The sequence below is a fragment of the Salvia miltiorrhiza genome, chromosome 3, assembly GCF_028751815.1.
Source record: "Salvia miltiorrhiza cultivar Shanhuang (shh) chromosome 3, IMPLAD_Smil_shh, whole genome shotgun sequence".
NCBI lineage: Eukaryota > Viridiplantae > Streptophyta > Magnoliopsida > Lamiales > Lamiaceae > Salvia > Salvia miltiorrhiza.
The window spans coordinates 50,222,539-50,294,115 of NC_080389.1; the positions used below are offsets into that span (position 1 = coordinate 50,222,539).

Here is a 71,577-nt window from a genome sequence, read left to right on the forward strand (position 1 = left end):
ATAGAGTATTCTGAGCCAAGCAGTTACAAAGAAGTAGTTACTTGCAAAGAGAAAGATAAATGGATAGAGGCTATGAATGAAGAGATATCTTCATTACTCAAAAATGGAACCTGGATACTTGTGAAAAAGCTAAAATCTCAAAAGGCAGTTAGTTGCAAATGGATTTTTAAAAAGAAGATTGAGACAGGCAAAGTAACAAGGATAAGATACAAGGCTAGATTAGTGGCTCGAGGTTTCACTCAAAAGGAAGGGGTTGATTTCAATGAAGTATTTTCTCATGTAGTCAAACATAGTTCCATTAGGATTCTTCTTGCAATGGTTGCTCAGAATGACTGGGAATTGCAACAATTAGATGTAAAAACAGCTTTCTTGCATGGAGATCTAGAGGAAACAATTTATATGATACAGCCTTAAGGTTTCACTATAGAGGGTGAAGAGGATAAGGTATGCTTGCTAAAGAAAAGTTTGTATGGTCTTAAGCAGAGCAGCAGACAATGGTATAGAAGGTTTGATGACTATATGTCTAGAATTGGTTTTAGAAGGTCTGATTATGACAGTTGTGTTTACATAAAGGAAAGAAATGGTTCTGTTGTAGCCTACTTATTACTATAAAATTGAGGTGTATAGAAAAGGTGAGGTAAAATAATATTGAATGTTATATAGAGATATAATTGTCAAAGAGTTGACTACCGATAAAAGTATTTCATGGGCTCATAGAATTGAGGTATGGAATATATTTTGTTGGGCTTCAATTCCCTCTAGGAAATTTGATTTCCCGAATTTCATTTGGGGTTATGGAATTTGAATAAAATAGTGGGAGAAAATTAATAATTAAAGACCTTATATTGAATATATTTTTCATCATCTGCTAATTTTCTGCATCTTACTTGTAGATTGTCTGCACAATGTCGAAAAATCCATTAACATCTATCCTTGACCAAAACAAACTTATCGGTCCTAACTATGTTGATTGGGTTCGCAATTTGAGAATTGTTCTTAATTGCGAAAAGAAGGCTTATGTCTTGGATGCCCCAATGCCCGAAAAACCTGCTGATGACGCTGAAGAAGCGGTGCTTACGAAGTACCAAAGTCATGTGGATGACGATTTGCAGGTTCGTTGCTACATGCTAGCATCGATGTCAAATGAACTTCAAAGGCAAAATGAAGGTGTGGCTTCGGCTTATGAGGTCCTTCTCCGTTTACAAAGGTTGTACGGAGAAAGTGTTAGACAACAAAGATATACGATATCTAAGGAACTTTTCCAATGTCGTAAGACTGAGGGTTCTTCGGTCCAAGCTCATGGGTTGAAGATGATAGCTCTCATGGAAAGGTTGGGATCTCTTGGAGTCGAGATAGAAGCTGAACTACAAACTGATCTCATGTTGCAGTCTTTGCCACCATCATTTGACACTTTTGTCGTCAACTTCACTATGCATAGCATGACTACTAGTCTTCCCGAACTTGTCAATATGCTTGTGACGGCAGAGTCCACTATGAAAAAGGACAAGCCGGTTCTTCTTGTTGGTTCCTCCTCCTCGTCGAAAGCTCCCAAGGCCAAGACTAACAAGGGGAAGGGGAAGTGGAAGGGGAAGATGAAAGGTTCATCTAAACCAAACAAGTTGAAGGCACAGGGTGGAGTTGGGAAAAAGAAAGGGGAAAGTTCTCAATCCAAAGATGTTTGCCATTTCTACAACAAGCCTGGTCATTGGAAGAGGAATTGCAAAGAATATCTTGCAAGCCTGAAATGTTCAGGTATGTACTATGTTGAAGTTAACTTATCTGTTAACGATGCTTCGTGGGTATTGGATACCGGTTGTTCCTCGCATCTTTGTAATGATTTACAGGTGATGGTGGAAACTAAGAAGTTGAGCAAAGGGGAGACGGTTCTACGCATGGGCAATGGAGCAAGAGTTGCTGCCTTAGTTGTAGGAACCGTTCACTTAGCCATTGATAGTGGTTTTGAGATTGTTTTGAACAATTATTTTTACGTACCTAGTTTGATTAAGAACATCGTCTCTATTCCAGTTTTGGATAGAGAAAGTTATGAATTTTCAATAAAGGGTGGAATATGTTCTATCTTTAAAGATGCTTCTTTAATCTATTCTAGTGTATTGGTTAATGGTCTTTATACTATTATACCTCGAAACCCTATTTTGCATGTTCAACAAAGTAAAAGAAAATTAGATGATCGTAGTTCTATAGATCTTTGGCACTCAAGATTGGGTCATATTTCTGAGAGAAGGGTGAATCAATTGTCTCAATTGCTTGGTTTTTCAACCGAGGAAATGATGGCAACTTGTGAATCTTGTCTCAAAGGAAAGATGACCAAATCACCATTTGTGGGACAAGTGGAACGATCACAACATATTTTGGATTTGATCCATACAGATGTTTGTGGACCACTAAGTGTGGGTGCTCGTGGAAACTATCACTATTTCGTAACTTTTACCGACGACTACTCTAGGTATGGTTATGTGTACCTCTTAAGGCACAAATCTGAAGTATTTGAAAAGTTCAAAGAATTCAGACATGAAGTGGAGAAACAAACTGGCTCTAGTATTAAAATTATTCGATCAGATCGAGGAGGTGAATACTTAAGCGGTGTGTTTCTTGATTATCTAAAAGAGAATGGGATTCTCTCACAGTGGACGCCACCTGGCACTCCTCAACTCAATGGAGTTTCTGAGCGCCGGAATCGGACCTTGTTAGACATGGTGCGATCTATGATGGGCTTCACTACATTACCTCTTTCATTTTGGGGTTATGCTTTAGAAACTGCAACACATCTATTAAATAGAGTGCCATCTAAAGTTGTACCCAAAACGTCGTATGAATTATGGTTTGGCAAAACACCTTCTTACAAATATCTTAGGATATGGGGGTGCACTGGTTATGTGAAGCAGTTAATGGGAGATAAGTTGGATATGCGATCCATCTTATGTAATTTTGTGGGATATCTAAAAGAGTCTATTGGATATTATTTCTATGATCCCTCGGAACAAAAGGTGTTTGTTTCGAGAAATGCTACTTTCCTTGAGGAAGAATTTCTGTGTAACAGAAGTAATAAGATTGTAGAACTTGATGAAACTCAAGAACCACAAAGTACTCCTGTTGTGGCAGAAAATACTCAATCAGAAAAGGGTGTATGTTCTTATACACAGCCCCGTGAAAAGTCCAAAAGAGTTTCAAGGCCGCCTGATAGGTTGAACTTATTGATGGAAAACTTTGAGGAAGAACAACCTATGGATAATGATCCAAGGACCTTTTCTGAGGCAATTAAAGATATTGACTCGGATAAGTGGCTAGAAGCTATGCAATCCGAAATGGAATCCATGTACTCTAACGAGGTATGGATCTTGGTGGATCTACCAAATGGAATAATTCCTATCGGATGCAAATGGATATTCAAGTGAAAGCTTGGAGTAGACAGAAATGTGGCTACCTTTAAAGCTTGTCTGGTCGCAAAAGGTTATACTCAAAAGCAAGGAATTGATTATGAGGAAACTTTTTCGCCAGTGGTGATGCTTAAGTCCATTTGAATTCTACTTGCCATAGCTGCATATTATGACTATGAGATATGGCAAATCGATGTAAAGACTGCATTCCTTAATGGAAACATTGAGGAAGACATTTATATGGTGCAGCCTGAAGGATATGTATCTAAGGGGAATGAACAAAAGGTTTGTAAACTCCAAAGATCTATCTATGGACTCAAACAAGCTTCAAGAAGCTGGAACATCCGATTCGATGAAACAATCAAAACGTTTGGTTTTCATAAGAATCTGTAAGAGCCATGTGTGTATAAGAAAATTAGTGGGAGCTCGGTGGTGTTTGTTGTGCTCTATGTTGATGACATCCTTATCATTAGGAATGATATAGGACTAATGCAATCAACAAAGATTTGGTTGTCAACACAATTCTCCATGAAGGACTTGGGAGAGGCATCTTTCATTCTTGGAATCAATATCTATAGAGATAGATCGAGAAGGATGATTGGATTATCTCAGTCCATGTACATAGACAAAATGTTAAAAAGGTTTAGCATGGAAGAATCCAAACGTGGATTCTTGCCAATGAGTCATGGTGTTTCTCTCACTAAAGCTATGTCTCCTCAGACACCTGAAGGGAGAGAAAAAATGACACGTGTGCCTTATGCTTCTGCAATAGGGAGTATTATGTACGCTATGCTATGTACAAGACCTGATGTCGCACATGCTCTGAGTGTCACGAGTAGATATCAGTCTAATCCAGGCGAAGAGCACTGGAAGGTCGTAAAATCAATCCTTAAGTACTTGAGAAGAACTAAGGATTTATTTTTTATCTATGGAGGTGGGGAACTGAAACTAGAGGGTTTCACCGACTCTAGTTTTCAGTCTGATAAAGATGACTCCAAGTCTATGTCAGGGTTTATATTCACTTTAAATGGTGGAGCAATATGTTGGAAAAGTTCTAAACAAGAAATAGTTGTTGATTCCACCATAGAAGCTGAATATATTGCTGCATCAGATGCTGCGAAAGAAGCTATTTGGATAAGGAATTTCATTCAAGAGTTGGGTGTCGTTCCTTCAGTTGTTGATCCAGTACCTATATACTGTGATAACAATGGAGCTATTGCGCAAGCTAAAGAACCAAGATCTCATCAAAGATCCAAACACATTATGCGAAGATACCACTTGATTCGAGAAATCATTGGTAGAGGTGATGTCGTTGTGGAGCGAGTTGCTTCAGCAGAAAATGTAGCAGATCCACTTACTAAGCCGTTGTCACAAAAGGTATTCGAAGGACATCTTGAGAAGATGGGTCTAAGATACGCGGGTGATTGGTGCTAGGGCGAGTGGGAGATTGAAAGAGTTACACCCGGCGCACCAATTAGATTGGTCATTTTATTTATATGTAAATTCAATCTCATTGGAAATTATATTAATAAAGGCATTTACTTATCTAATGTATTTGTTTTTAATAACTTATGCGATTTAGATGAAGTCCTTAGACCATAAAGAGTTATAAGATATGATCACGCATATGATGGTGATTATGAAATATGTCTTTAAAGCTTTGGTCTTAAAATAGTTCCGAGTTAAATAACTATTCAAGAAAAGAATATTGAATTGTTGGAAATAGCTCGCACATATGATACATACTCATAAGAAGAGAATGTTGCGTTTCATGAACATTAACGTAGTTGACGTAAGTGTATATATGTGGGTGCTTGTTGGAGAACAAGTACACCGAACTGACCCGATAGAAATTCTTATATGGAATTCGTTTTATCGAAATAAGAATTACTATATTATGATAGTATACGATTAGTCCTTTGACTTGAGACACCATAGTAATCTTGTATTAGTTCTATTTCATTTTGATATATTTTCTGATTGCTAGTCAATCACTAAAGATTTTATGTTGGATGAAATATGAACTTATATGGAGATTAATGAGTGGTCAATAAAGAATCTATTACTTGTGAGACAAGAGAATTTCCTATAGTTTTCATTGTTCATAACTTGAAGACCTTGGCCAGGGCATAATGAATTATGATTCATTTAAGAGTTATTGAATTCAATTGAAAATATGATTATTGGATTATTTTGAGTTTTCGATTTAATTCCATACTCAATATCCAATTGGGAAATTAGATTATAGAAGGACTGTACGTGTATGACGATTCATAATCAAAATAGGTTTACTCGCTATTTCACATAGTGCTAGATGACCATGCTACTTGCTAGATGTTCCCATGGTTTATAGGTTCTTGAAATTAAATAGTTAATTTCAAGTGAATTAATTTATCGGATAAATTAATTAAGTTGTAATGTGTTACAAGCCTGTTACTAGTGCTAGTCGTGAACCTAAGAGGGTCACACACAATTTAGTAGAACGTGTCAGATTGAATCGATTTAATAGTTAAATCCAATTAATTAATTTGATTAATTAAATTGAGACTTGTTCTAAATTAATGAGTTAATTTAGATATTTAATTAAATTAGTTTTATTGAATGTAATTAGATTAACAAGTCTGGTTCCATATTAAATTAATTGGATTAATTTAGTTAGAGATAAAGTTAATTAGATTAATTTTAAATCTAGTAAAATCAGATTTATATATATATATATATATATGGATAGGGTCGCATTCAATGGAGACCATTTCTTATATAGAGAATGAAGACCAAATCAAGGCCATTCATCTCAATCCAATCAATGATCCAGATTAATTCATGATTTGATTTTTCATGTAATTAAATAATGGTTAATTACATTTATTTAATCCAGAAAGGGCAAAAACGTCCACTCAAATCTACTGAAATATGGGATCCCATTGAACAAATCCCGAAAATTCATCTTTTTCCATTCTGGGACCTAATCCGTCAATGAACATAATAGATGAACATTAGTATGGTCATTGTTTTTCTACGAACATTTCAACGAACATCAGTATGTTCATTGGTTTTTCTACGAACATATCGACGAATATCAGTATGTTCATTGGTTTTTCTACGAACATATCGACGAACATCAGTATGTTCATTGGTTTTCTACGAACATATTAACAAACATCAGAATGTTCATTGATATTTTCTACGAACACTTCATTGACGATATGCAGATCTGCAAATCCGGCGACGGCGCGGCACGGCGGTCGCCACCACGAGCGTTCTACCATTGTCGTCTTCATCGGCTTCACTCTGACGACGCCGGGGCAGCACAGCCTCGAGAATCCTCCGCCTGCGATGCCGACGGAGCAGTAGAAGGAGGAGGAGGAGATGGAGGCGATAGGGGAGGAAGGCGGTGGAAGGGAGAATGGAGGGGATGGCAGCGGAGCAGAAGCGGCGGAGCAGCAGAGATGGGGAGGCGGCGGAGCAACAGGGGATTGGGGGAGGCGGCGGGAGAGGGGGGAGAGTGATTGAGAGAGAGAGATAGAGAGAGAGCGTGAATGAGAGAGAGTGAGTAAGATTAGGGTTAAATAGAAAATGACATGCTTAACCTTTTGATTATAAAATAAATTAAAATTAATAAATTTAATCAATTAAATTACCACCATTAGATTAAGTTAGATCAAGGAACCAGATTTGGTCTTCGTTCTCTATATAGGGGAGTGGTCTCCATTGAACTCTCCCCTATATGGATATATATATATATATAGCTGTATCCGGATATAAGATATCCGGGTATTCTTCAGATAGGAGAAAAAGAAACGCTGCGTCTACTGAGTAGACGTAACTGTAGAAATAAATTAATTCTATAATTAAGGCAGTTAATTATAGGGTTAATTGGATCGTTTCTCTACAGAGTTAAAAGACGATTCTACAGATTTCTTTTTCTCTCACTTTGGCTGCTCGGTCTCTCTCATTCTCTGAGCGACGCTCTCTGATTTTGAAACAAGAGTGCTTAGTTTTGCTAGCGAAAAACTAATCGCTTGACGCGGTCGCTAAAGTGTGGACTTGATAGACGGGATACGCTTGGATCCCTGCGAGCAACCGATTGCTTCTATTTCCGACATCAACCGGAGTGCGAAAAGGTATAAGATTCTTTTCTCGCTCTCTCATCATGTTAACGTGAAGTCGTTAATGCCGTTGGAATGAAATAATAGTTATTTCATTTATATTTTCGAAAAAAATTATTTCCGCTGCGTTTTTCGACCCGATCCCAATAGTGGTATCAGAGCCAGGTTTCACGTTAACGTGATGTTTTTGGTTCGTTGATGGCATGATTTAATTGTTGATTATGCTTGAGTTTATTTTGTTATTCAAAGAGTATGAAGTAAATCTGAAAATTCGCATGGTTTTTAATGAAAACTTGACTGTGGCGTTTTGTCGAATACCTTATTGGCGTAAACTGAATGGTGATGTTTGGGCACGAAATTGCCATGGCTGGTCATGGCGTGCGACGCCATTACCACTATGGACATTGAGGAATGCCTTAATATGCACCATGTCACTTGTGTAGCCTATAGGTGCCGAGATTTGTCTCGGTTTCGCTCAAACTCGCTAGGGCAATGGAGCACGCGAGTTTGGGGCTGAATGGTGCTGAGTTTTGGGCTGTTTTGTGAGCAGCCTAGGCTCCATGATGCCATGAGCGTGCTGCTGTTGTGCAGTTCGCACAGGTGGTGCGGGCTTGCTGGTGCGCTGCCAGCGCTTCTGGCTCGTCCGCCACCTGTTCGGCGAAATGCCTCAAAGGAGGTTGCTGTGTTGTGCAGCCTGTGTGCGTGCATGCTGCTGTGTGCGTCATGTGCAACTGTTGTTGCGGCTCGGCGTGCACAGTAGCTCTCACGGCATGCCGATGCGACTCGTGATTTTGGCATTTTAGAGTTAATAGTTAATTCTAACAATGTGATAAAATTATTTTATGCAAAATCAAACTTTATGCTTTGAATAATGAAATAAATTATTAAATCCACTTGGTAAATTTATTATGCTTTATATCATGTGATGAATGTTAGCATGATTTATTTTGGGGATGATCATGAGCAGTGACGTAGCCAGGATTTCACCTCAGTGGGGGCCAATTTATAATAATTTTACTATATTTCCTCTATTTTTAAATAAGTGCCATTTATGGAATTTTTCTTGTTCATTTTTCATATTGTGAAATTTTAAGAGTAAAAGTAAGTTAAAGTTCCAATTTTACTCATGTCATTTTTTCTATACTTCATCTTAAAGCATGTAATTAAATTATATTTTTTCTTGGTGAGTATAATTTTATGTCATATGACACTTGTATATATGAATTAAAATTTATAATAATTTTTTTGAAATATTTATATATGACTATCACACATCCTATTGACTTACATGTTTAAAGTTATAAATTCTAGTATCAACTTTATTCATTTTCCCAACACTTATTAATATTCACAAAAAATATTCAATAATTAAGTTATTACAAATAAAATTATCTAACAAAAATAAATGAAATATAATTCACTTGCATGTACAAGGTCTGAGCTAACAATTAATATGAGTTAGAAATATCTACTTAAATTCTATTAATAACTAATATTTTAATAATTTACATAATAATAAAAATTGAATGTGTGAAAAACCTAAAGAAATAAGCTATTACATAAAAATATCATAGAGAATCCAACATAAAAAGTAAATTATAAGTATGTTTGTAAAGAATTCTACATTTAAACTCAAATTTTAATTTTTTTAGTCCAATACAAAAAATTGCCCTATAAATTTTTTAAAATGAAACTCACCTATTAGATAAAAAAAAATAATGAAAATATAAAATAACAACAAAGTTACATCATATAATCCTATGAGAATTTTGTTGTAAAAATAAAATGAATTTTTATTTAAATACTAAATAAAGAAATACATTATATATATATATATATATATACTATTTTTTTGAAAAATTCCAGTGGGGCCCAGTGCCCCCACTGGACCCCCCTAGCTACGTCACTGATCATAAGCCTAAACCCATGTGATGGTTTTATTTATTTTATGCTTTGGGTTTTAAAATGGGGACTGTGAGCCTCTTATTCCTTTCTATGTAATTGTTTTTCATTTATGCAATGAGTGTAGAATAGAAAGTGAGGTTTTTATTTTTCATTGTATTTTTGGAGGACGTTCGTGGCGAAGAAATAAGAGGAGCTCAAGGCCCATATATGTATGGGATTACATATGATGTAATAGATAGGTCTTTCATTTTAAATCCCTTAGATTGTCCTTTGACCCGTTTTTGGCTCGAAACGGGTCGCATAGGAACGACTATGATCATCCCATCGCTTTATATATTTAGCATGTTTGCTAGTATATTTTTAATGCTTATTTGCGCGAATCATGTGATGATGTTTGCATTAATATAACCCACCTAGTTAATAGGTTTCGATGAGGTCTTGAAAATTAAATCCCCAAGTTTTTGAAACTTTTATAAAGTTATATTTCAAGTTAAATTGGACAAGTTGAATTGGATTCATCGTTCCAAGCCTACCATCAAAAGTAAAATCATGAGATGCTACCACACTATATCACTTGCCATGAGTCATGGAGTGGTTTGGTGATGGAAAGTTGTGATTTTTACTAAGTATATAGATACTCATGGAATAATTTATCACTACGTTGTCCATGAGTCGTGGAACGCATTGATGCTTTATTTACATGAATGTTTGATGGGTATAACTTGACACTTAGTACTATATGGGATCATAAAATTGAGGTGTATAGTAAAGGTGAGGTAAAATAATATTGAAGGTTATATAGAGATATAATTGTCAAAGAGTTGACTACCGATAAAAGTATTTCATGGGCTCATAGAATTGAGGTATGGAATATATTTTGTTGGGCTTCAATTCCCTCTAGGAAATTTGATTTCCCGAATTTCATTTGGGGTTATGGAATTTGAATAAAATAGTGGGAGACAATTAATAATTAAAGACCTTATATTAATTGAATATATTTTTCATCATCTGCTAATTTTCTGCATCTTACTTGTAGATTGTCTGCACAATGTCGAAAAATCCATTAACATCTATCCTTGACCAAAACAAACTTATCGGTCCTAACTATGTTGATTGGGTTCGCAATTTGAGAATTGTTCTTAATTGCGAAAAGAAGGCTTATGTCTTGGATGCCCCAATGCCCGAAAAACCTGCTGATGACGCTGAAGAAGCGGTGCTTACGAAGTACCAAAGTCATGTGGATGACGATTTGCAGGTTCGTTGCTACATGCTAGCATCGATGTCGAATGAACTTCAAAGGCAAAATGAAGGTGTGGCTTCGGCTTATGAGGTCCTTCTCCGTTTACAAAGGTTGTACGGAGAAAGTGTTAGACAACAAAGATATATGTTTAGCCCTATTTCGTGATGATTTTATGAGTTTTCCTGCTGTGCATTCGAGCTCGTTTCGTACCTTTTTGCTCTATATTTCACGTGCTTGATGATCTTTTTGGATGAACTATTGTCGCGTGCAGGATTCGCGAATTGCTGAGCGTTTTGGTATTGTTTCGAGCATGTTTTGGAGTCAGGCTCACGGCCGCCGCCGCCAGGCGGCGGCCGCCGTGGAGACGGCGGCCGCGGCCCCACGGCGCAAGCCGTGCAACCTTGGGAGCAATCTGCGAAGACGGACCACGGCGCCGCCGTGTCACGGCGGACGCCGTCCACGGCGCCGCCGTCTCACGGCGGCCGCCGTCCAGACGCCGGCCGCGGCCCCACGGCGCGGGCCGTACAATTTTTGGAAGAAACCGCGAAGGGGCATCACGGCGGCGCCGTCCCACGGCGGCCGCCGTCCACGGCGCCGCCGTCTCACGGCGGCCGCCGCCCCTGTGCAGATCTGGCAGTTACGGAAATTGCTATAAAATCCGATTTTGAGGGTTTTATTTCACACTTCCGACTCCAGCAGCCTCCACCTGCGATTTTATGCTTTTTCCCATAGTTTAGATAGATAGAAACATTCTAGATACTTGTGGATTCCGCTAGATCGTTGATTTCATTGGATCGATTGTAAGTTTTTCATTTTGATTAGTTAATCTTTACAAGCTTTCTCGTTATTGCATTGCTTAGATAATCGTTGTTCCATGTTCAATTGATGAATCGTTGTTCTTTAATCTCGCCTAGATAATCGTTGTTTTTGACTGATTGATTTATCTAATGCTTTCTAGATTGCTAGTTAAAACCCTAGGTTTCTTAGTTTCCTGCGTTCTTAATCTGCTTCCTTCTCATTCCGCCTAGATAGATTTATATGCTTTCTGTTGATTCTGCATTAGATAATTACAAGCTTATTTAATTACGCGCTAGTTAATCGGAGAGAGTGCCAGACCCAATTACCCGATTAGAGTGTTTAGGTTTATTTCATGTTTTCTGTGCGTAGCATGATCAAAGCCCTGTTTAGCCTTCCTTGAGAGACGACTTGAGTCACCTTACCACCCTAGGACGACCTCGTATAAATTCGAGTCCATCCGTTAGGTGTTTTAGGATGAGTCAAATTTTGGCGCCGTTGCCGGGGAAGGCTTTAGGCATTTGATTGTGTTGCATTGTTTTCCGTGTTTATTTTTGTTTATTTCTTTTGACTCGGTTATTTTCTCCCTCCGGTGCGTTTGATTTGTTTGTTCGTGTTGTGTATGCAAGGACGTAGAAGCTTGAAGAGAAAGCTTGCACCTTACTACGACAACATTCATCGACCTCGGGAGGTTCTTTCAAGCCTGGAGAAGGAGTCCGAGTCCAGTTCGAGAAGTTTTGTGGAATCACAGTTTCGAGAGAAAAATTGTGAAGAGAGAATTGCTTCCAATCCCATTCTGGAAGCTTTTGAGGAGACACTTTCAGTGCATTCTGAAAAAGAAGAAGAAGCTTGGCCCAATCCTGACCAAGAAGCAATGGCGGAGCAGAATGTTCAGTACATGGGAGATTTTTCCAGGCCAGTTATTGGGACCACTAGCACGTCAGCTATAGTGCTTCCCACGGCGGTCCGAAATTACAATCTGAAGCCCAACGATTCAAACCTGCTGCCGCTCTTTTATGGGATGCCGAGTGAGGATGCTTTACAGTTCATCCGTGACTTCTGCACTCAAGTGCAGACCTTCCCACTATTGGAACTCACCGAGGATCAGTTGAGACTCAAGTGCTTAACTTATGCACTCAAGGACCGGGCTAGAACGTGGTTGCTGTCCCTGCCGCCGAACTCCATCACTACATGGGGAGAGGCGTGTGAGAAGTTCATGCTCAAGTACTACCCTAATCACAAGACTCAAGAGATTAGGAGCCAAATAATGAACTTCATGCAAGGAGCTGACGAGCCTCTCCACGAGGCTTGGGAGAGATTCCAAGAGCTCCTCCGCCAGTGCCCGCAGCACCAGCTAGCACCCGTCATGTTGATGCAGTTCTTCTATGACGGATTGATCCAGACAGCACAGTTTATGGTGGACAGTACAGCAGGGGGCAACATTGCCCGGAAGACAGCTGATGAGCTCAAAGGGATTTTCGAAACACTTGCCGCGAGTTCTCAACAGAAATCAGTTAGAGGAAGGAGGGTTGAAGCCAATGCAGTAGCTCCCAACAATGAGCTTCAGAAGCAAGTAGCAGACCTGATGAGGCAAGTACAACACCTCACGATGAACCAGGTGAAGGCTCCACCAGTTCATGCGCCACCAGCAGAAGGATGTGGCATATGTGGCGATTTTGGTCATGGAACCAACGCGTGCCATCGCATGGGGGAATGCACACCTGAAGGAGAAGCAGAGGTCTATGCTGCTCAGAGCTATCCGGGGAGGCCTCAATTTGAACAGAGGCCCGTGTTTAATCAAGGGCAACAAAATTCCAACTCGGGTTGGAGAGCTCAGCAGCAGAACTACACTCAAGCTTATCAGCAACAGCAGCCCCCGCAGTATCAGCAGTATCAACAGTTTCCTATACAACAAGGGAATTTTCAGCAGCAACAGCAGCAGCAATACCAGAATGCTCCCCAACAGTTTCAGAAGCAAGCTCAACCACAGAAGCCGTCTCTCGAGGACACCATGCAGTCTTTCATGGAGATGACCAAACAGAACATGGAGTCTCAGAGTGCTACCATCAAGCGTCTCGAGACTACAGTTGGGCAACTTACAGGAGCCCTGAATCAGCTGCAGCAAGAACAGCCAACTGGGAAGTTCCTAAACCAGGACAAACAGCCGCATCAAGCGCATGCCGTGGCGGTAATCAAAGAAACTGCCCCAATAACCACGGGGAAATGGAGAAGCAAAGCCGTGCAAGCAATCAAGGCTACTAAATGCCCCAGTGAGCCGCTGCCACCTGTCACTGTTGCACCAGAACAGCCACCACCCAAGCAAGGAGATCCAGGTAGTTTTATTTTTTATATTAGCTTAGGTGGGGTTGAAAAGGTTTTGGGAATGCTTGATTTGGGCGCGGCAGTCAATTTGATGCCGCTTGATATTTTTGAGAGGTTGGGAAATAAAGAGCTGAAATGCACGAACATTAAGATAGAGCTAGCTGACGGCTCCATTAGCAGCCCACGAGGCCTTGTTGAGGATGTTGAGGTGGTCGTGAGGGGGATTAGTGTTTTCACTGATTTTGTTGTACTTGATGAGGGAAAAGGGATTAGAGGCGAGAATGGGCATCTCGTGCTACTTGGCCGACCCTTTATGGCTACCACCCGTACTCGCATCGATGTGGGTACGGGAACTGTAAGTATGGTAGGGGCGGGTAGAGCAGTAACATTCTCTGTTTTTGATCAAAAACCTACTACCCCCACTCGCTTAATTCAAACCTGCTCTTATGTTGAAGCATTTGATGCTTTGGATGAGAACTATATTGTGCAGGAATTCCTTAATCAGCTGCAGGAGGAGGACGAGATCGTGGAGGAATTCCTTGCTAACCTGCAGGATGAGGCTGACATTGAGCAGGAATCTCTGGATAAGCTGCACGAGGAATATGACATAGAGCAAGGCTTCCTGTCTGCCTTGCCACTGGAAGAGAAGCTCGATGAGGTTGTGTCACTCAATCTCCTTGGATGGGTGGATAGAGGAGCATCTCATGATATGAGCATGGAACGCTCATTTGGAGGACCCGCAGCTGCAATTCAAAAAGATGTGTTTACAAGGGCGCTAAGGCAGCTGGAGCTCCAATCGGATTTTGGTTAAGGGACCTTCTTAGTCGGGCTGGCGACTTAAAAACTAGCGCTGCATGGGAGGCAACCCATGTTTTCTTGCTTTTTCTGGTTTCATTTTTCTGTCGTTTTGTTTGTGTTGTGTTTTGTTGCATCTGTTGTTTGGTGCAGGTTGTTGCGTTGGAGACTGCTTGTTCTTTGGATGAGAGAGAGGCAAACATCGTGGGACACTACAGACTCACCACTGGATCGGTATTTAGGGAAGTTTCCTCTTTCACCTCTCTTTTTGTTTGCACTGAGGACAGTGCCAGATTTTAAGTGGGGGGGGGGGGGTGTTTGTTGGTTTTTGTAAATCCTGTGGGTGTTTCCTTGTTGTATTCCTGGGCTTTCTTGTGTTGGGGCGAATGGTCCCCTTATCTTGTCTTCTTGCTTGTTTTTAAGTGCATCGCATGTTGATAGTGATTCATTGGCGATTCTGGATTGTGTTTGTGTTGTTTGTTGTCCTTGTTTGTCATGATTGATTTGTTCCCAACATGGTGTAATTAGTTTAAGGTTTTGGTGCAACACCCTGATGAGCAACTTTTGACGTGATTTGTCCGGTAGAAGCTAGGGGGAGTGTTTTCAGTGCAAATTCCTAATATCATTCTCTGTGTTTTATTGTTTGGTTGGTTGTTGAGTTTTTGATAGATCTGGGTCTCTGCTCCTCTAATGGCTTCATTATGAGCATGGGAAACCACACGAGAATATTTTGGATCACCTCCAAAAGTTCAATCTCGTGAATTATGGCCCATCTATTAAGAGCGAAAATAACTTGACCCCAAAAAAAAAAAAAAAAAAAGAGAAGTGAAATGTGAAATGTGAAAAATGAACGAATGTGAAAAAGGAATGAGTTATGATTGTAAAGGAAATTGCATTAGGAAATTCACCCCTAGCGGAGAATTGGGTCTGATCGGATTGAGTTGTATCACCTTGTTGTTGCATTTTTAAACCTTAACTTTGAACATCTGATTGGGGACATTGATTTCTTGAAGGACTTGGATTGGTTTGTGTTTGCTTGGTGAGGAGAATCGCTTGTGGATTTTCTGTCAATGTTGTGATTGTTGCTTGAGGACAAGCAAGGATTTAAGTGTGGGGGGGTTGTTTAGCCCTATTTCGTGATGATTTTATGAGTTTTCCTGCTGTGCATTCGAGCTCGTTTCGTACCTTTTTGCTCTATATTTCACGTGCTTGATGATCTTTTTGGATGAACTATTGTCGCGTGCAGGATTCGCGAATTGCTGAGCGTTTTGGTATTGTTTCGAGCATGTTTTGGAGTCAGGCTCACGGCCGCCGCCGCCAGGCGGCGGCCGCCGTGGAGACGGCGGCCGCGGCCCCACGGCGCAAGCCGTGCAACCTTGGGAGCAATCTGCGAAGACGGACCACGGCGCCGCCGTGTCACGGCGGACGCCGTCCACGGCGCCGCCGTCTCACGGCGGCCGCCGTCCAGACGCCGGCCGCGGCCCCACGGCGCGGGCCGTACAATTTTTGGAAGAAACCGCGAAGGGGCATCACGGCGGCGCCGTCCCACGGCGGCCGCCGTCCACGGCGCCGCCGTCTCACGGCGGCCGCCGCCCCTGTGCAGATCTGGCAGTTACGGAAATTGCTATAAAATCCGATTTTGAGGGTTTTATTTCACACTTCCGACTCCAGCAGCCTCCACCTGCGATTTTATGCTTTTTCCCATAGTTTAGATAGATAGAAACATTCTAGATACTTGTGGATTCCGCTAGATCGTTGATTTCATTGGATCGATTGTAAGTTTTTCATTTTGATTAGTTAATCTTTACAAGCTTTCTCGTTATTGCATTGCTTAGATAATCGTTGTTCCATGTTCAATTGATGAATCGTTGTTCTTTAATCTCGCCTAGATAATCGTTGTTTTTGACTGATTGATTTATCTAATGCTTTCTAGATTGCTAGTTAAAACCCTAGGTTTCTTAGTTTCCTGCGTTCTTAATCTGCTTCCTTCTCATTCCGCCTAGATAGATTTATATGCTTTCTGTTGATTCTGCATTAGATAATTACAAGCTTATTTAATTACGCGCTAGTTAATCGGAGAGAGTGCCAGACCCAATTACCCGATTAGAGTGTTTAGGTTTATTTCATGTTTTCTGTGCGTAGCATGATCAAAGCCCTGTTTAGCCTTCCTTGAGAGACGACTTGAGTCACCTTACCACCCTAGGACGACCTCGTATAAATTCGAGTCCATCCGTTAGGTGTTTTAGGATGAGTCAATATACGATATCTAAGAAACTTTTCCAATGTCGTATGACTGAGGGCTCTTCGTCCAAGCTCATGGGTTGAAGATGATAGCTCTCATGGAAAGGTTGGGATCTCTTGGAGTCGAGATAGAAGCTGAACTGCAAACTGATCTCATGTTGCAGTCCTTGCCACCATCATTTGACACTTTTGTCGTCAACTTCACTATGCATAGCATGACTACTAGTCTTCCCGAACTTGTCAATATGCTTGTGACGGCAGAGTCCACTATGAAAAAGGACAAGTCGATTCTTCTTGTTGGTTCCTCCTCCTCGTCGAAAGCTCCTAAGGCCAAGACTAACAAGGGGAAGGGGAAGATGAAAGGTTCATCTAAACCAAACAAGTTGAAGGCACAGGGTGGAGTTGGGAAAAAGAAAGGGGAAAGTTCTCAATCCAAAGATGTTTGCCATTTCTGCAACAAGCCTGGTCATTGGAAGAGGAATTGCAAAGAATATCTTGCAAGCCTGAAATGTTCAGGTATGTACTATGTTGAAGTTAACTTATCTGTTAACGATGCTTCGTGGGTATTGGATACCGGTGATGGTGGAAACTAAGAAGTTGAGCAAAGGGGAGACGGTTCTACGCATGGGCAATGGAGCAAGAGTTGCTGCCTTAGTTGTAGGAACCGTTCACTTAGCCATTGATAGTGGTTTTGAGATTGTTTTGAACAATTATTTTTACGTACCTAGTTTGATTAAGAACATCGTCTCTATTCCAGTTTTGGATAGAGAAAGTTATGAATTTTCAATAAAGGGTGGAATATGTTCTATCTTTAAAGATGCTTCTATAATCTATTCTAGTGTATTGGTTAATGGTCTTTATACTATTAGGCCTCGAAACCCTATTTTGCATGTTCAACAAAGTAAAAGAAAATTAGATGATCGTAGTTCTATAGATCTTTGGCACTCAAGATTGGGTCATATTTCTGAGAGAAGGGTGAATCAATTGTCTCAATTGCTTGGTTTTTCAACCGAGGAAATGATGGCAACTTGTGAATCTTGTCTCAAAGGAAAGATGACCAAATCACCATTTGTGGGACAAGTGGAACGATCACAACATATTTTGGATTTGATCCATACAGATGTTTGTGGACCACTAAGTGTGGGTGCTCGTGGAAACTATCACTATTTCGTAACTTTTACCGACGACTACTCTAGGTATGGTTATGTGTACCTCTTAAGGCACAAATCTGAAGTATTTGAAAAGTTCAAAGAATTCAGACATGAAGTGGAGAAACAAACTGGCTCTAGTATTAAAATTCTTCGATCAGATCGAGGAGGTGAATACTTAAGCGGTGTGTTTCTTGATTATCTAAAAGAGAATGGGATTCTCTCACAGTGGACGCCACCTGGCACTCCTCAACTCAATGGAGTTTCTGAGCGCCGGAATCGGACCTTGTTAGACATGGTGCGATCTATGATGGGCTTCACTACATTACCTCTTTCATTTTGGGGTTATGCTTTAGAAACTGCAACACATCTATTAAATAGAGTGCCATCTAAAGTTGTACCCAAAACGCCGTATGAATTATGGTTTAGCAAAACACCTTCTTACAAATATCTTAGGATATGGGGGTGCACTGTTTATGTGAAGCAGTTAATGGGAGATAAGTTGGATATGCGATCCATCTTATGTAATTTTGTGGGATATCTAAAAGAGTCTATTGGATATTATTTCTATGATCTCTCGGAAAAAAAGGTGTTTGTTTCGAGAAATGCTACTTTCCTTGAGGAAGAATTTCTGTGTAACAGAAGTAATAAGATTGTAGAACTTGATGAAACTCAAGAACCACAAAGTACTCCTGTTGTGGCAGAAAATAATCAATCAGAAAAGGGTGAATGTTCTTATACACAGCCCCGTGAAAAGTCCAAAAGAGTTTCAAGGCCGCCTGATAGGTTGAACTTATTGATGGAAAACATTGAGGAAGAACAACCTATGGATAATGATCCAAGGACCTTTTCTGAGGCAATTAAAGATATTGACTCGGATAAGTGGCTAGAAGCTATGCAATCCGAAATGGAATCCATGTACTCTAACGAGGTATGGATCTTGGTGGATCTACGAAATGGAATAATTCCTATTGGATGCAAATGGATATTCAAGTGAAAGCTTGGAGTAGACAGAAATGTGGCTACCTTTAAAGCTCGTCTGGTCGCAAAAGGTTATACTCAAAAGCAAGGAATTGATTATGAGGAAACTTTTTCGCCAGTGGTGATGCTTAAGTCCATTCGAATTCTACTTGCCATAGCTGCATATTATGACTATGAGATATGGCAAATGGATGTAAAGACTGCATTCCTTAATGGAAACATTGAGGAAGACATTTATATGGTGCAGCCTGAAGGATATGTATCTAAGGGGAATGAACAAAAGGTTTGTAAACTCCAAAGATCTATCTATGGACTCAAACAAGCTTCAAGAAGCTGGAACATCCGATTCGATGAAACAATCAAAACGTTTGGTTTTCATAAGAATCTGTAAGAGCCATGTGTGTATAAGAAAATTAGTGGGAGCTCGGTGGTGTTTGTTGTGCTCTATGTTGATGACATCCTTATCATTAGGAATGATATAGGACTAATGCAATCAACAAAGATTTGGTTGTCAACACAATTCTCCATGAAGGACTTGGGAGAGGCATCTTTCATTCTTGGAATCAAGATCTATAGAGATAGATCGAGAAGGATGATTGGATTATCTCAGTCCATGTACATAGACAAAATGTTAAAAAGGTTTAGCATGGAAGAATCCAAACGTGGATTCTTGTCAATGAGTCATGGTGTTTCTCTCACTAAAGCTATGTCTCCTCAGACACCTGAAGGGAGAGAAAAAATGACACGTGTGCCTTATGCTTCTGCAATAGGGAGCATTATGTACGCTATGCTATGTACAAGACCTGATGTCGCACATGCTCTGAGTTTCACGAGTAGATATCAGTCTAATCCAGGCGAAGAGCACTGGAAGGTCGTAAAATCAATCCTTAAGTACTTGAGAAGAACTAAGGATTTATTTTTGATCTATGGAGGTGGGGAACTGAAACTAGAGGGTTTCACCGACTCTAGTTTTCAGTCTGATAAAGATGACTCCAAGTCTATGTCAGGGTTTATATTCACTTTAAATGGTGGAGCAATATGTTGGAAAAGTTCTAAACAAGAAACAGTTGCTGATTCCACCAAAGAAGCTGAATATATTGCTACATCAGATGCTGCGAAAGAAGCTGTTTGGATAAGGAATTTTATCCAAGAGTTGGGTGTCGTTCCTTCATCTGTTGATCCTTAGATAGGTTTTTATTAATTTAAGCTTTAAAAATCTTCTTTCAGCAGATGCTACAGTAACATGCTATGTTAATAAAATTTTATAAGCAATTGAGACATTCGAATAGCAATTATCGACTTGACACATATAAGAATCTCAATGACGAACAATAAATCACTAGGCAAAGTAAATTCTGAGTAAAGATCATCTAAAATCAATACCAGATAAATTATCATGAGAAAAGGTTGAATACAAATTAACACAAGAATCTCTTAATTCATTTTCATCTAATGACTTTAACTCATTTGAATCATATAAAAATTTAAAAATACTTTCAATAGTTTTCAATTCCTCAAATCTATTCTTTAAAGAAACAATTGACATATCCACGACAACCAAAAAATATCTAGGTCTAAATAACTTTTCAGCTAACTGATTTTCTTCGTCCTCATTATTCTTCTCAAAATATTTTTTTCTAATCATAGTAACATTTTATTGGAAATATAGGCTCTACATCCATTTCAAGTGCAACACTATTAACTACAATCATATTTGTTATAAAACCTTCGTCTTAATAACAAAGGAACAATTGAGTGTCCTTCACTCTATTGTAGAATTAAAAAATAGAGTTTCTTCATTTTCATGTGGAACAATCAACTCTACATTTCACTCTATAATGGAAACTGATTTTTAAACATTACATAATAATATAAACTAATTTTCAACGTTAGAAAATTTCTCCCACATATGATCGACTAGTGCATCACGAAGCGTAAAGTGAACCACTTTAACTTTGATTTTTTTTTTTTATAGTGTCCAAGAAATTCTTGAAAATGACTTGTCATTGTTTCAACATCTGGAGTTAGCACTTCTCTTGTATTTTTAATTGGTGCAGACATGTCACTTTTATTCTCAACAATCATATTGTGCATAATAATGTACACTTTCATTATATTATGTAAATGTTTTTTTTTTTCCAGTAGCGGGCTGGATTTGCAACAATTGCAAATTGGCTTTGAAGAACTCCGAATGTACGCTCCACATCTTTCCCACACGATTCATGTCTCATTTTTTTAATTTATTTTATTTTTATTATTATTATTATTATTATTATTATTATTATTATTATTATTATTATTATTATTATTATTATTATTATTATTATTATTTTGCAGAACGCGGTTCATAAAAAGTTTGTACAAGTATGAACCACTTCAGATATATTCCATCGGCTAAATAGTAGCTCACATCATACTTTTTTCTGTGTATGACATAATGTGCGCGTAGCGTGATACCTCTAGCAAGGTCACTGAAAAGGTGAGATCTTTCGAACACATCAATATCATTATTGAATCTTGGTATACAAAAGAATACATGCCATATCCAAAGGTTTCAATAATAATCGTTGAAGATCCACTAAGAGCTGCATACAAGCTTGCCCAACCCGTTGGATAATTTTTTCACTTCCTATACATATAATCTAGACTATCTAACGTTCTTGGAAAGCCACGTTGTTTACCAATATAAAGTAATCCAGCAACATCACTAGCATTAGAAGTATTAGATATTGATATGAAAACATTTCTACAATTGCATGACATAATTTCTTGACATATTTAATTATAGTGGACTCACCAATATTTATGTACTTATCAGTAGCATCTGTCGGTATCCCATATATCAATATTCGAAAGGCAGCTGTTATTTTTTACAGTGTAGACAAGCCCTAGTGTGATCCCTGCATTGTTCTAACCAACCATTTATTATTTTTAACAGAACCAACAAAGCGGAGGAATAAACTTCAAAACATTCGGAAGCGTCTATGAAATATTCTTTTGTTGAATGTTGAATTTTCAGAAAAAATAGTCGTTGAAGAGATGATGAGCTGTTGTTTCTCGGTCACGATGGATTATCTTGTGAACAAGAACTGAACTTCCATGAATTCTTGTAACATTTTGATATTAGCGAGTTGTGCTACAATAAGACTGTTACTCAAAATATGTTGATCCATTAATTAACGTTCAACATCACATTCGTTGATTAATTATTCAAGCACATCATCAGATGGGCTTGGACTTGAATATGAAAATAGAAAAGAAGTACCGACATCATGATGATTCATATCTTGTACTTTTTAATTTATGAGTAAAAGAGAAAAAATATGTGTATGGATTACGAAAAACGTATACTTCTTAAATAATTAGAAAATCTCCAATGCTATCATATAAGAAAATCTTAAATATTGAATTGCCAGTATCTATCAAGATTTCATTAAATCTACACCGTCCACTCCTTCAATCCCTACTATAGGAAAGATATGATTGATTAATCCATTCACTACATTGATTGACATTTGGTCATGCCAAATGCTTTAATGCACAATCCATTTTATTATCTAAGATTTGATTTGATTGACATTTTGTCCTACATTGATATACATCATCACTCCATTTGTAGAAACCATTTTAGAAGCTCTGCCATAGTAGAAAATACTTTAATGCTTTGCTAAAGTAGAAAACTTATCTTATCTCAAAATCTAAACATTTGAATCACACCACCCAACCAGATTTCATTTAATCTGCACCATTTATTATTCTATACCTTATCGGTAAATCAACATCAATATATATGGTCTAAGTGTACATGCTTTAATACAAGATAAAATTATTTCATCTTATATCAACGTGTATGTCTTTCTTTGGCTAGTATTTTATTTTTCATAGCTTCTTCCCGAAATTTTAATTACACAATTGATGAAGATAAACACCTTTGTTATGTGTATATGGAGATATCTCAAGATTCAGAAACAGGAATAGGCCAAAAAGAGAAATTTTTTGAAATTGTATTATGAATGTTTACAATAAGGAAAAACCTTTTCCAAACATGTCTGATCACAGTATCTTATAAATTTCACCAAATCACTTTTTACCAGAGTAGAGCAAAATATTAAAATGTAGTTGAAGTTCTGGCACAAAATCTTCCATCTGAAGTGAAGGGGACTATCAAAGACCTAACTTCTACCTCTACCCAATGAATGTTGGCATAATCAATCTTGATTCTATATTTCTATGTGGCATTTTCCATGGATTTCAACATATGTTTTCAGTTTATTTATTTATCTGTACAGAAACATGTTCTTTGCTTGTGCTGAAGGGCAATAGAGAAGAAAATAACATCCCAACATCTGCAAAGCACAGGTCAAGAAAATTTTAAGCTATCATTATCTTCCTACCTCCACATTAATTATTGGATCATTATAGCCTGCTTATCCCTATATCTTATTATCCCCCCCCCCCCAAAAAAAAAAGGAAGACTTCTCCACGAAAAAAGTTAGCAATGACTGTGGCACCATTAGGTAGGGAGAGAGCAATTCATTCTATCACACACTCTCAGAAGATACATACAATTGCTGATTAGGAGACCTTATGTGCCTTTTTAATGGATAATCATGTAAAGCTACTAATATAATTTCCAATCTTAATTCTGGCACCACCTCTGAATTCATAATCTACATAAATTGCAAATAATTTCTGTCCTGAATTAGTAACTTACATGTGTAATGAATGCACCTACACTCCAAATTTATATCAACCCTAAACCCTAGATAAAGGCAGCTAGATAACAGTGAACCCCCCTTGTTTGCTTCCTTACATTAAGATGGAAATGAAATGCATAAACAGATGAAAAATAATGAGTCAAGACAATACCATCAGGTCCCCGAGCCATCAAAGTAAAGAAGATGTTATTGAACTTCTCCATCTTCTTTGCATCCTGTGCTTGGTCTGTCTTAAATTTGATACACTGAGAGAAAAGAAAAGAAAAAAAAAGAAAGTTACTGAGCGTCGTTCTTGACTTAGATTTCACATTCTATTGACTCAATAAGTTCTAATCCTAAAATTGTGTCTTTTTTTTAACAAATCTATAAAGTGTCTTTTTTTAACAGATCTATAAAGTGCAATGTTAAGTATATATGACTAAAGGGATTAGCAAATCTAAGACAAAGAAAGGACCCACTCAGAATGATACATCCGTATTCCAAGTAACATAATCATCTTGCCCTAGTAGTGTAACAATCTCATGCTTGTAAATGGAAACTCAAAAATGCAATATATATATATATATATATATATATATATATATATATTACATGTCCGTATAAAAATTGAACACCTACAAAAGGAACCTTAAATAAATAAAACTAACAACTTTATTAGATAAGATTGAAACTAATAGATTAAAAACAACTAATTCTCTTCCATCCCTATGTACGACTGATATACTGGTATGCAACACAATTCTAACATTTGAAGTGCAGCTGAAAACTAATCCTATCAGCATGATTGAATCATTGATTCATGGAACTCCTACTGGGATGTCATGGGCCAACACAATTTTGGCATGCTGCTGCTGAGGTTCACCTAACCCCTGTCAGCGGACACTTCTAGTGTGAACTGTGAATAGAAAGTATAAATGTAGAGCTACCGGTCAGCCAATCATGACATCCACAACATACCGTATAACATGTGCTAAGAAATAGACATGCCTAAGCACCAGAAGCCAGCTTATATTTTGAAGCAAATGGTAATTTACTTGATCATCTGACTTTTTAAAATCTATATATAACATACTGCACGTATAAAATTGGTGTGTCTAACAGTCTAAGCACCAGAGCCCACTTACATTTTAAATTAGTTGGTAAGTTACTTGACCATAAGGTGATTAGAATCTACATTATAGCATGCAAATAGCCAAAAGGCTAGTCTCATTTTAAAGTAAAGTTCAAAGTTCAATATACCAACTACATCTTGACTTTCTAAGGGCATAGCTAAACATAGTTGAAAATTTGCAAAAAGGCTAGTCTCATTTTAAAGTAAAGTTCAAAGTTCAATATACCAACTACATCTTGACTTTCTAAGGGCATAGCTAAACATAGTTGAAAATATTTTAAACCTGAATTGTGACAAGCTGGTTGAAGTTGTACTTTCTTTTATGCATATAAAAACACCTGAAAAAACCTTCTGTGTGCGACATTAACTGCAAAGTTATGCTGCTAAAACTTATAGATTATAACTTATAGCTAATAAGAACTTCCCCAAACATCTTCACCACTCATTACATCTTCAAGAATAACTTCATCACTCAAAGAGATAGACAGCACATGACAATCATAGAAATCTACTAGTTTCAGCAATGCGAGAATTCAAATCATAATACAAGGAAACATTCAATTCACTTGGGAATATTTACTGTAATTTGTAAAACATATCAATCTTAAACATCAAAGTAATATATCAAAAACTCCAGAAGGAAAGGCATGAAAATTCTATCCCCATTCATTTGAATTCAAAAATCGAATAACTATCAACAGGTAAACGTTCTAATGTTCTATAATTCGCTAAACCAATGAAAAATCACACAAAAAGTATTCCAGAAATTCGAAAGCAAACATAAATGCTAAGTATTCAGACACTTCACCTCTCTATCATCGGTGACTTTGAGAACCAATTTGCCTCACAGTGCCTGTATTTCATGGCATAACGAGTCTGTGCCACCCAGTAAAACAACAGACGTCAGTTAGATATCATCGAATCAATATCATATGAATGCAGCATAGTTCAGATGAAGAGAAATACCTTTTCGGGATCGGATCGAAACAATTGGACGGACTTCTCGACGAAATCATCCCAAGATTCAATGTAAACCATGATCACAAAACTGAAAATTCAGCTTTCCCCTTGAGTCTAGGGTTTCAGATAATATATATGTAAGAGCAGAAACCCAGACGCGGTCGAATGGATCGATCGCCGGGAGAATTATGCGACGTTTTTGGGCGTCCCTCAAATTTTTACCGCAGAGCTCTTCCACAACCACGACGTCGTTTTCTACTTGGTCGATGGCTTAATTCACTCTGGTAAAATCTAAAAGGGGGTTTAGAAAATAGAATAAAGGTGTCACGTCACTTGCCAAAAAAACTGAATTTTCCCAAATTAACTATCTAGGGTTCGTTTAATTTCATGGAAAATGATAAAATATACTCGCTTTGTCCACGATATTGTTTCCACTTTATCATTTTGATCCGTTTACAATATTATTTTCACTTTCATTTATAAAAGTGTGATCCACAAACTCCATTCATAATAATAGTAGGATCTGAACTCCACTCACAATAATACACACTACTATAAATTATTATTCACCATTTTCTTAAAATTTGTGTCGTCCACAAAGTGAAAACGCTATTGTGGATGGAGGGAGTATATATTCTCATCATCTTTTTACCATTTTCATATATTTACTATGATAAAAAAAATATTATGATAAAAAAATCGAATAAAATATAATATTTTCTCAAAGCTCATTTTTACTTATTTTCTCTTTAATATTGAATAAATACACTTTTCGTCCCTAAAACATCTTTCTAAGGGATAGAATCGGCCTTAGACCTAGGCGAGGGATACTACCACCTAAGACTTAAGGCAAAATGAAATTCCAAAAAAAAATTATTACTACATAAAAATAAAAACAGATAAAAAAATTCAACCACACATTGGACTCCTAATAAAATAAAAAATATATATCATACAAGTCCAAAGGCGTAATCCTACTCCATTAATAAAAATGGCCCACAAGCACACACTAATATTCTCAATAGTCTCTTCTTCCCAATCCAATTTCCAACCTAGGGGTGGGAGATAGGAATCGGGTATAGGGTATACCCGATACTGATTCGAACCCGATCGGATATAGAGTATTTGATATCCAAAAATTTAAGGTATCAGGTCGGTATTAAGTATTAGGGTATAGGAAAAATTGGATATCGGGTATACCTGAAATACCCGATTTTAAAATTAGATATATATTAAATTATCCCAAATTTAAGAGGGTTCTAATTCGATGAAAAGGAAACAGCTCGGTCCTCCAGTTTACAGATCTCTTTTGTCTGCTAATACGTTGGTACCGTCAGATTCAATGCCCACGTAAAGTTAGTATGTTACTGCTCATGTTAAACAAATTTTATCTTGGTTGGTTGTGAAATACACTGTATTTTGTGAAGATGTGAAATTTTATACAAATTTTGTAATGTTAGTATGTTACAGATTCAATGCCCATGTTATATCTTTTTAAATCTTGTAGTTATGGGTTTTATAAATGAAGCTTTTGGCATACGAAAATCCTTTTTCTCCTCTGATGTTATTATCTTCATTTAGCTAAATCGGTGATTTGAGTACCTTAATACCCGATTTATCCGAACTGACAGTTTGACTTCTGAAATTTGCCATTTGATCGGGTAATTTAGGGTACCCTAATACCCGAGTTTGATCGGGTAATTTAGGGTACCCTAATACCCGACTCGGGTATTAGGGTACCCGATTTCTTATGGTACTCCTCCTAATTCATGTTTGGGTATCTGATTTTTTTGAGTAGGGTACCCGAACCCGACCCGATTCCCACCCCTATTCCAACCCAAACATTTTTTTCTTCCCATAATCCAAATCCCAACGTTCTTTCTAGTTCTCTTATTCCCAACGTAACAAAGTTCTATACTTCTAATCCGAAAGAAAATGGCGGCCCACCAGTGCTCTGCCTTTTCTCTTCACCACTGACACTGGCACCTACTTTTTCTTACATTTATCAAATTTAAAGATTGCTATTTAAATGTCTCGATTGCTTATAAAATTTTATTAATTGTGCCTGTGACTGTAGCAATGACTAAATAAGCTTTTCAAAACTTATTAGATTAATAAAAATCTACCTGAGGTCATCAATATCATAAGAAAGATTGAATGATTTGACAATTTTGACTATTCAAAAAAATATGTTAGAAAATATTAACGTTAATGTAATTATTAACGATTTTGCATCTGCAAAAATTGGAATAAACCGTTTTTTATAATATTAACATTTTTTTCTATATTTATTATACAAATTGCATTTTTTTCTCATTTTGCATAGGGCATATGAAATGTCACGATCGAGCTGCTGTAAGGAGGCGACACGAATTTTAATAAAAGGAAGTTGTGTATTTGATGAGTCAAGATGTGGTCCCAAAAATTAGAAAAAGTGATGTTAGTGACTAATGGGCTAATTAAAATAAAAAATGGTGGGTCCATTTGTGGCAGTTAGTGTAATTATATGATAATTGTAAAGGTAATAGTTAGTGGAATTGTTCCCAAAAATATATTAGAAAAACATTTTGGAGACAGATGAGAAAAGAAATAAATGAAGATGTTTTAGGGACATAGAGGGTATTATCATTTGCTAGTAGTGTGAAAATATTTTCCAACATTATAATGAGAACAATATGGTAAATTTAATAATTTATCCACACATTTCTAATAAAATAAACAATTGTATAGGATAAATGTAGTGCTATATGATAAAGGGTGCGTTCACTTTATTTGTAAAATTTTCATTGAAAAATGATGGAAAATAAAATATTATGTTTTCTTTTATTTCTATCATAGTATTTATTAGAGATGAAAAAATATTGGAAAATATTGACGAATATTTTTCATTCTAGTACCTAAGATAATATTATCTAACAATGGAGAAAAAAATGAGTGAAAATATATGTATTTTCTCATTTTCTATCAAAGTAAACGGTCTCTAGATTTTATTTTTTTTCTTTCATATATAGTAAACAAGTGAAAATGCTGAAAATATATGTATTCTTTCATTTTCCATCAAAGTAAACAGTCTCTAAATTTTTTTCATCTCTAGTAAATATATTATAAGAAAGAAAAAGATAATATTTTCTTATTTTTTATTTATCATTTTCCTTATATTAAAATGCTTGAGAAAATTAGGGATTTGTGTTGCTTGAGAAGATAGAGAAGTGCTGAAGCCGGCGCAGGGAAGAATTTCAACGTAATCCTTTTTTCTTTTTCTTTTTTTAATGCAAACGTCAATTTCAATGTAGCAAGAATTTCAATTTTGATGACATTTCAAACATGCCAAAGTATATGTAAAATACTTTAATTTTATAGATTCAAAGAAAATCTGTGCTCACGAATGATTCGTGAATCTACACATCATACACTACATCCCAATAAAGCATATTCATGAACAACTTAGTTTGGTGGTCCAATATACCAACATTTACCATCTCAAAAGTTCACAATCATATACTGTATGTTCATAAACAATCAACTTATATATAATCCTATATTAGTCCGGCAAAAAACTTTCAACGTACATCCACAATAAAACTTTCTATTCATTTTTAAATAAATTATAGGGTAAATATCATGAAAATCCCTGAATTATACTCACTTTATAAAAAATACCCTGAAATTTTTGAAATATTCTCTAAATCCTCAAACTATCAGATTTTTATCAAATATATCCCGCATCTATTTTTCGGTTACCAGAAACATGATGTGGCTCGCCGGATGCCACAATGTAATTTATATTCTATTTTTTTAAAATGACATGGAAAAAACGACTTCGTTTCGTACCATATTCTACCGTGTTTGTCCCTAATTCTAGGTTATTAGCGTGAATTTCAAACACAATAGGAGTGAATTTTAAATTTCAGAGTGAATTTTTTTAAAGGATATGGTACGAACCAACGTCGTTTTTGTCATTGCATTAAAAAAAATAGAATATAAATTACATTGTGCCATCCGGCAAGCCACATCATGTTTTTGGTGGCCGAAAAATAGATGCGGGATATATTTGATAAAAACCTGATAGTTTGAGAGTTAGTAGAACATTTTGAAAATTTCAGGGTATTTTTGATAAAGTAGGTATACTTCATGGATTTTCATGATATTTACCCTAAATTATAATTACAATACTTTTTCACAACTCTCAATATACTCGATAACTTTTTCTTTACCTTCAATACATTTAACGATTTTTTTTCTTAAAACTCGTGTCACTCTCTCCTATAAAAGTTTTTTTATGAACGGAAAGAGCACTATCTACGGAAGATAGCAACTTCCAATTTGAATTTTCATTTCAAACTAAATTGAATGGTATTTTGTAATTTCTGTAAAAAAATATTGGCTTATTATATATATTTACAATTATTAAATTAATTTAATTTAATTAGAATTGTATCTAATTATTAGAATTGTTGGCTGATTATATTATTATATTAGCAAAATAATAGTAACTCTTTTTTTCTTCCTTTTTACTATATCAATATATAATTTCATTTAATATAGATTTTTTAACTTAATATTTTTTCTCTTCTAATTGATGTTATAAAGCATCTCAAATTTCGATTGAGAAATGAAATAGCTGCCAACTTTGCCTAATTGTAATAAAACTATTGACAAAATGAATCACCGATTTTGACTTATATGGCCAAAACGAATCACCGATTTTGACTTATATGGCCAAAAATATTTTGACTGGATGTATCGAAATATTCATTCTTATATAATAAAAATAAAAAATTTAAAGATAAAAACTACTCCCTCCGTCCCGCTCCAAATGTCCCATTTCTTTTGGACACGAAGATTAAAAAATATGTATAAAGTAGATAAAGTGAGTTGGTGAAAATTGTTTAAATATTAAGTATAAAGAGAGAGTGTATTGTCAAAAAAGGAAATGAGATATTTGGAGTGGGATAACCCAAAATAGAAAATGAGACATTTGAAATGAGACGGATGAAATATACATCAATAATGAGAATTGCATTCGCCTGTAGTTATAAAATAAATCTACTACTACTTAAGAGTTAAGACTACTTAGTCGAGCAACAAATCTAATAAATGAACATTATATAATTTAGAATTTCAGTTCTTCTATCTCTCTGTTCTCTTCTCTACCTCTCATTGAAATTGACTTTGCATTTAAAAAACCGATTTGAAATTGTGAGGTATCAAATTGTCGTAGAAGTGAGTTAATGTTTTTAAATTCACTGTGAATTCGATAAATTTATAATTGAATAATTAATGTAGGTTGTGAATTTGAGTTTTAAAGCTCTAATTTACAACCGGTAGTTATCTTGATTGTGAATGTAAGTTTTAAAATTATAATTCACAACTTGAATATAAATTGATTGTGAATTAGAGTTTATAATTAGAATTTACAATTCGAATATAGATTCGTTCTGAATTCAAGTTTTAAAGTTAGAATTCACAACTAGTTGTTTTAGTTGTAAATTCAAGTTTTAAAATTAAAATTCACAACTCGAATATAAATTGATTGTGAATTCGAGGTTTAAAGCTACAATTCACAACTAGAAATAATCTTATTTGTGAATTCAGGCTTTAAAACTAGAATTCTCATTAAAAATATACTTGATTGTGAATTCAAATTTTCAAGTTATAATTCATTACTAGAAACAGTCTTAATTGTGAATTCGTGTTAAAAACTCAAATTCACAACTAAAAAATTAATTAATAATTTTTTTAAAAATTATGTAAAAAATAAAATAATAAATATGACTAATTTTTAATTTTTTTTATCTTAATAAACAATCTTTATTTTTACTATTTCGATTTAATCATATTTTAAAGGATAATTGGTGTATAAATACATGGACTTTACTTATTTTTTGGTATTTCAAATAAACTTTAAATTCTAGTTATAAACACATGAACTTTACTCACTTTTGGTATTTAACATGAACTTTAAAATATAGTTATAAATTAACTTTAAACTTATTCAATTTTTGACTCGTTTTTCATTTTTTTTTCAAATTAAAGCTGACTTGGAATGTTTGAATCTTGACGTGAACAATTTCTCGCTATAAAATTAAAATTAATCTTCACCGTTCAATTTTTGGCCCGTTTTTCTATTAACAATTTCCGAATTTGACTTTTTGAATGACAAAATTGGCTTTCCGGAGTCCCCAAATTTTAAAGACAAAATTCGCTTTTTGAATTTATGAAATTTGTAGACAAATTTTAATCGTTCACTTTCATATTTTAATTTTGAATTATTTTCCTCTAACCAAAAACGAAGTCGTCGTATTTCAACGCCGAATTATCCACGTCAAGATTCAGGCATTTCAAGTCAGCTTTAATTTGAGAAAAATGATAAACGGGTCAAAAAATGAATAAGTTTAAAATTCATGTATTTATAACTATATTTTAAAGTTCATGTTAAATACCAAATATAAGTAAAGTTTATATATTTATAATTAAAATTTAAAGTTCATATTAAATATAAAATAATGAGTAATATTTATGTATTTATACACCAATTTTCCTATTTTAAATCCACTAAATCTTTTGTCTCAAAGTTGACTTGTCGTAGTAGTCGAGTAAAAAATAGTGTTGGAATTTGTTCTGTACATATGATTCTGAGAAAGCACAAGTGAGCTACTGCTTGTCTTCCTTAATGGCAGAGAACATTGCGAAAGATGAAGCTGCAGAAGAAGTGGAAATATCTAAAGGCAGCTGGGCGCACGCCGCCTTCCACGTTGCCACCACCATCGCCACCCCCGCCGCATACGCTCCGCTCCCCTTCGCCGTCGCATCTTTCGGCTGGCCGCTCGGTCTGAATTTCTCTCCTGAATCGATCACGTAATTCTTAGAATACTAACAAAACGTTTGCTTTCCGAGGAGTCTTAATAGATAAAAAATAGTAAGGCCTTGTTTGCTTAGATGGATTGAAACTTTGGAATATACCAAAACCTTTGATTATTTCAATCATTTGAACTAGTATTTACTTGATTTATACCTCATTAAACGGTGGGATTGGAGAAATCCTAATCTTGAGAATAAAAATACTCGATCATGCAAGGTAAATATCTCCTAAATGAATTTGTGTTGTGTGATGCAGGGGTGAGCAGTTTAGTTGGAGGGACTCTCTGCACATGGTATTCAAGTCTACTCATTGCTTCCCTTTGGAGATGGGATGGCAACAAACACACCACCTATCGACATCTTGCCAAAAGCATTTATGGTTGGGAATATTCAATTTCCTTTTCTACTTGGACAATATTGATTGATATTGATTGGCTGTCTGATTTGGACATTGAAGGATCTTGGGGTTACTGGTCTATTGCATTTTTTCAGCAGGTGGCTTCTCTTGGAAACAACATTGCCATTCAAATTGCTGCAGGAAGCAGCCTCAAGGTAATGGAGATTTAGTTACATGTTATGTTATGATGCTCTATGCTCATCTATCTCTTCTCTATCAACAGGCGGTATACAAACACTATGATCCAGATGGTGGCATGACGCTGCAGCATTTCATCATCTTCTTCGGGGCATTCGAGCTTGCTCTCTCCCAGTTCCCAGACATTCACTCACTCAGATGGCTCAATGCACTCTGCACTCTAAGCACCATTGGCTTTGCCAGCACGGTCATTGGGGTCACCGTGTATAGTGGTAGCTTCGACTCTTCCCAACTCCCATCACGTCTCTTTTGAAGGGAATACGCGCTTTACTAGTGTTGTTTGGCCATTGTAGGGAAGAAAGCAGACCGGAGCATGATCACGTATAGTTTGCAAGGCAGCTCATCGGATAAGGTGTTTAGGCTCTTCAATGCTCTAGGAGCAATCGCCTTCTCGTTTGGAAATGCAATGCTCCCAGAAATACAAGTACATTATAACCATATGTCTTCTTCATAATTGTTTATGCATTATTCCGCAGTCTCCAACTTATCTGTCTCGTGCTGGTCTTGGTAGAGCACGGTGAGGAACCCGGTGAAGACGAATATGTATAAAGGTATATCATCGGCATACTCTATCATTGCTGTGACCTACTGGCAGATAGCATTTCTGGGCTTTTGGGCGTTTGGTGCAGATGTTGAGCCTTATATTGTAGCTTCTCTCACGACGCCTAAGTGGACAGTCGTCGTGGCCAATCTCTTTGCAGTCGTTCAAATATTGGGATGCTTTCAGGTAATCAAATTGCACAGAGAAACAACAAACAAGAAATGAATTTGCAATCCTCATTGTTGATCTTCAAGATTTTGAGACTATTCAAATTTTGATCTCTCGTTTATCGCAATCCAGATTTACTGCAGGCCAACATATGCATATTTTGAAGGGAGGGTGGCATCTAGGAAGTCTAAGGCTAAGAACAGCAATCTCCATGACTATCTGTATCGCCTTGTTTACTTACACCTCTATATACATTGCTCTCATAACCCTTGTTTCCTCAGCCATGCCCTTTTTTGGGGATTTCGTTTCTATATGCGGAGCTGTTGGTTTTACACCGTTGGATTTCGTCTTCCCCGTTGTAGCTTACATGAAGGCTGGTAAGATGCCGAGGAGCAGGAAACTTCGCCTCCCATTGATGCTCTTCAACACTGCTATTGCTGCCTGGTTTTCAATAGTTGCAGTGCTGGGTTGCGTAGGAGCAGTCAGATTCATCATCCAAGATACTAAGACATACAGCTTCTTCCATGATATGTGATAACACACTTAGCATGCACAGCTTAGTTTGTAGATGGATTTATCAATAGAATTGTATTGCCCAAGTTATATCTTCTTCGTGATTCAGATTTATTGATTAAGTTTCTTATCTTCATCTAATTTTGAATTCATTTCGTTTGTGCATGGTATGTTGATTTTGTTGCCACTATATATGACGTGCATTTTTTTTCATATGAAACACAAGAAAGAATGGTGCATGAAATTGCTTTAGGAAGAGACTTCTTAATTATTAATTATCAAATGATGATAATGATAATTAAACTGTAGAACAGCCAAGGTAAAATAGGCCACGAAACGAGAAAACATGTAGATTGTAGATAGATGTCTGATTTGTTCCTAAAATTTCACCATTAACAAAAATATGGCCTCCTCACATAAAGTATTAAATTGATCCTTAGTACTCTGGAAAAACCATTGAAGAACAACTTCAACCTCTACGATGAGCAAAGCTCAATTACTGTTGTTGGGCTTCAACTTTCTTTTTCTGCCAGAGCCTATCGAGTGCACTGTCAGCGTCGCCCTACATAAGAGAATTTGCAAGCATCAGATATCATCATGCCTTGCCAACACAGAACAAATCAACCAACATAACCAGCAGAAAAGTTGCTGATAACTGAACCGCCACAATATTGAAGATCAAGCCTCGGGACCACTTTACAATGATTGTGCAACAGTACGACAGCTTAAACACATGACACGGGACTATTTTAGCTCAAAGTTGAACTAGACGACATAGAGTGGTGCAAAGTGGACTAGGCCTTCTAACCTAAGTTTTGTGGTTAGATGATTGATATCAACTTGATCTCTACTCTTGTACCTATTCTCAGTGAAGATGATGCATCTCACAATTTAAATTTGTTATTCACCTTTGAGAACAAGACAAGAACAATGACTAATGATATAATCCCAAACATGTTCCATCTGAATTCTTCCTCCCGAAGAACAAACAAATAATTCCATGTTTCTCAACACTTTTTCTTCCAAGTACATCATGATTTCCAAAACCCTCGTTACCAAATTATTCTACCAACACCGAAAAAGCTATCCAAATAATACTCCATAATTGCTATTATAATATCATTTAACTCATTAAAGAAAACCAACGAACAACCCACGAGAACTTGAATTGATGAAACACTAATATGTAAAAATAAGTAAATGCAGATTTCATGCCTGGGCGCGAATGAATCCACAAAGAGCAAAGGTTGAGAATTGCCCAGTGTATCTGCCACTCTCATCCACATGCCCAATGTTGATCTGGACAGATGCGTGATCCTTGGAAGTGATCAGTCTGTTGGTGGCAGAGCTGCACCACCAAAAAACAGACAATCAGATAAATCCCCTACCAAAGAGCTCATCTGAGCTGTGTTAAACAGCCCTATTTCTAAACACAATTCCCTACTTTTGCACCCAAACTGGATGAACAAATAAAAAAAAGAGTCCAATAATATACACACCACTTCCTGGGAATATAAAGATCCATGTTTTGCCCCTCCTCATTCTGCATCTTGGCTGAGTCTTCCAAACTCAATGCAATCCAATTAATCTCAAATCACCTATATCAAGTAAAATCGAATCAAATTGTTTCTAGGGCAGTAAATCAAAAACAAAAATGACAGAATGACTTGCTGGTCCAAATTGTACTTATTTTGTGGGCACTAACATATGAAAATTACTATGTTAAAATATAATACTAAAAATCTTAAGGAAAATACAAAAAAAAAAAAAAAAAAAAAAAAAAAAACTGATGCAATTAGTTATTAATCGATAAGATCTAAATGAATACCAAATATCAAGACTAACAAACCATACTACAACAGTCCTCCCAACAATAAAAAATAACGCAATACAACGAAGCATTCAGAAGATTTCGATTTCGAACATGTGAACTATCAAGCAATCAAGGTAGCGTCAGAATTCGCAGCAGTCGAAATTAGTAATATTACCTCAAAACAGTAAATCAAACGAAGAAAAGACACACGAAAACAACGAAATAGTAACAATTAAGAATATTCTGAGAGAGAGAGAGTACCGAGATAGGAAAATGCAGAAGAGCAACCTTGGGGCGGCTTTTCTGTAATGTCTGTTTTATATTCGAAGCTGCCAAAAACCCTAAATCCTCTTTACAGTTTATACGGTATAATCCGGGTTTATCCGGATCTGATATCCGACCCACAACGTTACCATGAAAATCAAAATATTAAAGAAAATATAGAAAATAAAATAAACCGAAAGAGAAAATATAATATTCGAAATTAATAAGAGAAAGAGAAAAAAGTTTACATTTTTATTTTAAATCTATTTTGAACATAATATATATTAAATTAAAGTTTCTCTGATGATCTTTAATTGATATACATATTGAATACTTTATCAAATTAACTAGTACATAATTTTTGGAAATAAGAAAAAGATAAAAGAAATAATAAAAAAATGGAGTAGAAGGAGAGTGGAGTGGAACGAAAACTGAATTTTGCATGCTTACTAAAAATTTAAAAAAAAAAATTGATGGGAAAAGTTAACCTTTAAAACTGTCTTTTAATATAATACTAGAACGTCCATTCGTGCGATGCACGACGAACATCGAAATTGACAATATATTTAAATAAATATAAAATATATTTTAAAAATAAAATAATTCACGTCAATTATTCAATAAAATCTTAAATTTAAAAATTATATTAACAACTTTGTATAAAGTGCAATAAAAATTATTCAATAACAAAAATTAGCATTTACACATTATTACTATAGAGTTACACGTCATAATAAATATTTTCATATACAAACCTAAATAAAAAGTGATAAAATTTTAATGAGAAGAGAGAAAATAAAATATTTAATGAAAAGAGAGAAAATAAAATATTTTAAAATTTTCATAACTTATTCACTTTTTATGTTTTTATACAATAGTATTAAATTTAAGATGCATATTGAAAAAAAATCACGAATTAAATTTGACAATATTTGCAAAAGAATTAAATTATGAAAAACTAAAAGAAAAAAAGAATGAAAAAATTCATGGAAGAAGAGAGAGAAAAAGAGAGGGAAAAGATGGAGGGAAAAACTCCTCTTTTATATACTACTAGTACGCCCGCTCGTGCGATGCACGACTAATATTAAAAGTGAGTGATATTTTAAATAAATAAATATACATATTAAATGTAAGTAAATATAATTGATATTGTGTATAAATATAAAAATCATCAAATATCAAAAGCAAGTAAATGATAATGAGTATCATTATGTATCATATAATATTCTAAGATTTACTCCTATAAATTTATACAAATCTAAATATCACCTTTAAAAATTTACTTTTAATCTAAAGAGTTCTAAAATGAACAAATAATAAGTTTAATCTTTTTAGTCGCATAAATATTAAAAATGATGTCTAATAAAAATACTATAAAAATAAAATAAAATTAATAAAGAAAAGGGAATGAAATAGGGAAAAGATATAACCGTGAAATTCAAAAGAATGGATTTAGGAGAGAAAAGATGATAGATGAGAGAGGAGAGAGAAAAAGAAATAAATTTATGACTTTAAATGATAATAACTTATTTATTTTAAATTTATTTTTTGTAATTTTTACATCAAATTAAAGATCTTTTCGTTATCTTTAGTTTAACATCCATATTGAATATATTTTTATGAATTAAAATTGATGATTTTTAAAAAAGAAGCAAAATTGAAAAAGAAAGATGAAGAAAGAGAAAATTTGGTGGGAAAAAGTTTACGTTAAACTGGTGTTTTATATATTATATAGATTATATAGATTAATTGATTGATTCTAATTTATCAACTAATCATTAATTAAATAAGAAAGAAAAAGAAAAATAAGAAACTTAAATTTAGACTATTAAAAGTAAAAGTTGTGAATTTAAAAAAATATATGAATAAAAATATAAGAAAAATGTCATAGAGAATCTAAAAAATTAAGGTGGTGTATATAATCAGTGACGGAGGGAGGGGGTCCAGTGGGAGCACTGGGCCCACTGAAAATTTCAAAATAATTAATATATATATATATATAGGGGGCGGTTATTCAATAAACCACCCTTATTTTAAGAATTACGAACCAGCAAAAATGCATGAATTTTATGTATAACACGCATGAATAAAATGTAAAAAGGCATGAATTGCGATAAATAATTTTTTGCTACTTTTGGGATTTGAACTCTGGACCATGAATTTATCCAACAAGGTGATGAATCAACCGTAGATCTTGATGATCTAAGGGCTGAAAATGGTTCCTAATTTATATTTTAAGAAGCGTTTTTATTTTAGCCTTCCCCTATATATATAGTTTTAATTTTAAAAAAAAATCTCTTTTTTTCCTTAAACAATCATAAATTCAAAATATTTTTTAATTTAGGTTTGATGTTATTTTTTATTGAAAGAGTGAATTTGATTTTTTTTTTAAACCGAGTGAATTTGAATTTTGAATTATCTATAATGAACTATCATAAAAAAAGGATTAAAATTTAATTTTAAATGTAAATATTTTTATAATCACCTTGCAATTTACTTTCCATGTTTATTTTACTTTTTAAATTATGTTATGGATTGTTTGTTATAGTTTCTTTATTAATAATATTTTTTAATTATAACTTTATTTTATGAAATAATAGGGTCGGATGACCCTACTCAACATACAACATCAAATTTTGTCCACCATTTGAAAAAACATAAATCTTGGTCATTTTTTGTATGTCATGACTATTCTACCCTTCTCTCTCCTCTCTCTTTCTCATCTCCCCCCTCTCTCTCTCTCCAGCGGGCAGCGGCTGCCGCTCTCTCCTCTCTCTTTCTCATCTCTCTCTCTCTTTCCAGCGCGCCGCTTGGGCAGAATTCGTCAGAGTAGAGGATGAGGCGGCGGCGGTGGAGGAGATCCTCCCTCTCTCTCTCTCCAGCGGCTGCCGCTCTCTCCTCTCTCTTTCTCATCTCTCTCTCTCTTTCTCATCTCCCTCTCTCTTTCTCTCCAGTGCGCCGCTTGGGCAGAATTCGTCGGAGTAGAGGATGAGGCGGCGGCGATGGAGAATATTCGGTCCTCTGAAATCGACGTCGTGGAAGAGGGACTGGTCAGGTGGCGGAGGATGAGGCGGCAGATCTGATCTGATGAGGCGGTGACGGTGGATCTGATCTGATCGTTGCGCCGCCTCCTCCATCGGCAGATCTGATCTCCGCCTCCTTCAATTTCAGCCATCGACAGATCTGATCTAATCTGTATTTGTGCTGCACGTATGGCACTTATGGCACTATTAGTGCCATAAGTGCACACTTCCCCCTAGGGTTTAGATATTCTATTTAGGGTTTAGATGTTCCATTTAGGGTTTAGATTATCCATTTAGGGGCCGTTTGATTTGTTGTTTAGGATTGATTATGATTAAAATTATCTTGAGAAATTAGTATGGATTAGTGTGGATTTATATTATTTCATGGGTGTTTGATATCATGGCTATTTAATCCTATATTGTGTTTGATATTCATAGGATTATGTTGGATTATATTATCTAATACCAAAACTATCCTCATATAATTTTAAAAATACCATGTGTTTGATATCATTTGCATCAATATGCGTGAGGAAGGGTAGCAGATTTTTTATCCAACTTCGCAGTATTAAAGTTATCAGAGGGGGGAGGGGCGGATTATTAGTATGGGTTATTCCCACAAAATAGCATGGAGAAGTGTGATTAAGTAGGAGTTGACCATATTAACTGCACATGATATCAAACATCACACTAATCTGTATTAATTTAATTTATCCTACCTATAAACCCATATCAAACAGGCCCTTAGGGTTTAAATGATGTTGTTTCTGTATTTTGTGCTGCATGTATGACACTTATGGCACTATTAGTGCCATAAGTGCCAAAATGACTATTTTACTTAGTTTTATTTTGGATTTTCGTTGGTACTTATGGCACTAATAGTGCCATAAGTGACTAACCCAACTCGGCACGCGACCTGCGTGCCTGATCCTACCCGGCCCGCCTCATTAAGGGTAAAAACGTCCAAATCAATAAAAATGGCCAAATTTTGTGTTTTTCAATGTGTGGCCATAAATTGTGTTTTATTCTTCATTTTGGTTACTTCAAAATTTTACTCTAATTTTATTATGTAAATATTATATATTATAGTTAATATATTTAAGTAATTAATCCTAGTTCATATCAGATATTAGCTCAAACCATCATATGCTAGTGAATTAGTTTTCATTTCTTTTTTGTATATATGTTATTTGTATTTATATTATTAATGAGGATTTAGTATTTCTTTAGTTATGCGAAGTAGTGCGTTAGTGAATGAATCCAATTATTACTTTTATTTTCAGATATCAAGTTATTAATTATTATTAATAATTCTAAATTTTGTTATGTAAGTTATTAGGACATGTTTTGATTAATCTTAGTACCTCAGATTGAAAGAGATTTTTTTGATTCCACGTCAAAAGATATTTATTTTAAATATTACAATGAAGTTTTTATACTATACTAAATGTAAAAAAATATTTATTATGATATAGCAATGTCTAGCTATTAATTTTAAACGATGCATTATACATTAAATAAATTGATAAAAAAATATTTTTAATTTATGTGTATATATATATACATATATATTATTTTAAAATTATTATAAATTGGGTCCCTCGAAACAAAATCCTGGTCACGTCACTGTATATAATGCTTTTTTACGCTAATAAATATTGTTGAAATTGAGTAAAATTTGTTTCTCAAGAATAAAAAAGAGTGAAGCTTTTTGGTCACGTCATCATAACCGGTGGAGAAGTGAAAAATCATGAAATGGGAGTTTGTCGTTTGCTTCATAACGGAAAGACACGTGTCTCGACTTTCCATCCCGCCCCTTTCCCTTGGCGCCTTTAGTTAAAACAAATTTTCTGAGTTTTGTTTTTTCCTTGAATTAAATTTTCACCTTTTTCTGGGTTTCCAAACAACCCCTCACGGCTATTTTCTGGCGCTATATAAATAAGCTGGAGCGGTTACTCTCTTCACATTTTCAACTATAATCAAAACTCGAATACCATGGCATCTCCTTCTGAATTTGGTATGTTGATCGGAAATTCCTTTTCGTTTATCTCTTTATCCAAGCATATCTCTATGTGTATATCCTTTGATTATTGCACGCTTGATTTATTCATGCATGGTTGTGTTTTTCAGCTAATCCAAGCTTGAATGACGAGGATTCTCCTCTTGAAATTGGTATGTTGATCGCAAAAGCCTTTTCGTTTATCACTTTATCCAAGCATATCTCTATGTCTATATCCTTCGATTTGTTGCACGCTTGATTTATTAATGCATGGTTGTGTTTTTCAGCTAATCTAAGCTTGAATGACAAGGATTCTCTTACTGAAATTGGTATGTTGATCGCAAAAGCCTTTTCGTTCTTCATTTTATCGAAGCATATCTCTATGTGTATCCTTCGACTTGTTGTACGCTTGATTTCTTCACGCATGGTTGTGTTTCTCAGTTAATCTAAACTTGAATGCAATGGATTCTCCTTCTGAAATTGCTATGCTGATCGGAAAATTCTTTTCGTTTTTCACTTTATCGAAGCATATCTACTCGATTTTTCGTATGCGCTTTATTAATTCTTCGCGCATGGATGTGTGTGGGGGGTTTCTGATGATTTCTAGTTCCTGCTGCGCAACTTAAGTACCTTTAGAGTTTATGTGTGGGGCTTCGATAACTCATTTTTCAGTTGATAAAAATGGCAGGCGCTCAGATTTTGAAGGCTGGGGCTAATGGAGACCTTGAAAAACTTAAGGGTGAACTATTTTGTCTTGTTATTTCTCGACCTATTTCTTGTTTATTGGGTATCTAATTCTGAGATCTTCATTTTTGTTGTGTGATTGCAGAGATCAAACAGAGTTTTGGAGGTAATAGCAAAACCTTCAAGCTTATCTGTGATATATACAGTGACGTCTCTACGGGATGGAGAGTCTTGCATCTCGCGGCTTCAATGGGAAATTTGGAAGTTTGCGAATTCTTGGTTGAGCACATCGGAACCTTTGTTGATGTCCCGAGTTTCAGCGGTTCTCTCTCTCTCTCTCTCTCTCCTCTGCTTCTTTTTGCGATACTTCTCTTAAATTCGAGATGATTCTTGAATTTTTTGTGGTGGGTTTTAAGTTTCTTTGTGACTCCAAATTTCATTAAAGTATGTTTGTACATTGTTTGGAATTGTGACTCCAAGTTCCGTTAAAGTAGATTTGTGGAATTGTATGCCTTCGATACTTCTAATTGGAATTGTTTTCTTATGTATACAATTTTTTCGATTAATGTACATGTTTTTTCAAGTTTCATCATTCATCCATTAACTAATCTTGGTATACTAACATTATAACTTGCTTCAGGGGAAACTCCTATGATACTAGCTGCGAAAGGGCAACATGTCCAAGTTGTGGAGTATCTCATCCGCAAAACTGCTCTAATTCAGGTGTCGGATCATAAAGGATTCACTGCATTGCATTATGCAGCTCTAGGAGGTCAGTGGTTTCTGTAGGTTACTTTAAGCCTACTTTTATTTAGAAGATTGTAATGTTGCGGAACACTTTGCCAGGATCCTTATTATGTTGTATGCTAAATGATTGGTTTCATTTCAGATAACATGGCGCTTATGGAACTGTTGCTGAAAAATGATGCTCCTCTGGAGATAGATTCTGTGGATGGAACACCTTTACAAATTGCTGCATCTCGTGGAAATGTTGAGGCTGTGAAGTTGCTGTTGGAACATGGCGCAGAGGTTGGCAAGCACAACCTTGAGTTTCTTGTCTAGATCATTGCATAATTTGAATTCTTTGCTGATAAAAGTTTCTTGTCTAGATCATTGTTCATTTTGCCATGGTGTCACTTGTCATATTAGCATTTCAGTTGCTGTTTCTTGTCCTAGGTTGAACTGATTCCAGTTGGGCTTTGGAGAAATATAATTCTCTGTGAATCAGTGGTATCTTAAATCATTAAAAGTTTGGAATGTGGAAAAGAGTCTCATAAGTTTAGCATGTCAAATTTGGTAAATGAAGCCAATCATACTGACATGATCTTGTAAGATTGATAGACTAACTAATGCAACTATTTGCCACTGGTATAGTATGTGAATGATTTTGATGCAGCAGCTTGGAAAGCTTATGAAAAACTTAGGTTTCTTATGGTGCTTTCTGTTGTGCAGCCAAATTCAATAACTTCAGTAGTTGCTAGCTCCCCTCTTATAGGCGCAATCAAGTCACGCTCACTTGAATGCATGGAGTGCCTGCTTGAGGTATGCTGGTGAAACGGAGGATCCTTTCTCGTCTTATTTACTATTGGAGCTTAATGCATGCGAATTTTGAGATTGTGTGAATGCCCCCATTATGTACAACTTTGTTACTACTTGGTTGGAACTCTAGTGATAATCCTACCATCCCATTTATGCATGTTAGATTATGACTACATTATGTTCGATAAATTGTTTCCAATTTCGTATTACATGGTTTCCTAAAATGCATGCGGTGGAAGAACACCTAGTGGTATGCTCATGCTTGTGCTTTGGTTAATAAACTTTTCACTGGAAGAAGTACTATTTCATCTCTATATCGGTAGTAGTGTAATCAGATTCGTCCCTGCTTTTTCATATTATTAGCATCTGTAACTATATCTCTGATATCTTATTCTGTATTGGGATATTTTGCATTGCTTCTCAACAATATCCACCCTTTTCTTTTTAGGCTAAGGCTGACCCAGAAAGGTTTACATATGGGTTAACTCCTTTGGCATATGCAGCAAAAGAAGCCGACACAAAATTTCTCCAGTGTTTGCTTGATGCTGGAGCAAGTGCTGATATACGTAGCACAGTTAGTTTCTATGTTTCTCTTTTCTTTACTGCTATTTGTTGGAAACAAACCTTATTCTATCTAACTACCCCGGAGTTTATCTTCATTGTCGTTTATTATCTAAACTGAACCAAATCTTGTTGCAGACATCCTATGATTAGCTAGCTTTTTTAACTGTTCTCTTTTTGGTTGAATCATGAAGAATGCAAATTTGGTGCAAATTTTTATTAAAATATATTGCTCTCTAATTATGCGATTTTACTTTCTCTAGCTCTCACCAAACACTGATTGTATTGGTGATGATGACTTTCAGGGTAACAATAAACCTATTGAGGATGCAGCTTTGGCAGATAATCTTGAAGCTGTTGAAATTCTGTTTCCAGTGACTAAACCAATTGATGAGTATAAGAAATGGACTGTCGATGGCATAATGAAGTACAATCGTTCTGCAATATCTAAGAAAAAGGTCTCAAACCACTTCTTTCTGTCATTAAGTTTTGATGGTACACATTTTCATACAATGATCTTTTTGTCTGTTAAGCAACACTATCAACTTTCATCGAAATTTGTGAGATTGAGTTGGGCAGAATATCCTTAACTAATCGTGAAAATCCAGACACATTGATGTAGTTGAGAGTGAGAATGAAGAGTTGCATCGTGGAGGAAATTGAATCAATAATTATTAAGGCCTTTGCTTATGGTGACAAGTTTAGATAATGTGCTACTTTGCTTACTTTTGTGGACTGTTCTCTCTCTCTCTCTCTCATATCTTACAGAGGGAGGAGCATAGGATCCGTTACGTGGAGATACTAGAAAATTTAGGCGAGACTGCAATGAGCAAGGATGATTACGTGGCTGCAGCGGAATGGTATAGCGAGGTAACTCCTATTTTTCCCTACTCGCATATTGTTAATCTGTAGTAAGTTACTGAGATTGTTGGTGGTGTGATGCGTAGGCTACCTTTATGGATCCAAGCAACCCGAAATGGCTATCGATCCGGAGCATGTGTTATTCGCGTACGGGGAATGGTGTGCAAGCTCTACGCGATGCTAGGGAAGCCATGAAACTGAATCCACACGTATGCCCCTGCCCCAGACCTCACTATAAAGTAAAAAATGATGGTGCTGATGTATGGCAACTATTCAAGGTATGAAATATGATCACCATAATACAAAACTCAAAACATGTAGCTAATAATGAAAATGTAAAATTGTGTTTTTGAAGAGGTACCACTTGGCAACCATTCGCTTCATCTTGGCTCCCCGGGAAGAGAAAAACAGGGATGCATTTAGGTAATTAACAAATTTTGTCATATTTTTTTGATTATAGGGAAGTTGTAAGTATGCTGTGTTTTTTGGTGGCAGGGTTGCTTTGTTTGAATACTTCTCGTTGCTGTATATGTCGAGCTGCTCTGCGGAGATGATGATCTTTTTCCAGCACTTTATGTAGAGGAATACACCCTACTACCACATGCACTTTTATTCTCAGATACTACTATATGCACACTTTTATTTCGAATTGCACATTCATGCTTGATTTTCTATTCTATAGCTATAGATGAATGTCATTGTCAATATCCTTCTGCCTCTTGTATGATGAGCGAGAGGTGAAGGTTCCTACAAATCTCTCTGGTCTTGTCGACAGGTTCACTTCATACATGTCAAAACCAAAGTGCAACAGTATTTCCTCCCCTGATTTCATCTTTGATTTGTTACTCTAAACAGACTAAAATACATAATAAGCCCTAAAAAATCTAACTAGTATGTGTGCAACTGTGCATGGTCAAGGAACATACCAAATCTAACTAGTAGGTGTTCTATTTTTCAATGTTTTCGTCATAATGCTGAGTGACAGATACATGGATCAATATTTTAAGTTATATAATAATATTAAATAATTGTAGATATTATTATTTTATCTTTCCTACCTACAAGGTAATATTCTTCATGTATATTATATGCAATCGATGGTATTTGAAAATAAACATTATAATTGAATGATTGTTTGACGAATTCTGCTTTTCAAACCATTGTCTTATTAGTCTATCGTTGTTTATAAAATATAATATAATTGACGAATCAGAATAGGAGCAGGAAATTTTACGTAGGGCGCCAACACAAATCCCCTTAGAATGTGTTCTCTTTGATTGTAAGTTTATCTATACTAATAGAAAAAGAGCTTAAGGCATAATTTATGGATTGTCTATTTTATCCCTATTATATATTTTATTTTAAAATTATTTTACATATTATATATTTATAAGAATATATTAATTCATTAGATATTACACTAAATCTATGTGATATATTTCTATAGCTATTGATAAGACTTATAAATAAATATATCCATTAAATAAATTATCTAATAAAAATAATGAATTAATAGATTTTTTAAAATAATAAATTATCAAATAAAATAACATTAATTACACTACAACGTACGTTCTTTCTGCTAGTCATTCGAAAAGAAGGAAATTTTTTTTTATCATATTTTCACAGTCCCCACTCTTTTTATCTCATGTTCTCTTTAATGGAAAAATATACTCCGATAAAAATATAGAAAAATATTATGAAAAGAAAGAAAAGAGAGTGAAAAAGAGAGAAAGAAAGAGAAATGTAGAGAGATGAGTTAAATTGAAAGACCATATAAATATACAATATGAGAAAATATTATCATGAATTGGATTGAAAAAGATGAAAAAAGGGGTTGCCGGGGAAAAATTTTCAACTAAGAGAATGTGTGAAAAAAATAAAAAAATGAGAACACTCTTTTCCATCGAAGAGAACGCATTCTAATAGTTAACTCATTTAAGTGCAAATAATATAATTGACACATAACATTCTACACTCATACATGAATACAATAGGAAATGAAACGTGAATATACTGTGAATTTATTTTTCAATAATAATTTCATTTATGATAATTCCTATTCTAATTAAATTTATTAACATTATCACTTTATAATATAGTATTATTTAAAAATTTATTTACTATATTAAAACTTTAAAATTATTATGCTAAAGGATATGGTCGAATTTTGACAGATTACCTACTAGTTTATGCATGAATACAATAGGAAATGAAACATGAAAGATGATCCAAATCGATTTTATTTAGTTCAACAATCAACCTTGTCCCCCCCTCTCAAAAATACAATTACAATTCGCGGCAATCCGAATTCGAAGGAAATTTGAAACTATTACATGATTTTTGATTTTGAAGGGAATTTGAAAGTTGAAACAGTGAAATAGTGTAACAGTTCAAATTAAAATGGAACACGATTTTATTAGTAATTTCAAATTTATAAAAGTTTGTAACAATATTAAATAATTTCAGTCTAATTAATTTCGTGAAATGGCGTAGCAGTTTACAATGAACTATTACAACAATCTTTATTTATAATATAATATAATTATTATATTTAACCTTTACTCCTTAATTAAATATATTTTATCTTAAAATAACAAATAGACTATCTTAAGTTAAATTTAATAATGGTTCCCATTTTTGTGGTGACTCGAATACTGAAATTAATAGTTTGAAGGAAATCGTCTTACATACTGAACTGCATTTAATTGTCATGATTGAATCTGAATTTGATGCTAAAGATTTTAGATTGAGTTATCACCGCAATACATCAATTTTAGATTAATTCTGATTTCAATAACTCAATCACCGCAATACATCAATTTTAGATTAATTTTGATTTCAATATTAACTTTTTCAAGTGTTAAAAAATACACCAATTTATTGATTGAAGTAATTTTAACATAAATTTTATTTTTGGTCATATTAAAAGCTGACTTGAATGAATTAACTTTAAAATTAACTTCGAAATTAATGATATGAATTAATTCAAACACAATTCTAAAATTTTCACCTTTCGAATGACCTTAGTAGTAAATACAATGAAATTTCATACCATCCATATTGGACAACAACAACACTAACGTCTGATGAGTAAACGCTCAACACATCATGGAAAAAATATGAATAAGAAGAAGAATGGAGCTAAGACCTGAGTATCACAAAGCAGAAAAGCCAGAATTTAACTTGTATTGATTTTTCAGATAGAGATAGTGTGTTACAAATGACGATGGTTCCTCTATTTATAAGGATAAATTACAAGAAGGGTATAAAAGTAAAATCTATCTTCACGCACTCCGCATGTACTCCTGGCTTCCGCACCCTAATCGGCCTTCACATTCCTCTTCCAACTGATTCTGCAAGTCCTAAAGCATAGCATCAATCTTGTCTCTGGTCCTCTAATGGTCTTGGCTGAGAAGCGAGTCAACGACTTCTTATCCTGTGGAAGAACAGTATAAATCCTAATAGAATATATATAAGATTTGGAATGTGACCGCAACATTATGAGACCGAGACTGAGTAGGTCCTCTCAATTTTCGAACTCAAGTGCCACTGTGGCAAGAAGATAAAGTCCTTTCCTTCCTGGCTAGATTATAGCGAGGGACTTCACTCATGGCCAGGACCAAGATCCTGGTTGAGAACTACCTCAGCCAGGGCTAAGATCCTGGTAGAGAACTACCTTGCCAGAACCACGATCCTGGTAGAGAACTACCTAGGCCAGGACCAAGATCTTGGTAGAGAACTACCTTACCCGGACCAAGATCCCGATTAAGAACTATCTTGGTCAGGACCAAGATCCTAGTAGAGAACTACCTTGCCAGGACCAAGATCCTAATTGAGAATTACCTTCTTTATCATTCCACCGTGCCAAGTAGGGTCTAATAATGTAGCTCCAATCGTGGCAAAGAAGGCTCCATTATGACAGAGAGAGAAAACCCCATTTTGTGAAGCTCATGCTCCACCGTGGCAAGTTTGTGTGACCCGGTCTTGATCCTTCCATCGTGGCAGGGGAATACTTCTTAGCTTCTCTTACTCCCTTTTTGACATCCTAAAATTCTTTTTAACTTTAAACTTTAAATATTTATTTTGAAAGATGGGATTTGATAGGCTGATGTAGGATTTACTCCTCATCAGTCATCGGGGAAGCAGCGGAAGTAGAAGTTTGGGCGGGGTCGTCCAACAGCATCTTTTATTGAATCAGTTATGACTGCTGTGACCAGAACAGAATAAGCAAGTCCTAACACCATCACAAATCACAATTACTTAGCTAAACATATTCTCTTCTCTTCTTCGATCCATTTCACACACACACATATAATTACCAAGAACAGCATGGTGCAGATCATAAACATCCTTCCTTCGGTGGTAATATATCACAAATACCAAGCATGGCAACATCACAACGTACACCTATATATTAAGCCCACACACAATTCAATCACGTACGATCAAAATAAATGAAATTAATTGACCTCAACGCCGACATCTCCTGGTACCTATCTAACTGAACAGATAAATATATTTATTGAAGAAACGATGATGTTGAGATAATGTGTCCACGATGTTGTTTTTTGTAAACGTTCGATTTATCCACAATCGACCTTCCGACATACCACATCAATTCAATCTGAGTAAAAATCGAATTCATGTTAAAATTATTACAATCAATAAATTAATGTACTTTTTTACATTTTTTAAAGATCGTATTAAAAACCAAAATTAGTTCGAAGTTAATGCATCAATAACTCCTTTAAATTTCACTAAATACAATTATCGAAAAATCAAGCAAATTAAATATATCATTGAAGTTTCATTTGATTTGTATTGGGGTAAAAGAGCCCTACTATAAGTTAGACATTAAATTTGAACCATGCAATTATTGACACCACTCTTTGATTTGTTTAATTTCAGTATCTCTGAACTATAAGTGCCACGTCATCATAACCGGTGGAGAAGTAAAAAAATCTCAGGAGTTTGTTAAAAGACCGTTTGCTTCATAACAGAAGACACGTGCCCTTCCTCTTCGCGCCTTAGTCTTTATTTAATTAAAAAAGAAAAAAGAAACTCACTATTCAATTTGCTCTGTTTGTTTACTCCAAATTATATTTTTCCAAACAACTCCTTACGGCTCTTTTTTGGCGCTATATAAACTAGCTGGAGCGGTTACTCTCTCACATTTTCAAGACTTGAATGCCATGGATTCTCTTTCTCCCTCTGACATTGGTATGTTTTGAAAATCCTTCTCGTTTTTCACTTTCTCCAAATATATCTTCTTGGATTAACTGTTCATGCGTGATCTGTGTATGGGTTTTTGATTTCAAAATCCTTTTCGTTTTTCACTTTCATTGTCGATTTTTTGTACGCTTGATTTCTTCGCGCATGGTTGTGTGTGTGATGATTTCTAGGTTTTGAGTTTATTGAGAAGTAATTTTTGAGTTGATGAAAATGGCAGGTGCTCTGATTTCGAAGGCTGCAGCTGAGGGAGACCCTAAACAACTCAGGGGTGAAGTCTTTTTTCTTGACCTTTCTCCTGATTTATGTGCCTAATTAATTCTAAGATGTTCGTTTTTGTTGTGTGATCGCAGAGATCAGAAAGAAGTTTGAGACAGTCAGAGACTTAAAGCAAATCTGCGATGTATACAGTGACTTCGCTACGGGCCGGAGAGCCTTGCACTACGCGGCTGAAATGGGAAATTTGGTGATTTGCGAAATCTTGGTTGAGAAGTTCGGAGCCTTTCTTGATATCCCGTCTTACAGCGGTTCTCTCTCTCTCTCTCTCCTGCTTCTTTTTGTTCAAATATTCTTGATTTTTTCCTTCTGGGGTTTGGTTTAATTAATTGTCAATCTTGATATACTTACGCTATAACCTGCTTATGTTATTTTGAAATAATTTGGGATTGTCTGCCTCTGATACTTTTATTAATTTGGCATGATTCTTGAATTTTTCTTATTCATTCATCCCTCAGTTAATCTTGGTGTACTAAGACTATAAACTGCTTCAGGGGATACTCCTCTGCTAGAAGCTGCCAAAGGGGAACATGTTAAAGTTGTGGAATATCTGATCAACCATAATGCTCTACATCAGGTGCCGAATAAAAAGGGATTCACAGCGTTGCATTATGCAGTTCTAAAAGGTCCGTGACTTGTTGTTTAGAAGATTGTGATGTCTGTTGTATGCTAAATGATTGGGTTTTGTTTCAGGGAACAAGCAGCTTATGGAGATCTTGCTGGCAAACGGTGCTCCTACGGAGATAGATTCTGTGGATGGAACACCTTTACAAATTGCAGCATCTCTTGGAAATCTCAAGGCTGTGAAGTTGCTGCTGAGAAATGGGGCGACGGTTGGAAATCTCATAAAATTTAGTTGTGCTAATTTTGTGATTAGCAGCTTATGAATGGTGCTCTGCTTTCTGTTTTGCAGCCTAGTTCAGATACTTCATCAATTATGGGGTCCCCTCTTATAAGCGCAATCAAGGCTCGCTCATTTGAATGCGTCAAGTGTCTACTTAAGGTATGTTTGGTTGAAACATACCTTAAGTGATTATCCATCCCATTTATGATAACTTATTCTGTATTCCTTTTTGGTTGTAGGCTAAGGCTAACCCAGAGAAGTGTTTATATGGGTTAACTCCTTTGTCACATGCAGCAAAAGAACGCGACACAAGATATCTGCTGAGTTTGCTTGATGCTGGAGCAAAGCCTGATAATTTTCATGGTCGCGTTAAAGCAATTGAGATTGCTGCTATCGCTGAAAATGTCGAAGCTGTTCGGATTTTGCTTCCACTCACTAAACCTGTTCCAGGCTATTCAAAATGGACTGTTGATGGCATAATGAAGCACGTTCGTTCTGCAGCAGGCAAAGCAAAGGTCTCAAACCACTTTTTCCAATTACTCTTTAACTTATTTGGACTCTCACTCCTATGACATGTCTTGCAGAGAGAGGCAGACAAATGCCGTTACTTGAAGATAGTAAACGATTTAGGCCAGACTGCATTGGATACTCAGGATTACAAATCTGCAGTCGACTGGTACAGTGAGGTAACACTAATTTGTGCTGCACTTTTATTTCAAATTGAGATTGTTTTGCAACAATGTTGGTGTGATGCCATGCGTAGGCTACTTATATCGATCCAACCAACCCAAAGTGGCTATCACTCCGAAGCATGTGCTATGCGCGTGTGGGTAAAGGCATGCTAGCTTTGCACGATGCTGAGCAGTCCATTAAACTGAAACCGCAATCGTGCCCCTGCCCCAAACCTCACTACTCTGTAGGAGATCATGGTATATCATGGCAACTGTTCAAGGTATATATCATGGCATCTGATCACCTAATAAATAATGCCAAGTGTAGGTGTTTATGTTTGTGTTGTTTGTGGTTTTTGAAGAGGTACCACATGGCATCCATTGCCTTCGTCTTGGATCCCAAGGAAAAGGAAAACAGAGAAGCATTTAGGTAATTAACATAACATTTTTTGTCATGTTTTTTGGATTATAGGAAAATTGTTTGAATAGTTTTAATTTGTTGGCAGGGTTGCTTTGTTTGAATACTTTTCTTGGCTGTATCTGACGAGCTGCCCAGCGGAGCTGATGACGTTTTTCCAGCACTTTATGTAGATGATGAATCATGATGTTGTACAAATACATTAGACCATGATATCAATTGCAAATATTCATTGTTTCCCTTATCTCTATTTCTTGCTTCGATATAATTAGCAAATCTCTTCGATATTATTGATTTCACCATTTTTCCAGTTTCTACTATAGGATTATCTTATATGCGAAATCATGATAAATAACATTTGCCTTCATACTGATAATATTATTTCATGAGAACATCTGATACAATAATTTAGTCTGAAGAAAACAATGAACTAATTTCTTATTTTACTTGCACCCTCTGGTTCTGAAAATTCAAACTATGGAAATTCGATTTAATTTTAAAGAATAATCTATTAGAGGTAATATATGAAATTGACCACTTTTATATGGTAAATTCAAAAATTAGTCTATCTAATAATTTTTTAAAAATTGGCTACTTTTTATGTAAAAGTACAAAATTATTCTTAAGACAAAAAATAAAAAATTGGCCATATCATTTACAACTATCTTCGCAGCACATTTCATCTCTCTCTCTCTGTTTCTTTCTAGAGTTGAATTGTTTGAATTCAACCATTTATTACACAGATTAATAATTTGCTTTCAATATTTGGAGATTATTTCTACACAAATTTATCTACACATTCTCCTTCAATTCGCTTTCATTTTTTTTAACATCGTATCGTGTCTACACAACTGAATGTTAGTGTTGGTTGTGAATTAAAGTTTAAGAGTTTGAATTCACAACTAGTTGTTTTGTTTGTGAATTCGAATTTTAAAACTAGAATTCACAACTAATTTGATAAATTCACAACTAAATTGCTAGTGTTAGTTGTGAATTCAAATTTTAAAGCTCGAATTCACAACCAACTCTATTGTCGGTTATTAATTCAAATTTTAAAGTTTGAATTCACAACTAGAAATAATGTTGATCGTGAATTGAGTTTTAAACTTTGAATTCACAACTAACAATATTTCTAATTGTACGTGAATTTAAGTTTTAAACCTTGAATTCACGAATCTCATTCAACACATTAAATCAACTAAAAAATCTTAACCTGGTATATTGATCCACAAAATTATTGATCGAACGGATGAGATATAAGCTTGATTATTCATCTTAGATGATTTTCACCGATTTGAACTGGATAATCTTTGAATGAGTGCTTGATTTACTGTTGTAAACTGGGAATAATTAGACTTAAAACTTAAAAGCATAGAGGCCACCATGAATGACATGCAATGCATGAGGATTTTAGGATGATGACACGTGTCATCCATATATTTAATAATAATTAGTATTTTTATAATACATTTATTCTTACTCAAATGGACAATACAATGGTTAAATTATACTCCGTCCCACCATTTTAGTCCCTTATTCCATTTTGAGATATCCCAAAAAGATAGTCCACTTTTCTAATTAATACTCCCTCTGTCCCAGCTGAAATGTCCTGTTTTCCTTTTTGGGTTGTCCCACTTGAAATGTCATGTTTCCTTTTTTGGCAATACACTCTCTCTCTATACTTAATATTTAAATAATTTCCACCAACCCACTTTATCTACTTTATACACATTTCTTAATCTCCGTGCCGAAAAGAAACAAGACATTTAAGCTGGGACGGAGGGAAGTACTACATAAAAATATTATTTTTACTAAATTGACCTTATTTAATGCTTCACTTAAATGTGAAAATGATGTGTGAAAATAATAAATAAGGGTATAAAAGATAAAAATATAAAAATTAATATGTGTGAAAAGTGGGAGGGGACTAAAATGGTGGGACGGAGGGAGTAATATATATTTGATATTTGATTTCTCACTAATCTTACTAGAATTTTAGAATTGACAATCGATTTCTCATTAATCATACTTTAATTTGAGAATTCTTAATTGATTTCCCACTGATCATACATTCATACTATAATTTGAGAATCCCCAATCGATTTCCCACTAATCTTACTAGAATTTGAGAATCTCAAATCGATTTCCCACTAGTCTTATTAGAATTTGAGAATACCAATCGATATTCCACTAATCTTACTAGAATTTGAGAATCCCCAATCGATTTTTTATTAATCTTACTAGAATTTGAGAATCCCCAGTCGATTTCCAATTAATCTTACTAGAGTTTGAGAATCACCAATCGATTTTCCACTAATCTTACTAGAATTTGAGAATCCCCAATCGATATCCCACTCCCACTAATCTTACAAGAATTTGAGAATCCCCAATCGATTTTCCACTAATCTTACTATAATTTGAGAATCCCCAATCGATTTTTCACTAATCTTACTAGAATTTCAGAATCACAAATCGATTTTTCATTAATTTTACTAGAATTTGAGAACCCCCAATCGATTTCCCACTGATCTTACTATAATTTTAGAATCCCCAATCGATTTCCCACTAATTTTACTAGAATTTGAGAATCCCCAATCGATTTCACACTAATCTTACTATAAAATTTCATAATCCCCAATCGATTTCTCACTAATCTTACTAGAATTTGAGAATCACCAATCGATTTTTCATTAATTTTACTAGAATTTGAGAGTCCCCATTCGATTGGGGATTCTCAAATTTAAGTATGATTAGTGGAAAATCGATTGAGGATTCTCAAATTCAAATATGATTAGTGAAAAATAGATTGAGAGTTCTCGAATTTAAGTATGATTAGTGATAATGGATTGAGGATTCTTAAATTCAAGTATGATTAGTGAGAAATTGATTGAGAATTCTCAAATTCAAGTATGACTAGTGGGAAATCGATTGAGAATCGATTTCTCATTAATCATACTTTAATTTGAGAATTCTTAATTGATTTCCCACTAATCATACATTCATACTATAATTTGAGAATCCCCAATCGATTTCCCACTAATCTTACTAGAATTTGAGAATCCTAAATCGATTTCCCACTAATCTTACTAGAATTTGAGACAATCAAATAAGGGGACATTTACTTTGAATGATTAATCTGGATAGATAAAAATAGTAAGATTAATCCTTTATTTACTTTGGGGTTAATTACGCCAAAACTCATGAACTTTTGGCAATTTCCAATCTTGAACCTTTTTTTAAAAAATAAAAAATTCCCTGAATTTAAGGGGGTGAACATTTTTTCCACGCTTTTGAGCTCCGGTGAGTACCGAGCTAACATGACAATTTTTAGACAATATCGAGCTGATTTGGCGCTTACTTGTACTGGAAAATTAACACATGAAAAATAATATAAAAAGAAAATTTAAAAATAAAATAAAATTAATCCCTTATCACTCCCCCACCTCCGGGTTCGGCGGAACATCGCCGCCGCCGCCGAAGTCCCCTTGAATGTGCTTTCCCTTGAACCCCTCAGATTCGACGCCTCCCCTCCTGTCCTCCCCCGGCCCCCTCTGCCGCTCCTTCCGCTGCCCTCTCCCACAGCCACACCTCTCTCTTCACTGCCCTCCCCCACCACCATCATCAGATCCGCCGCCTTTCTATTCCCCCAACCACCCCCACAGACCTTCCCGGCCGCCGCTTCCCACATCAAGTAGTGGCATGGTTGGGGCTCTGCGAATCTGAAATCACCGCCGCCGCTGCTTGATTACTGGCGAGCTCTGCAATGCAGAGGAACCTCCGTCGCCCTCCCCCACCACCATCACCAGATGTCACTTACTGAAAAAGCCTTAATGTCTTATTTCCCCTTCGAAATCGAGTCCAACTCTTCTCTCTCTTGCTGAATCCGATCGTCCCTGACTTCGGAAAGCAGCATACCCGAAGCTGCCACCACCAAGCGGGCGGTCCCGACAACATCTCGTCAGTTTTTCAGCTGTGAGGCATGGTTGGGGCTCAAAACGACGTCGTTTTATCCCCAATTAAACGACGTCGTTTTTGTTCACCGCCGACGATGCCATGTCATTTTTCAGATCACTTAAAAGGTGCCATGTCAGCACTCAATTTGGGGATTCTTGAAAGTCATGGAAAAATTGTTCAACACATTAAATTTAGGGAATTTTTGATAAAAAAAAAAGTTCATGGAAAGTTTGAAAATGGACCAAAAGTTCATGATTTTTGATGTAATTAACTCTTTACTTTGATGGATTGAAATTTTAGGATATCCGAAAATCATTGATTATTTCTATCATTTAAGCTATTTTTGCTTGATTTTTTATCCCATTAAAAGGATGAGATTAAAGAAATCACACTCTTAAGAATAAAAATACTCAATTATACATATTATCAATGATGCAAAGTAAACGCCCCTGAAAAAACAGGTTCACAAACAGAGGAAGTACTACTTTAAGTCAATCTAAAAATACTTATTTAACTAAATTGTTTGTGTCGATAGAATATAAAAAAACGGTGGGGGTAGACTTACTGCTGCCTACTAGTAATTAGACAGTTAATTAAAAGTTTGATGCAATGCAATGCAATTTATTTAATTACTTAAATGCTACCTCTTTAATAACAGAGCTTGCACACATTTTTATTTGATTATAAATTTGGTATACTTATGTATATAAATGCTCATATAATTATTTATATTTAGAATTTATTTTATTATATCATTGTTGCTATAAAAAAAATTCAACGTGTGTCATAAAAATTAATGACATTTGATGATGTAGCTAATCACTAATAATTACACTTTCAAACATCATTAATTTTTATGATACGAATATTAGTTAACAAGCATCATGTTACTTATATTTTTTTATATAATGTGTCAATTATATTATTTTACGACATTTGCACACGAAATATCTTTTTAATTTATTTTTTAAAATAATTTTATTAATTATTCTTTTTATAATTGTTAGAACTGTATCTGACTCATTAAATATACAATTAACTTTTATTGAAATTTGAATTTAACTTTTATTGAAATTTGAATGAGACTCTCCTAAACAATATTAATATAAAATATATTAGTGGACGGGGGTATATTATGAAGTTATAGCTGAGAAATGAAAAGAGCGTAGCAGAAGACACGTGGCTCTTTCTTCGCGGCTTCAGTCTTGATAAAAATAAATGAATTGAAGATTGAGTAATGAATAATTCTCGAAACAAATATAAATAGTCCTCTGCTGCACTCTACAAACAAGCTGGATTCTAGTTGTGAAACAGAATGATGATTCAAAAGTGGAACGCCATGGATTATGCAGTGCTCATTTCAAAACTCTTTGTGTGTTTTTGATTATTAGTTTCTAGTTGTTGAATTTAGTTGATAAAAACTTTGGGGTGAAGTCTTTTTGTTGCATTGGGTGATGGCAGCGATGAGAAGTGAAATAAATTTTGAGAGAACATGTGAGGAAGAATTCTTGATTAAAACTGCGTTTCATTATGCAGTTTGTTTCAGATAATTTGTTGGTGCTTATATAGATGCAGATTGTGTGGATCTCGTTTGGAAAACGCTCTTGTATGTGCAATCAAGTCTCACTCATTTGCATGCATGGATTGAGTTTAAGAATGTGTTTGTTTCTCTTAATTAATTTGCAGGCTATGGCTGACACAAATATATCCTTTCTCATATGCAGCAATGGAAGACGACACCAGATATCTCAATTCATTGTGACAGTTAATTAATGTTGTAAGTATCGTATTAATTTTACAAAATCAGTATGAGAATCAAATAAAAGCGCAGTACACAAAAATAAATGGGAAAAGAGTCAAATAGAAGGTTTACTTCAAGCTATAAACGCATATACGTACCCTTCAAAAAATTTCAGGCTACAAAAACACCTTTGAAATTAGTTTATTTTTGTTTTGCTTTTACAATTTTATTTTAGTTACAGAGATACAGGAGGTGCGCATTCCATTTTTATTCAGTTGTTCAAGTTAAATTAAATTTATATTTTATTTAAGAAAGAAAAAAAAATCATATCGAAGTAATGAAAAATTTTACAATTAAAATAAATCAAATAGAAAAAATCGAAATAAACTGGAAAAAAATTGAAAAAAGTAAGAGAAAATGAAATTAAATTAATATCAAATTATATAGTGTTAGGTTCTATTGAAAATTAAATATTTTGCGAAATTTAGAATCTTTGAACAAATTAATAATATTGATGAATAAGTCAATAATTTTGATCAATAAGTATTTGGTTTGGAGTTCGAATCCTTGATAGACGATAATTTCTAAAATATCCATTAAGCGGGTGTTTACTTTGCATGATTGATAAAATTGATGATATACTCTTTTTATCCTCGAGAATAGGATTACTCCAATCCCACCCTTTTGATGGGATAAGAATTAAGCAAAACTAAACCAGGGGGTTTAGCCCACTGGCCACCGGGTCCTCACTTAAGTGAAGTGACCCGGGTTCGATCCCTCTTGGGAGCGAATTGGAGATTGAAGATATAAGGTGGATTTTGGTGAATGGAGAGATAAGGTGGTTCTTGGAGTGGATGGGGAACTAATTACTAACATCTAACATGACTTTGTCCGATCAAAAAAAAATTAAGCAAAACTAGCTTGAAGGATAAAAATAATCAAGGGTCTTGGGATATATATCCCAAAGTTGCAATCCATCAAAGTAAACAAGAGATTAGCTTTACTATTTTTATCAATTAAGGCTTCTCCACCAAAGTAAACACCCCCTAAGGGTGTGTTTGCTTTGAGGTATAAAGAAGGGATAAACTACATTTATCACTTTATACCTCGTTTGCTTTGATGTATGAAAAAATCTGGGCAGGTTGGTATAAGGAAGGGATAAGCTACATTTACCACTTTATACCACATTATATTATCCCTTCATTTAGAGGGATAAAAAACAAACATACCCTAAAATTATGGACATGTTCATCAAAATTATTGATATGTTCATCGTTTTGCAAAATATTTAATTTTTCAATGGAACATTTCTATATCTATATATATATATATATATATATATATATATATATATATATATATAGGGAGAGGTTCAGGAAAGAACCATAAATAAAAGAAGACCGGAGAACCATTTTCAGCCATTCGATCATCAAGATCTACGGTGGATGCATCATCTTGTTGGATGAATGCAGATCTTGAGTTCGAATCCTGAAGGGAGCATTTTTTTTTATTTTTTTGAGTGCATTAATTTTAACAGCGGGTGCATTAATTTTTACAGTGAATGCATTAGATTTGATGGTTCTCCCGTTCTCACAAATAATGTAGTTCTCTCTAGAACCACACCCTATATATATATATATATATATATATATATATATATATACATGTATGTATGTGTGGGTGTGTGTGAGGTTAGGTTTCATTGAGAGATTAAATATTTTACGAAACGTTGAACAAATCAATAATTTTGATAAACATGTGACATGTGACATGTCAATAATTTTAATAAACAAGCATTTTGATTTTGGGTTCGATTCCTAAAGTGACGGGATTTTCAATAAATACATATGTTCGTCTAAATTATTATTATGTTCGTTTCACAACGCAAAATATTTAATTTCTAATGCTTTATTTCTCTATGTATATATATTTGTATATAAATATAATTCGATTTTTGATTTTGCATGACTTTTAGAAAATCAAACCGAAATATCAATTTTTTTAAAAAATAAAATCGATTTAAAATCAATTTTTTAATATTTCGATTTGTATATTTTGCTGACTCCTAATAATAAGAGTTACTCCACATCTGGCCGGCCACGATCGTCTTCTTGTCTTCGGAGGGAGGTTAGGGCTTCTCATTTTGACAACTTTTCTTGATAGCTAACACTGTTTTTTGCTCATATTAAATTATTTGCAAAAATAAATGGCATTTTGCGCATCTGTTAGGATTAAACAAATTCAATATTCAATCCCCACCCTTTTTCTTCGCGCCTTCTTCTGTTCTATAAATAAACAGAAGCGGTTTAAATAGAACGAAGTTTGTCTCATATATTCAACAACTAACAACTTGAACGCCATGGATTCTATCTCTGAAACTGGTATGATCGTTACAAAACCTTCTTCTGTTTCACTTATCTCCGATAACTCATTTTCCACTTGATTCAAATCACAGGTGCACTGATTATCGAGGCTGCTGCTACTGGAGACCTTAAAAAACTTAAGGGTGAAGTCTTTTTTCTTGTTATTTCTCGACCTTTTTCTTGATTCCGAGTCTATCTATTCTTGTTTTTGTCTTTTGGTGTCTGATTCTGTGATTTTCATCTTTGTTGTGTCATCGCAGCGATCAGAAGGAAGGTTGGTGATGACACAGACTTCCGGAGAATATGTGATGAATATGGCGACTTCTCCACGGGCTGGACTGTCTTGCATCACGCTGCTGAAATCGGACATTTTGAGATTTGCAAATTCTTGATTCAGAACGTCCAAGTTTATATTGATGCCTCGACTTACCAGAGTTATCTCTCTCTCTCTCTCCCTCCTGTTATTTTTGAAATAATTGGGAATTCTTTGATCTAGGGTTTGTTTTCTTTGTGACTCCAAGTTGTTATACTAACACTATAAACTGCTTCAGGGGATACTCCTCTGATAAAAGCTGCCAAAGGGGAACATGTTAAACTTGCGGAGTATCTCGTCAATCGAGGTGCTTCAATTAGTAAGGCGAATTCTAAAGGATTCACTGCGTTGCATTATGCAATTATAAAAGGTTAGTTGTCTTGGCAGATTGTTGTGTTCTGAAAGACTTTGTGTTGTATGCTAATTGATTGGTTTTGTTTCAGATAATAGGGAGCTTATGGAATTGTTGCTGCTAGGAAATGCTGCTATAGAAGCTGATTCTGTGGAGGGAACACCTTTACAGTGTGCTGCATCTCGTGGAAATGTCGAGGCTGTGAAGCTTCTGCTGTCTCATGGCGCCAAGGTTGGATGTTTTGCTTAAGAAAACTCTTGTTTAAACTCGTATTAGGACAACAATTTTTCTTTCTTCTAGTAGCTTTAACTGATTTCAGGTTGGGGTTTGGAGAAGTATTAATTATAAATCAAGACTATCTTAAATCATTAAAAGTTTTCTTATATTTCTGGAAGCTTATAATTCTTATACTCCTCTTTTGATTAATCCCTTAGCTGAGTTCTGTTTTGCAGCCAGATTTATGTTTCTTAGTTATGGACCCCCCTCTTGTATGTGCAATCAAGTCTCGCTCATTTCAATGCATGGATGCGCTGCTTAAGGTATGTTTGTTGAAATGGAGATACTAGGTTTGATGTCTATTTTGAGATTGTTAGATTTTGATGTCTGTTTGAGATTTGGGGAGTGGGGGAGCATTATGTACTTCAACATTGTTATTACTTGCTGGAAACTTGAGGGATCATCTGATCATTTATGCATGTTGTGATAACGACTAACACTTTGCTCGATAAATTGTTCCCTGTTTTCGTATTACTCGAATGGATATGACATCACTGATGCTTGAACTTTGGTTAGTTAGTTAATGAAAGATTCATTTATAGAAGTTCTGTTTCATCTCTTTAGCTGTAGTTTATTTCAACATGTCTTGTTTTTGCCACCTTCTCTTTTTGTCAGTATCTCATTCAGGTGAAATTCTTTTCTTCAATTTTTTAAGTATTGGGATACATTAAATTGCTTATCATCAATTATCATGGGTTAAGTCCTTTCTCTTTTCAGGCTCGCGCTGACCCAAATACGTATTACATTGGGGTATGTCCTTTGTCATTTGCTGCAAAAGAAGGCGACACAAGATTTCTTAAGTCTTTGCTTGAAGCTGGAGCAGATCCAAATTCATTGTTCACAGTTAACTTCTATGTTCATCATTTCTTTACTGTGCTATTATTCTGTCTTCTACCTAATGCGATTTCACCTCCTGTTGTTTCCTCTTTTCTGATTGTATTGATAATGACGACTTCCAGGGTGATGTGAAACCTATTGAGGATGCTGCTTTGGTGCATAATCGTGAAGGTGTTGAGATTTTGTTTCCACTGACTCAACAGATAAAACATTATCCAGAATGGACTGTTGATGGCATAATGGACTACTGTCGTTCCGAACTAGCTAAAACAATGGTCTGAAACCACTTTTTCATTAAAACAATTGAATTTTGTGAGAATTGAGTGTTTACAACCTCTTTATCTCTCTCTCTCCATCGCATATATTGCAGAGAGAGGAGGATAGGAGTCTTCGCTTCACCGCACTAGAGAAGGGAGCGCACGATGCAATGAGCCTTAAAGATTACGACCGTGCAATAGTATATTTTAGAATGGTAAGTTTTCCTACATTTTCTTTCATAGTGAAGTTGATCATATAAATCCCTGGCCATGTGTAGTAAGACTTGTAATTGTGATGCATAGGCTAATGCTATTGATCCATCTAACCCGAAATGGGCATCAAAGCGAAGCCTGTGTCATGCGCATGTGGATAGACGCGTGCATGCTTTGTACGATGCTGAAGAATGCATTAGACTCGAGCCACAAATCCCCGCCCCCCACGATGGAGATGCTGATGCTGCATATACGCTAGCAGAGGTATGAAATGTGATCATCAGACTCCATATCTACATAGTGATATCAATCCATCATCTAACAAGTAATGTTTGTGATTGTGAAGAAGTTCTTCATTACTGGCCTTGCCTTCACGTTGGAACCTTACGACAAAGCTATTAATGATGAATTTAGGTAACTATACTAATTTTTTCATTATTGCATTTTCTATTTTTACCAAAATATACAATTTTGTAACTATATATGTTTTGGTTTTTGGTGGCAGAACTGTTTCCTTTGATTACTTTGCTTGGTTGTATCTGATGAGCAGCCCGGAGGAGATTGTGAGTTTTACCGGAAAGTCATGACAATGTACAAGTTCCCCATTTTAAACATTGGTTCCAAAACAAGATTGAATTTCCAAAAATTTATTTCTTGAAATCAAAATTGTTCCTTTAGTGCGTTTTTCATTTCCAATGATACATGGCTCGAGTTGGCTCAGCGAATCACGTTGTGAATGCTTTGAGACTATCAATGGCCCCCCAACCCCCTCCTCCCTCGGCCTTCAACCTCCTTCTCAAAAAAATTATAAAATTATCTATATTAATAGAAAAAGAGCCTAATGCATTTTAAGGCACAATTTGTGAATTGTCTATTTTGCCTCTATTACATATTTTATTTTAAGGTTATTTTACATATTTTATTTATAAGAATATATTAATTCATTAGATATTACACTTAATCTATATGATATATATCTATAGCTATTGATAAGGCTTATAAATAAATATATCCATTCAATAAATTATCTAATAAAAATAATAAATTAATAAATTTTTTAAAATAATAGATTATCAAATAAAATAACATTAATTACGCGTACAAATGTACGTTCTTTCTGCTAGTTAAATAAAAAGTAAAAATCGAGAAATTGCATGACTAGGCTAGTTGACATGCCTTCAAGTCATAGAAGGTTTAAGGTTATGGTGTATTCATTGGTCCCATTTGTGCCACATGTCTTATTTTTATAGAATAATAATGTATAGAAAAATAATGATTTTATTATGGAAGAGTTGGTGTCCTCCTCAAAAAAAGAAGATTAAGTTGGTGTCATTATAAAAGTAGAATTATAGGTTGTGTATTATGGAAGTAGAAAAATAAATATTTTATTAAAATTATTTTTAAGTAATTTTTTTACAATCATAATATAATTAGTTATTATTATTAGTATTTTTTTCTACAATTATTTTTTGTAGCGGTAGCCGGTTGGGAATATGAAACCTGAAATGCATATGCTACATAGAAAGAGTGAAACGTACGGATGCGAGAACGGCATAAGAGCTTTGAATTTAAAAACCAAACAGATGCCATCTCCAGCCGTACACCGGCAGCAGATGCCATCTCCGTCAATCTCAGCTAAGCCACGATCGCCTTTCTATTCATCTTCATCTTCTACTTAGGGCTTCTGATTTTGAGAAATTTTGCTCTTTGGTCGTATTAAATGCGACAAGCCAAATTATTCTGTAAAGTAAACCGCATGCTTTATGAAGACACAATCTATAAATAAGATGGAAGTTTCTCACATATTCTACAACTCAAACCCCATGGCCATGGATTCTACTTCTGAAATTGGTGTGTTTTTTACTATACCCCTTCTGTTTTACTTTCTTCAACCATATTTTTGCACGCTTCATTCGTATTTGCCTTTTGAATTATTTCGAGCACTCATTTTCCAGCTGCTGAAAATGGCAGGTGCACTGATAATTGAGGCTGCTGCTACTGGAGACCTCCCAACACTTTGGAGTGACGTCTTATTTCTTGTTATTTCTCCGTCTTTGTTTTCTTGATTTTTTCAATGTCTAATTCTGACATTTTCATTTTTGTTGCGTGATCACAGAGATCAAAAAGAAGGTTGATGATGACCAACAGTTCCGGAGAATATGTGATGAATATAGCGACTTCTCCACTGGCCGGAATGTGTTGCATCACGCGGCTGAAGTCGGACATTTTGATATTTGCAGATTCTTGATTAAGATCGTCAAAGTTTATATTAATGCCTGGACTTACAAGAGTTCTCTCTCCCTCTCTCCCATGATTTTGCTTGCGATACTTAATTTAGAATTTTTTCCGTTGTGACTCAAAGTTGTTATAACACTGTTGATGCCTCGACTTACAGGGGTTCTCTCTCTTTCTCTGCTTCTTCTTCTTGCGATACTTTGATACTTTTATTAATTCGTTATTATTCTTTTATTGTTTGTTCTGGGGTTTGTTTTCTTTGTGATTCCAAGTTGTATACCAATCTTTTAAATATTTTTTCAAGTTTAATTAATTATTCCTCCCTTTGTTAATCTTGGTACTAACTCTATAACTGCTTCAGGGGATACTCCTCTGATAGAAGCTGCTAAAGGGGAACATGTTAAACTTGTGGAGTATCTCATCAAGCAAGGTGCTTCAATTAGTTCAGGGAATTCAAAGGGATACACTGCATTGCATTATGCAGTTCTAAAAGGTCGGTGGTTTTGCAGGTTGCTTGTGCTAGTTTTTTATGTAGAAGATTGTAATGTTGTGAAAGACTTTGCTAATGCTAATTGCTTGGTTTTGTTTCAGATAACAGGGAGCTTATGAAATTGTTGGTGATAAAAGGTGCTCGTATAGATGCAGATTCTATGGAGGGAACACCTTTACAAATTGCATCATCTCGTGGAAATGTTGAGATTGTGAAGTTTCTGTTGTCTCATGACGCTATGGTGGGTAAACACAACCTTGTGTTGCACTGTTTGCAAATGAAAGTTTTTCTTATGAAAAATCTTGTCTAAATTATTGTTTGTTTTTGTCATGGCGTTACTTGTCGTATTAGGACATCGATTTTTGTTTCTTTCAATAACTTTAACTGATTTCAATTGGGGTTTGGTGAAAAATTATTTATAAATCAATACTATCTTAAATAGTTAAAAGTTTTGAATGTGGAAAAGAGTTTAACTAGTTTGGCATGTCAATTGCTACTGTATCCAGTCATAATGATATAATCTCGTGAGACTGATGTACTATTGGAAGCACATATTTCTTTTGATTAATTTGTTTGCTACTTTCTATTTTGCAGCCAAATTTAGGTTATTTAGTTTGGGAGTCCCCTCTTGTATGTGCAATCAAATCTCACTCATTTGAATGCATGGATGCGCTGCTTAAGGTATATTTGGTGAAATGGAGATACCCGTCATGTCTAATTCGTTGTTTGAGTTTGACGTCTGTTTTGAGATTGGGGGTTATTAGCCCCATTATGTATTTCAACATTTTTATTACTTGAGCAATCTTCCTACAGTCCTACCATCGATGCATCTATTTCAACATTTTTATTACTCGAATGGATATTACTCATTCTTGTACTTTGGTTCTTTAGTTATTGAAAGATTCACTCGAAGAAGTTCTATTTCATCTCTTTAGTTGTAGTTACTTCAATTTGTCTTGTTTTTGCCACCGTTTCATTTCATTAGTATCTGGTTCAGGTATAGTTATCATCTTCAATTATATATCTGATAACTTATTCAGTTTTGGACACACTGAATTGCTTTTCATGGGTTAAGTCCTTTCTCATTGCAGGTTCATCGTAACCACGCTAGTTATTTCATTGGGTTTAGTCCTTTGTCATATGCAGCAAAAGAAGGCAACGCAAGATTTCTTAAGTCTTTGCTTGATGCTGGAGCAGATCCAAATTCACCTTTCACAGTTAATCTCTATGTTTCTCTTTTCTTTACTGTGTCTACATATGTCTATGATATTTTATTTTCAGTCTGTCTCTTGTTGCCGACATCCTACACCACATCAATCTATCAAACCAATTCATTGTCGTCTAATCTTTTTGCCATTTGATGAGCGAGCTTGTAACTCCTCTCTTTTCTGGTTGAATCATAAAGAATATAAATTTGGTGCATATAGTTTTTGAACCTATTGCTCTCTAATGCAATTTCACCTCCTGTTGTTTCCTCTTTTCTGGTTGTATTGATAATGACGACTTCCAGGGTCATGTGAAACCTATTGAGGATGCTGCTTTGGCACATAATCGTGAATGTGTTGAGATTTTGCTTCCAGTGACAGAACCAATAGAACATTATCCAGAATGGACTGTTGATTGCATAATGGAGTACTGTGATTCTGAACTAGCTAAAACAAAGGTCTGAAACCACTTTTTCATTCTCTCTGTCGTCAAGTTTTTGATGGTCCACACTCCACATTATTATACAGTTTAGCAAATCTTTGATTTTCAATTGAATTCTGTGAGATTTTAATATTTACAACTTCTCTCTCTCTCTCTCTCACACACACACACACACGCACATTACATATCTTGCAGAGAGAGGATGTTAAGAGTCAGTGCTTGACCAAACTAATTGAGGCAGCGGAAACTGCAATGGACCATAAGAATTACCCTTATGCAGTTGTACATTTTACAGAGGTAAGTTTTCCTACACTTTGTTCCTAGTGAAGTTGATCATGCAACACCCTGGCCTATGCGTAGTAAGATCTGTGATTGTGATGAGTAGGCTAAAATTCTTGATCCATCTAACCCAAAATGGGCATCAAAGCGGAGCGTGCTGCATGCACACGCGGATAGACGCCTTCTTGCTTTGTATGATGCTGAGGAATGCGTTAGACTCGAGCCACGCTTCCCCGACCCTCACCACGGAGAAGGCACCGATGCTGCAGCTCAGATATTCAAGGTATGATCATCAAATTCCATATCTACATAGGGATTATCAATTCATCATCTAAAAATTTAATGTTTATTTGTGTTTGTGTTTGTGAAGTACTTCTTCAATGCAGGCCTTGACTTCATGGTGGATTTTCACAACAAAAAAACCGCTGATGCATTTAGGTAACTATACAATATTTTCTTTATATGTTCATCTTTAACTTTATACCAAAATAAACAATTTTTGTAACTTTGTTTTGGTTTTTGGTTGCAGAATTGCTTTCTTTGATTACTTTGCTTGGTTGTATATGATGTGCAGCCCGGAGGAGATTTGTGAGTTTTAGCCAAGAGTCATAACATTGGACCATATTCTATACGTTTATTCATGTAACATTGCAAATATTGGTAGCGATTGCAAATAGCAAGAGTCACGTAATTTGTGAAAGCAAATAGTCATAACATTTTTTTCTCTCTACATTCTTGCGATATAAGATTTTCATTTGTAACATGAGATTAAATTATTACTTCTTCCGTCCCATTAAAAATGACTCACTTTTTTTCGGCACAGAAATTAAAGAGAATGTGTAAATGATTATATTTTCAAAAATTAATTATTGTCTTTTGTGGAAATGAGCTATCTTTAATGAAACAATTTAAAATGAAAAATGAGTAATCTTTAATGGGACAGAAGGGATATTATTATTTGTTTCCTTTTAATGGGACAAAATGTAATTATATGGTTAAGTTCTACAAGTCAGCGCCTAGATATACTTAGCGAAAATAAATAATTCTTATACATATAAAAATGTATAGAAAGTACCAATTTCAGAATATAAAAATGTATAGAAAGTACCAATTTTGAATATGAAGAGACAAAATTGTTCTTATAAAGAAGTTACAACTTACATGTCATACTAAATATTATTCAATGTGAAAGATTTAATCGGGTGAAATGGAATTAATAATTACATCAACACTAATACTTTAACATATCTTTCTCAATAATTAAAATTGTCAAAATATTCAATCTTTTTTGTAATATTGATGACCTTAGATAAGTTTTTATTAATTTAAGCTTTAAAAAGCTTCTTTCAACATATGTTACAGTAACATGCTATGTTAATAAAATTTTATAACCAATTGAGACATTCGAATAACAATTTGCGACTTGACACATACTCCCTCCGTCCCACGAATCTCGACACGTTTTCCTTTTTGGGCCGTCCCACGAATCTTGACGTGTTTCCTATTTTGGTAATAATTATTACACTCTCTCTCCTACTTTATCACCTTTATTATATTCCTCTCTCCTACTTTATCACTTTTATTACATTCTCTCTCATACTTTATCAATTTTATACTTTATTAATTACACACTTAAGACACTAATCTACAACTCCTTAATTCTCGTGCCGAACCCAAACGTGTCAAGACTCGCGGGATGGAGGGAGTATAAGAATTTCAACGACGAACAATAAATCAGTAGGCAAAGTAAATTCTGAGTAAAGATAATCTAAAATCAATACCAGATAAATTATCATGAGAAAAAGTCGAATACAAACTAACACATGAATCTCTTAATCCATTCTCATCTTATGACTTTAACTTATTTGAATCATATAAAAATTTAAAAATACTTTCAAAAGTTTTCAATTTCTCAAATCTATTCTTTAAAGAAGCAATTGACATGTCCACGACAACCAAAAAATATCTAAGTCTAAATAACTTTTCAGCTAACTGATTTTCTTCGCCCTCATTATTCTTCTCAAAATATTTTTTTCTAATCATAGTAACATTTTATTGGAAATATAGGCTCTACATCCATTTCAAGTGCAACACTATTAACTACAGTTATATTTGTTATAAAACCTTCATCTTAATAACAAAGGAACAATTGAGTGTCCTTCACTCTATTGTATAATTAAAAAAAATAGAGTTTCTTCATTTTCATCTGGAACAATCAACTCTACATTTCACTCTACAATTGAAACTGATTTTTAAACATTACATAATAATAGAAACTAATTTTCAACGTTAGAAAATTTATCCCACATATGATCGACTAATGCATCACGAAGCGTAAAGTGAACCACTTTATCTTTGATTTTTTTTTTATAACATCCAAGAAATTCTTGAAAATGACTTGTCATTGTTTCAACATTTGGAGTTGACACTTCTCTTGTATTTTTAATTGGTGCAGACATGTCACTTTTATTCTCAACAATCATATTGTGCATAATAATGCACGCTTTCATTATATTATGCAAATGTTTCTTTTTTCAGTAGCGGGCTGAATTTGCAACAATTGCAAATTGGCTTTGAAGAACTCCAAATGCACCCTCCACATCTATCCCACACGAGTCATGTCTCATTTTTTTTTCTTTTTTTCTTTTTTTTTTTGCAGAACGCAGTTCATAAAAAGTTTGTACAAGTGTGGACCACTTCAGATATATTCCATCAGCTAAATAGTAGCTCACATCATACTTTTTTCTGTGTATCATATAATGTGCGCATAGCGTGATACCTCTAGCAAGGTAACTGAAAAGATGAGATTTTTCCAACACATTAATATCATTATTGAATCTTGGTATACAAAAGAATACATGTCATATCCAAAGGTTATAATCAACAACGATTTCAATAATAATCGTTGGAGATCCACTAAGAGCTACATACGAGCCTACCCAACCCGTTGGATAATTTTTTCACTTCCTATACATATAATCTAGACTATCTAACGTTCTTGGAAAGCCACGTTGTTTACCAATATAAAGTAGTCTAGCAATATCACTAACATTAGCAGTATTAGATATTGATATGAAAATATTTCCACAATTGCACGACATAATTTCTTGACATATTTAATTGTAGTGGACTCACCAATATTTATGTACTTGTCAGTAGCATCTGCCGGTATCCCATATGTCAATATTCGAAAGGCAACTGTTATTTTTTGCGGTGTGGACAAGCCCTATCTTCTAGTGTGATCCCTGCATTGTTCAAACCAACCATTTATTATTTTTGACAGAACCAACAATGCGGAGGAATAAACTTCAAAACATTCGGAAGCGTCTATGAAACATTCTTTCGTTGAATGTTGGATTTTCATAAAAATAATCGTTGAAGATATGATGAGCTGTTGTTTCTCGGTCACGATGGATTATCTTGTGAACAAGAACTGAACTTCCATGAATTCTTGTAACATTTTGATATTAGCGAGTTGTGCTACAATAAGACTGTTATTCAAAATATGTTGACCCATTAATTGACGTTCAACATCACATTCGTTGATTAATTGTTCAAGCACATCATCAGATGGGCTTGGACTTCAAAATGAAAATAGAAAAGAAGTACCAACATCATGATGATTCATATCTTGTACTTTTTAATTTGAGTAAAAGAAAAAAAAAATATGTGTATGGATTACGAAAAATGTATTGATCACTATTTTAACTAGCGACAAAACTGCAACTAAACAGTGTAATTGTAGCACGAAAACAGCAAGCAGAGTATCGTATCCACATGGACTATTATAACAAATCACTCTAAGTAATCCTAAGTAAACTATGGTAATATTCAAGCAAAGCAAAAGATTAAAGGTCAAATAACAACAAATAAAATTCAGGTAAAAGAATCAAATGATAAAACGACTGATCCTAGGGAACAACTTTGGTTGTTCGCGTGGGGTTCGGCAGGGTGATCCTTTGTCTCCTGTTCTTTTTGGGTTAGCAGAAGAAGGTTTTGAGTCGTCTCCTTTTGGATGCTGCGGATAGAGTTTTTAT

At 35.1% G+C, this 71,577-nt stretch overlaps 5 protein-coding genes and 2 pseudogenes across 10 annotated transcripts; 5 read left to right on the forward strand and 2 right to left on the reverse strand.

The window, feature by feature from the left end:
* Nucleotides 1-21,416: 21,416 nt before the first annotated feature.
* Nucleotides 21,417-26,043, reverse strand: LOC131016374 (signal recognition particle 9 kDa protein-like; annotated as a pseudogene).
* A 6,260-nt stretch (nt 26,044-32,303) lies between these two features.
* LOC131016375 (GABA transporter 1-like) lies at nt 32,304-34,550 on the forward strand (annotated as a pseudogene).
* A 168-nt stretch (nt 34,551-34,718) lies between these two features.
* LOC131016376 (40S ribosomal protein S21-2-like) lies at nt 34,719-36,616 on the reverse strand. 3 transcript variants are annotated; one of them, XM_057945064.1, is made up of 4 exons: nt 36,473-36,616; nt 35,898-35,996; nt 35,614-35,746; nt 34,719-34,960 (listed from the first exon to the last, which is right to left on the reverse strand). In XM_057945064.1, the coding sequence occupies exons 2-4, from the start codon at nt 35,945-35,947 to the stop codon at nt 34,895-34,897; spliced, it is 249 nt and encodes an 82-aa protein (XP_057801047.1). In that variant the 5' UTR covers nt 35,948-35,996; nt 36,473-36,616; the 3' UTR covers nt 34,719-34,894. The 3 variants fall into 3 exon arrangements, with proteins under 3 accessions (XP_057801047.1, XP_057801048.1, XP_057801046.1); XM_057945065.1 differs by having other exon boundaries at nt 36,500-36,547; XM_057945063.1 differs by having other exon boundaries at nt 36,387-36,495.
* A 4,565-nt stretch (nt 36,617-41,181) lies between these two features.
* LOC131016377 (uncharacterized) lies at nt 41,182-45,847 on the forward strand. Its single transcript, XM_057945066.1, has 14 exons — nt 41,182-41,515; nt 41,629-41,670; nt 41,785-41,826; nt 42,186-42,236; nt 42,327-42,503; nt 42,822-42,953; nt 43,071-43,210; nt 43,634-43,723; nt 44,169-44,294; nt 44,587-44,739; nt 45,050-45,151; nt 45,229-45,420; nt 45,498-45,565; nt 45,638-45,847. Exons 1-14 carry the CDS (start codon nt 41,494-41,496, stop codon nt 45,720-45,722), a joined length of 1,422 nt encoding a protein of 473 aa, XP_057801049.1. The 5' UTR covers nt 41,182-41,493; the 3' UTR covers nt 45,723-45,847.
* Nucleotides 45,848-50,256: 4,409 nt separating this feature from the next.
* On the forward strand, nt 50,257-52,827 carry LOC131016378 (uncharacterized). Its single transcript, XM_057945067.1, has 11 exons — nt 50,257-50,365; nt 50,595-50,645; nt 50,728-50,901; nt 51,145-51,276; nt 51,344-51,483; nt 51,564-51,653; nt 51,734-52,009; nt 52,079-52,180; nt 52,258-52,446; nt 52,528-52,595; nt 52,672-52,827. The coding sequence occupies exons 1-11, from the start codon at nt 50,338-50,340 to the stop codon at nt 52,754-52,756; spliced, it is 1,335 nt and encodes a 444-aa protein (XP_057801050.1). The 5' UTR covers nt 50,257-50,337; the 3' UTR covers nt 52,757-52,827.
* Nucleotides 52,828-60,377: 7,550 nt separating this feature from the next.
* LOC131016379 (uncharacterized) lies at nt 60,378-63,577 on the forward strand. Its single transcript, XM_057945068.1, has 12 exons — nt 60,378-60,659; nt 60,734-60,784; nt 60,902-61,075; nt 61,193-61,324; nt 61,398-61,537; nt 61,759-61,845; nt 62,300-62,425; nt 62,542-62,694; nt 62,790-62,891; nt 62,980-63,153; nt 63,236-63,303; nt 63,395-63,577. The coding sequence occupies exons 1-12, from the start codon at nt 60,638-60,640 to the stop codon at nt 63,474-63,476; spliced, it is 1,311 nt and encodes a 436-aa protein (XP_057801051.1). The 5' UTR covers nt 60,378-60,637; the 3' UTR covers nt 63,477-63,577.
* A 774-nt stretch (nt 63,578-64,351) lies between these two features.
* LOC131016380 (uncharacterized) lies at nt 64,352-68,301 on the forward strand. 4 transcript variants are annotated; one of them, XM_057945069.1, is made up of 12 exons: nt 64,352-64,740; nt 64,861-64,911; nt 65,006-65,179; nt 65,486-65,617; nt 65,716-65,855; nt 66,209-66,295; nt 66,706-66,831; nt 67,125-67,277; nt 67,457-67,558; nt 67,647-67,823; nt 67,911-67,978; nt 68,070-68,301. In XM_057945069.1, the coding sequence occupies exons 1-12, from the start codon at nt 64,653-64,655 to the stop codon at nt 68,137-68,139; spliced, it is 1,368 nt and encodes a 455-aa protein (XP_057801052.1). In that variant the 5' UTR covers nt 64,352-64,652; the 3' UTR covers nt 68,140-68,301. The 4 variants fall into 4 exon arrangements, with proteins under 4 accessions (XP_057801052.1, XP_057801055.1, XP_057801053.1 ...); XM_057945072.1 differs by having other exon boundaries at nt 64,411-64,740; nt 67,927-67,978; XM_057945070.1 differs by having other exon boundaries at nt 64,413-64,740; nt 68,115-68,301.
* Nucleotides 68,302-71,577: the final 3,276 nt, after the last annotated feature.

What these genes read in the sequence shown, in the direction of transcription:
- LOC131016379 (XM_057945068.1), top strand. Translation starts at nt 60,638, where the DNA reads ATGGATTCTATCTCTGAAACTG. An exon ending in CCGAACTAGCTAAAACAATG is followed by an intron (nt 62,695 to 62,789) that starts GTCTGAAACCAC and finishes CATATATTGCAG; the next exon opens with AGAGAGGAGGATAGGAGTCT. An exon ending in GCTATTAATGATGAATTTAG is followed by an intron (nt 63,304 to 63,394) that starts GTAACTATACTA and finishes TTTTGGTGGCAG; the next exon opens with AACTGTTTCCTTTGATTACT.
- LOC131016378 (XM_057945067.1), top strand. Translation starts at nt 50,338, where the DNA reads ATGGATTCTCTTTCTCCCTCTGACATTG. An exon ending in GCATTATGCAGTTCTAAAAG is followed by an intron (nt 51,277 to 51,343) that starts GTCCGTGACTTG and finishes GTTTTGTTTCAG; the next exon opens with GGAACAAGCAGCTTATGGAG. An exon ending in TATCATGGCAACTGTTCAAG is followed by an intron (nt 52,447 to 52,527) that starts GTATATATCATG and finishes TGGTTTTTGAAG; the next exon opens with AGGTACCACATGGCATCCAT.
- LOC131016377 (XM_057945066.1), top strand. Translation starts at nt 41,494, where the DNA reads ATGGCATCTCCTTCTGAATTTG. An exon ending in GCATTATGCAGCTCTAGGAG is followed by an intron (nt 42,954 to 43,070) that starts GTCAGTGGTTTC and finishes GTTTCATTTCAG; the next exon opens with ATAACATGGCGCTTATGGAA. An exon ending in ATGTATGGCAACTATTCAAG is followed by an intron (nt 45,421 to 45,497) that starts GTATGAAATATG and finishes GTGTTTTTGAAG; the next exon opens with AGGTACCACTTGGCAACCAT.
- LOC131016380 (XM_057945069.1), top strand. Translation starts at nt 64,653, where the DNA reads ATGAAGACACAATCTATAAATAAGATGGAAGTTTCTCACATATTCTAC. An exon ending in TGTTGTCTCATGACGCTATG is followed by an intron (nt 65,856 to 66,208) that starts GTGGGTAAACAC and finishes TCTATTTTGCAG; the next exon opens with CCAAATTTAGGTTATTTAGT. An exon ending in AAAACCGCTGATGCATTTAG is followed by an intron (nt 67,979 to 68,069) that starts GTAACTATACAA and finishes TTTTGGTTGCAG; the next exon opens with AATTGCTTTCTTTGATTACT.
- LOC131016376 (XM_057945064.1), bottom strand. Translation starts at nt 35,947, where the DNA reads ATGCAGAATGAGGAGGGGCAAAACATGGATCTTTATATTCCCAGGAAG. An exon ending in CTTTATATTCCCAGGAAGTG is followed by an intron (nt 35,747 to 35,897) that starts GTGTGTATATTA and finishes TTGGTGGTGCAG; the next exon opens with CTCTGCCACCAACAGACTGA. An exon ending in GTGGATTCATTCGCGCCCAG is followed by an intron (nt 34,961 to 35,613) that starts GCATGAAATCTG and finishes TCTCTTATGTAG; the next exon opens with GGCGACGCTGACAGTGCACT.